Source organism: Loxodonta africana, chromosome 1, assembly GCF_030014295.1.
Source record: "Loxodonta africana isolate mLoxAfr1 chromosome 1, mLoxAfr1.hap2, whole genome shotgun sequence".
NCBI lineage: Eukaryota > Metazoa > Chordata > Mammalia > Proboscidea > Elephantidae > Loxodonta > Loxodonta africana.
This window is the reverse complement of record NC_087342.1, coordinates 209,079,521-209,151,609: the sequence shown is the minus strand read 5'-3', so window position 1 is coordinate 209,151,609 and position 72,089 is coordinate 209,079,521.

Below are 72,089 nucleotides of genomic sequence, written 5' to 3'. Positions count from 1 at the left end.
CCTGTTTCATTCTTTTGCAAATGGGTATCCAGTTATGCCAGCACCATTTGTTAAAAAGACTATCTTTTCCCCAATTAACTGACACTGGGCCTTTGTGAAATATCAGCTGCTCATACGTGGATGGATTTATATCTGGGTTCTCAATTCTGTTCCATTGGTCTATGTGCCTGTTGTTGTACCAGTACCAGGCTGTTTTGACTACTGTGGCTGTATAATAGCTTCTGAAATCAGGTAGAGTGAGGCCTTCCACTTTCTTCTTCTTTTTCAGTAATGCTTTGCTTATCCGGGGCTTCTTTCCCTTCCATATGAAATTGGTGATTTGTTTCTCTATCCCCTTAAAATATGACATTGGAATTTGGATCAGAAGTGCGTTATATGTATAGATGGCTTTTGGTAGAATAGACATTTTTACTATGTTAAGTCTTCCTATCCACGAGCAAGGTATGTTTTTCCACTTAAGTATGTCCTTTTGAATTTCTTGTAGCAGAGCTTTGTAGTTTTCTTTGTATAGGTCTTTTACATCCTTGGTAAGATTTATTCCTAAATATTTTATCTTCTTGGGGGCTACTGTGAATGGTATTGATTTGGTGATTTCCTCTTTGGTGTTCTTTTTGTTGATGTAGAGGAATCCAAGTGATTTTTGTATGTTTATTTTATAACCTGAGACTCTGCCAAACTCTTCTATTAGTTTCAGTAGTTTTCTGGAGGATTCCTTAGGGTTTTCTGTGTATAAGATCATGTCATCTGCAAATAGTGATAACTTTACTTCCTCCTTGCCAATCCGGATACCCTTTATTTCTTTGTCTAGCCTAATTGCCCTGGCTAGGACTTCAAGTACGATGTTGAATAAGAGCGGTGATAAAGGGCATCCTTGTCTGGTTCCCGTTCTCAAGGGAAATGCTCTCAGGTTCTCTCCATTTAGAGTGATATTGCCTGTTGGCTTTGCATAAAAGATGCCCTTTATTATGCTGAGGAATTTTCCTTCAATTCCTATTTTGATAAGAGTTTTTATCATGAATGGGTGTTGGACTTTGTCAAATGCCTTTTCTGCATCAATTGATAAGATCATGTGGTTTTTATCTTTTGTTTTATGTATGTGATGGATTACATTAATGGTTTTTCTGATATTAAACCAGCCTTGCATACCTGGTATAAATCCCACTTGATCATGGTGAATTTTTTTTTTTGATGTGTTGTCGGATTCTATTGGCTAGAATTTTGTTGAGGATTTTTGCATCTATGTTCATGAGGGATATAGGTCTATAATTTTCTTTTTTTGTAATGTCTTTACCTGGTTTTGGTATCAGGGAGATGGTGGCTTCATAGAATGCGTTGGGTAGTATTCTGTCTTTTTCTATGCTTTGAAATACCTTTAGTAGTAGTGGTGTTAACTCTTCTCTGAAAATTTGGTAGAACTCTGCAGTGAAGCCGTCTGGGCCAGGGCTTTTTTTTGTTGGGAGCTTTTTGATTACCGTTTCAATCTCTTTTTTTGTTATGGGTCTATTTAGTTTTTCTACTTCTGAATGTGTTGGTTTAGGTAGGTAGTGTTTTTCCAAGAATTCATCCATTTCTTCTAGGTTTTCAAATTTGTTAGAGTACAATTTTTCGTAGTAATCTGAAATGATTCTTTTAATTTCATTTGGTTCTGTTGTGATGTGGTCCTTCTCGTTTCTTATTCTGGTTATTTGTTTCCTTTCCTGTATTTCTTTAGTCAGTCTAGCCAATGGTTTATCAATTTTGTTAATTTTTTCAAAGAACCAGCTTTTGGCTTTGTTAATTCTTTCAATTGTTTTTCTGTTCTCTAATTCATTTAGTTCAGCTCTAATTTTTATTATTTGTTTTCTTCTGGTGCCTGATGGATTCTTTTGTTGCTCACTTTCTATTTGTTCAAGTTGTAGGGACAGTTCTCTGCTTTTGGCTCTTTCTTCTTTTTGTATGTGTGCATTTATTGATATAAATTGGCCTCTGAGCACTGCTTTTGCTGTGTCCCAGAGGTTTTGATAGGAAGTGTTTTCATTCTCGTTGCATTCTATGAATTTCCTTATTCCCTCCTTGATATCTTCTATAATCCAGTCTTTTTTGAGCAGGGTATTGTTCATTTTCCAAGTATTTGATTTCTTTTCCCTAGTTTTTCTGTTATTGATTTCTAGTTTTATTGCCTTGTGGTCTGAGAAGACGCTTTGTAATATTTTGATGTTTTGGACTCTGCAAAGGTTTGTTTTATGACCTAATATGTGGTCTATTCTAGAGAATGTTCCATGTGCGCTAGAAAAAAAAGTATATTTTGCAGCAGTTGGGTGGAGAGTTCTGTATAAGTCAATGAGGTCAAGTTGGTTGATTGTTGTAAGTAGGTCTTCCTCGTCTCTATTGAGCTTCTTATTGGATGTCCTGTCCTTCTCCAAAAGTGGTGTGTTGAAGTCTCCTACTATAATTGTGGAGGTGTCTATCTCACTTTTCAATTCTGTTAAAATTTGATTTATGTATCTTGCAGCCCTGTCATTGGGTGCATAAATATTTAATATGGTTATGTCTTCCTGATCAATTGTCCCTTTTATCATTATATAGTGTCCTTCTTTATCCTTTGTAGTGGATTTAAGTCTAAAGTCTATTTTGTCAGAAATTAATATTGCTACTCCTCTTCTTTTTTGCTTATTGTTTGCTTGATATATTTTTTTCCATCCTTTGAGTTTTAGTTTGTTTGTGTCTCTAAGTCTAAGGTGTGTCTCTTGTAGGCAGCATATAGATGGATCGTGTTTCTTTATCCAGTCCGTGACTCTGTGTCTCTTTATTGGTGCATTTAGTCCATTTACATTCAGCGTAATTATAGATAAATAAGTTTTTAGTGCTGTCATTTTGATGCCTTTTCATGTGTGTTGTTGGCAATTTCTTTTTTCCACATACTTTTTTGTGCTGAGACGTTTTTCTTAGTAAATTGTGAGATCCTCATTTTCATAGTGTTTGACTTTATGTTAGTTGAGTCGTTACGTTTTTCTTGGCTTTTATCTTGAGTTATGGAGTTGTTCTTCCTTTTTGTGGTTACCTTATTATTTACCCCTATTTTTCTAAGTAAAAACCTAACTTGTATCGTTCTATATCGCCTTGTATCACTCTCCATCTGGCAGTTCAATGCCTCCTGTATTTAGTCCCTCTTTTTGATTATTGTGATCTTTTACCTATTGACTTCCATGATTCCCTGTTATGTGTATTATTATTATTATTTAATTAATCTTAATTTGTTTGTTTTTGTGATTTCCCTATTTGAGTTGATATCAGGACTTTCTGTTTTGTGACCTTGTATTGTACTGGTATCTGATATTATTGGTTTCCTTACCAAACAATATCCTTTAGTATTTCTTGTAGCTTTGGTTTGGTTTTTGCAAATTCTCTAATCTTGTGTTTATCTGTAAATATCTTAATTTCGCCTTCATATTTCAGAGAGAGTTTTGCTGGATATATGATCCTTGGCTGGCAGTTTTTCTCCTTCAGTGCTCTGTATATGTCGTCCCATTCCCTTCTTGCCTGCATGGTTTCTGCTGAGTAGTCTGAACTTATTGATTGTCCCTTGAAGGAAACCTTTCTTTTCTCCCTGGCTGCTTTTAAAATTTTCTCTGTATCTTTGGTTTTGGCGAGTTTGATGATAATATATCTTGGTGTTTTTCTTCTTGGATCAATCTTAAATGGGGTTCGATGAGCATCTTGGATAGATATCCTTTCTTCTTTCATGATGTCAGGGAAGTTTTGTGTCAGGAGTTCTTCAACTATTTTCTCTGTGTTTTCTGTCCCCTCTCCCTGTTCTGGGACTCCAATCACCTGCAAGTTATCCTTCTTGATAGAGTCCCACATGATTCTTAGGGTTTCTTCATTTTTTTTAATTCTTTTATCTGATTTTTTTTTCAGCTATGTTGGTGTTGATTCCCTGGTCCTCCAGATGTCCCAGTCTGCATTCTAATTGCTCGAGTCTGCTCCTCTGACCTCCTATTGCATTGTCTAATTCTGTAATTTTATTGTTAATCTTTTGGATTTCTGAATGTTGTCTCTCCATGGATTCTTGCAACTTATTAATTTTTCCACTATGTTCTTGAATAATCTTTTTGAGTTCTTCAACAGTTTTATCGGTGTGTTCCTTGGCTTCTTCTGCAGTTTGCCTTATTTCGTTTGTGATGTCTTGAAGCATTCTGTAAATTAGTTTTTTGTATTCTGTATCTGATAATTCCAGGATTGTATCTTCATTTGGGAAAGATTTTGATTCTTTTGTTTGGGGGGTTGGAAAAGCTGTCATGGTCTGTTTCTTTATGTGGTTTGATATGGACTACTGTCTCTGAGCCATCACTGGGAAACTAGTTTTTCCAGAAAATCCGCTAAAAAAAAAAAATGCAGTCAGATCCCTATCAGAGTTCTCCCTCTGGCTCAGGCTATTCGGATGTTAACGAAGCCGCCTGGGGAGGGTGGGGGAGGGATCAGAGAGATAGGAGAGTAGCACCTCAGAATATAGCCAGAGTTGCTTGTCTTGCTTGGAATGACTATCATATCTGAGATTTCCGTGGGGCGCGTCGCCTATGTGTGCTGGCTGTGTGGAGATTGCCTCTGGGGGTTCTGGCCCGCTGGAGTCACGGTCAGATCCTCCGCTGCCAGCCCCACGTCCAGTGTCAAGGTTCCCCTACTAGGACGGTGCACTCCCGACTCCAAAATCAGTCGCTGCCTCCCGGGGACTCCCCGTCCCGCCAGCCGCGCTGCCGCACCGCCTCCACGAACTGGCTGGGCTCCCCTCAGGGTCAGCTCAGGCAAGCGGAGCAGCTCCCCACGCCTGCGCTGCGACCACGCGTCCCAGCTGGGACGCCGCTCTCCCCGCTCCAAGACCAGTCGGTACCGCCCGGGGACCTCCCCCACTGGCCGCGTCACCACGCCGCCCGCACGAACTGGCTGGGCCCCCTCCCAGAGCTAGTTCAGGAGGATGGAGCAGCTCTCCACGCCTATGCGGTGCCCGCGCCCAGTCAAAATTCCGGCGGGATGGTTACCCAGCTGGGACGCTGCTCTCCCTGCTCCAAGACCCGTCACTGTCTCCCTGGGACTTCTCCCACTGGCTGCGTCACCACGCGGCCTGCGCGAACTGCCTGGGCCCCCCCGGGGTCAGTTCAGGGGGGTGGAGCTGCTCCCCGCGCTTATGCCGTGCCCGCCCCCGGCAAAATTCCGGCGGGACGGTTCCCCGGCTGGAATGCTGCTCTCCCCACTCCAAGACCTGTCACTGCTCCCCGGGGACTTCTCCCACCGGCTGTGCCGCCACGCCACCCTCGCGAACCGGCTGGTCCCCCTCCCGGAATGAGTTCAGGGGCCAGGGCTGGGCCCCTTTTTTGTGCCGTCTGCCCCTCTGGGCTCTGCCCCAAATCGGGCACCAAAGGTCACCTGACTGGTACGCTGGCTCCAGGCTCTGAAAATAATCTCTGCCTCCCTGTATTTGTTCGTTCTCCATCTCTAAATCTGTGTTTGTTGTTCAGGGTTCGTAGATTGTTATGTATGTGATCGATTCACTTGTTTTTCCGAGTCTTTGTTGCAGGAGGGATCCGCGTAGTGTCCACCTAGTCCGCCATCTTGGCCCTGCCCCTCTGATACACATATTTTTGAGGGGACATAATTCAGTCCATGAAAGATAGAATATACTCAAGGTCATGCTTTGGCTGTGGTGGATTTGTTTTAAATTTCTCTAGTTTCAACTTGACCTTGCATTTGAGGAATTGATGGTCTGTTCTGCAGTCGGCCCCTCACCTTGTTCTGATTGATGATACTGAGCTTCTTCATTGTCTGTTTCATGGATGTGGTTGGTTTGATTGATCCATGTGTATAGTTATCCTTTATGTTGAAAAAAGGTATTTGAGATTAATAAGTCTTTGGTCTTGCAAAATTGTGTTATGTGATCTTGGACTTCATTTCTATCATGGAGGCCATATTTTACAACTACTGATCCTTCTTCTTTATCTCCAACTTTCACATTTCAATCACCCATAATTATCAATGCGTCTTGATTGCACATTTGATCAATTTCAGACTGCAGAAGTTGGTAAAAAATATTTGATTTCTTCATCTTTCTTATTAATGGTTGGTGCATAAATTTGAGTAACAGTCATATACCTGAACTTCATTGTAGGTGCATGGATATTATCATACAAGTAACAGCATTGTATTTGAAGATAATTCTTGAAATGTTCCTTTTGAACATGAACGTGATACCATTGTTCTTCAATTGTCATTCTCAGCGTAGTAGACCATGTGATAATCTGATTCAAACTGGCCAGTGCTAGTCCATTTCAGCTTACTAATGCCTAGGATAATGATTTTCAAGCATTTGATTTCATTTTTGATGACTTCCAATTTAATAATAGTTTCTTCATATAGATTAATGGGATTAACTTCAAATTCAGACTTCTCTCTTTCAAAAATATGAACTAAGAAATATTCTTTAGTGGAATAGAAATATAAGCATGACAATGGTTATTTAAGAACTGGATTGGAAGACGTTTAGTAAGATTCATATGAATAAAATGTGCTTTAACAAGGAATGTAATTTGTCTGTTTCCAAAAATATGGCAGGATATTTATTTCTAAGATTTCTTTATTCTAATATTTTTACATGTTCTTTGTCAGGTGAAATGATAAAGAAGGATTATGACACAATGCTTTTTAATAGTCTGATTTGTTTATTTAATTAGTTTGGGAAACATTCTGTCATAAAAATACCTTTGGCAACCTAGACAATATAAACTGTTTTTCGTTTTGTTTTTTGAACAGTTTCTCTTTTTTTCTCAGAAAAGAGGCTGTAGATAGCCTCAAAAGGTTTCTTCCTCTGCAATATATGGGTCAAAAGGCTTTCCAGTCTTTACAGCAATGGACAACAAATATGGTACTTTTGATGGGCATTTTCAAAATCAGTAGATTCACGCATGTGTTCATATGCTTTGAAAGATTTTTGTTGTGGAAAAAAATGCCATTAAATTCCATGGACAGCTGCGAAAGAAAGTTTAATATTTTGTAATCCATGCATAGTGATTTCCCACAGCTCATTAAAATCATATGTAATTAGAAAACAAATGCAATAAAATATTTGTGCAGGCATTGCCATGGTCAGTAACATCTTTTAGAGTCCCATCTTTTTAATTTTATGATATTAGAAGACATTCCTTCTTTATTTGGTATTTTCACGTTTGAATGACTATCCTTGTTACCATTTGTCAATCTTTCTACATGTTGTGCTTACTCAGTGTAACTGAGCCATTGGTATCAAGAAGAGCAACTCTGCAATTGAGCTTCATGGACTCAATAGATTTTGTTTATAGTACTAACATGGCAGCCCTTAACTGATTTTACCTTGTCAATGTATTCCTTTTGTTGTCGTTGTTAGGTGCCGTCGAGTTGGTTCCAACTCATAGCTACTCTATGCACAACAGAACGAAACACTGCCTGGTCCTATACCATCCTCACAATCATTGTTATGCTTGAGCCCATTGTTGCAGCCACTGTGCCAATCCACCTCGTTGAGAGTCTTCCTCTTTTCCACTGACCCTGTACTTTGCCAAGCATGATGTCCTTCTCCAGAGACTGATCCCTCCTGACAACATGTCCAAAGCATGTAAGATGCAGTCTCGCCATCCTTGCTTCTAAGGAGCATTCTTGTTGTGCTTCTTTCAAGACAGATTTATTTGTTCTTCTGGCAGTCCATGGTATATTCGATATTCTTCGCCAACACCACAATTCAAAGGCATCAATTCTTCTTTGGTCTTCTTTATTCATTGTCCAGCTTTCACAAGCATATGATGTGATTGAAAATACTATGGCTTGGGTCAGGGTCACCTTATTCTTCAAGGTGACATCTTTGCTCTTCAACACTTTAAAGAGGTCCTTTGCAGCAGATTTACCCAATGCGTCTTTTGATTTCTTGACTCCTGCTTCTGTGGCTGTTGATTGTGGATCCAATTAAAATGAAATCCTTGACAACTTCAATCTTTTCTCCGTTTATCACAATGTTACTCATTGGTCCAGTTGTGAGGATTTTTTTTTCCTTTATGTTGAAGTGCAGTCCATACTGAAGGCTGTGGTCTTTGATCTTCATTAGTAAGTGCTTGAAGTCCTTTTGTAGTAGCTCTAAAATCAATTGATATGCTAATATACCTCTTCCTTCTTCAACCTGGCCTCTTACCTTCTTGTATTTGATAAGATCAACTCTGAATTCTCACCATAAATTTATTCTCAATCGTATGGTGATATCGAACGGGTACTGGGTTTAATATTCCACCACTTGCTTTGTGATAATAATTAATGCAGTATTGACATTAATTAAGCCAAATTTCATGACCTATACATTCATACCAGTCATACCAATGAAATAATATAGTAAAAGCACACTCCACATGTTGGGGAGTATAAGATGACATAACTTAGTGTGCAAGCTCATTGGATTTACATCTTTACTAGCAAAAACAAAAAATATCTTAACCTTTGGTAGAGTGGTTGGTTTTTGAAGTGTCAGTAAAATTTTATGAAAAAACAATTTCATATAGTTATAGAAAAAAATAGATTGCAACATTGCTGTTGAGTCAATTCAGTTTTACAGAGTAAAACTGCCCCATAGAGTTTCCAAGGAGCAGCTGGTGGATTCGAACTGCCAGTCTTTTGGATAGCAGCTGAGTTCTTAACCACTGTGCCACCAGGGCTCTGGATTTATAGAACGGAGGAACTCAAATCTCAGGTAACCAACTGTTTACAAGGGTGAAAATTAGGTGGATATAATCAAGCTGTTTGTTTTCAAACCTTAAAAGGTCTTTCTTCCATTATTTAATACACATATATAATTCACCAGATTGTGAACTTACCTTTTGATATTTATTTTCAGAGGTCTGGCCTGCTGAAATTAAAGCTGATTTCATTTCTTATTTTATCTTTTCCCACATGCTCTACCACTCAACACAAACCATCATCAATATTTATAATGGAATACAAGAGAACCTCTGCTGCCTCCCTTATTTCTTTATTTATGCAACAGCATCACATTAGAAGAGGCTATGAAGCCTCTGAATAGTTTTATTTCTTTATTTTTGTTGCTACGTTTTCTTCCAATGTCACTGGCACAGCAGGCAATGTCACTGCCACTGCACTTATCCTCCATATACAGTCAGACTTGTGGCTCTCTCTTTTTATTGTAACAAATCATACACTATCATTTATCACCCCATTTAACTATAAATACAATGGTTATATAAAATTATGTAAGCATCCATAGCAGGAAAAGAGGTCAACCAAATTTTCAGAATAGAAATACTGATTTAAAAATAACTGTATCTTCTTCTTTGCCCTGTCATTGCTTCAGTGAATAAATAGATCAACTTATCCACTTAAACATTAGAAACACCAGAGAGTTCTATCAGCATCCACCTAATGGTGGTTATAAAATTCACGAATAGTATACCAAAAATATGCAAGAGAATGAAGAGGGAAATTTCTTAGCAAAAGTTTTTTTTTTTTTAATAATTTTTATTGAGCTTTAAGTGAAAGTTTACAAATCGAGTCAGTCCCTCACGTATAAACTTATATACACCTTACTACATACTCCCACTTACTCTTCCCCTAATGAGTCAGGCCACTCCCTCCTTCCAGTCTCTCCTTTTGTGATCATTTTGCCAGTTTCTAACCCCCTCTACCCTTTCTTCTCCCCTACAGACAGGAGATGCCAACATAGTCCCCAGTGTCCACCTGATCCAAGTAGCTCACTCCTCATCAGCATCTCTCGCCAACCCATTGTCCAGTCCAATCCATATTTGATGAGTTGTCTTCCGGAATAGTTCCTGTCCTGGGCCAACAGAAGGTTTGGTGACCATGACCACCAGGATTCTTCTAGTCTTAGTCAGACTATTGAGTCTGGTCTTTTTATGAGAATTTGGGGTCTGCATCTCACTGTTCTCCTGCTCCCTCAGGGGTTCTCTGTTGTGTTCCCTGTCAGGGCAGTCATCGGTTGTGGTCAGGCACCATCTAGTTCTTCTGGTCTCAGGGTGATGAAGTCTCTAGTTCACGTGGCCCTTTCTGTCTCTTGGGCTCATAATTACCTTGTGACCTTGGTGTTCTTCATTCTCCTTTGATCCAGGTGGGTTGAGATTCATTGATGCATCTTAGATGGCCACTTGCTACTGTTTAGAGACCCCAGATGCCACACTTCAAAGTGGGATGCAGAATGTTTTCTTAATAGAATTTATTTTGCCAATTGACTTAGATGTCCTCTGAAGCCATAGTCCCCAAACCTCCACCCCTGTTCCGCTGACCTTCGAAGCATTCAGTTTATTCAGGAAACTTCTTTGCTTTTGGTCCAGTCCAGTTGTGCTGATCTCCCCTGTACTGAGTGTTGTCCTTCCCTTCACCTAAAGTAGTTCTTATCTACCATCTAATCAGTAAATAACCCTCTCCCACCCTCCCTCCTCCCCCTGCTCATAACCACAAAAGAATGTGTTCTCAGTTTAAACTATTTCTCAAGATCTTATAATAGTGGTCTTATACAATATTTGTCCTTTTGCATCCGACTAACTTCACTCAGCATAATGCCTTCCAGGTTCCTCCATGTTATGAAATGTGTCACAGATTAATCACTGTACTTTATCAATGCGTATTATTCCATTGTGTGAATATACCATAATTTATCCTTTCGTCCATTGATGGACACCTTGGTTGCTTCCAGCTTTTTGCTATTGTAAACAGTGCTGCAATAAACATAGGTGTGCATATGTGTTCGTGTAAAGGCTATTATTTCTCTAGCATATATTCCTAGGAGTGGGGTTGCTGAGTCGTATGGTAGTCCTATTTCTACCTTTTTAAGGAAACACCAGATCAATTTCCAAAGTGGTGTACCATTTTACATTCCCACCAGCAGTATATAAGTGTTCCAGTCTCTCCACAGCCTCTCCAACATTAATTATTTTGTGTTTTTTGCGTTAATGCCAGCCTTGTTGGAGTGAGATGGAATCTCATTGTAGTTTTAATTTGCATTTCTCTAATGGCTAATGATCAAGAGCATTTTCTCATGTATCTGTTAGCTGCCTGAATATCTTCTTTAGTGAAGTGCATGTTCATATCCTTTGCCTGCTTCTTGATTGGGTTGTTTGTCTTTTTGTGGTTGAGTTTTGACAGAATCATACAGATTTTAGAGATCAGGCGCTGGTCTGAGATGTCATAGCTGAAAATTCTTTCCCAGTCTGTAGGTGGTCTTTTTACTCTTTTGGTGAAGTCTTTAGATGAGCATAGGTGTTTGATTTTTAGGAGCTCCCAGTTATCGGGTTTCTCTTCATCATTTTTGGTCATGTTTTGTATTCTGTTTATGCCTTGTATTAGGGCTCCTAGAGTTGTCCCTATTTTTTCTTTCATGATCTTTATCGTTTTAGTCTTTATGTTTAGGTCTTTGATCCACTTGGAGTAGTTTTTGTGCATGGTGTGAAGTATGGGTCCTGTTTCATTCTTTTGCAAATGGGTATCCAGTTATGCCAGCACCATTTGTTAAAAAGACTATCTTTTCCCCAATTAACTGACACTGGGCCTTTGTCAAATATCAGCTGCTCATACGTGGATGGATTTATATCTGGGTTCTCAATTCTGTTCCATTGGTCTATGTGTCTGTTGTTGTACCAGTACCAGGCTGTTTTGACTACTGTGGCTGTATAATAGCTTCTGAAATCAGGTAGAGTGAGGCCTTCCACTTTCTTCTTCTTTTTCAGTAATGCTTTACTTATCCAGGGCTTCTTTCCCTTCCATATCAAGTTGGTGATTTGTATCTCCATCACGTTAAAAAATGTCATTGGAATTTGGATCAGAAATGCATTGTATGCAAAGATGGCTTTTGGTAGAATAGACATTTTTACTATGTTAAGTCTTCCTATCCATGAGCAAGGTATATTTTTCCACTTATGTAGGTCCCTTTTAGTTTCTTGCACTAGTACTGTGTAGTTATCTTTGCATAGGTCTTTTACATCTTTGGTAAGATTCATTCCTAAGTATTTTATCTTCTTGGGGGTTACTGTGAATGGTATTGATTTGGTGATTTCCTCTTCGATGTTCTTTTTGTTGATGTAGAGGAATCCAAGTGATTTTTGTATGTTTATCTTGTACTGATACTCTGCTGAACTCTTCTATTAGTTTCAGTAGTTTTCTGGAGGATTCCTTAGGGTTTTCTGTTTATAAGATCATGCTATCTGCAAATAGAGAAACTTTGACTTCTTCCTTGCCAATCTGGATGCCTTTTATTTCTTTGTCTAGCCTAATTACTCTGGCAAGGACCTCCAACACAACGTTGAATGAGAGTGGTGATAAAGGGCATCCTTGTCTGGTTCCCATTCTCAAGGGAAATGCTTTCAGGCTCTCTCCTTTTAGGATGATGTTGGCTGTTGGCTTTGTATGAATGCCCTGTATTATGCTGAGGAATTTTCCTTCTATTCCTATTTTGCTGAGAGATTTTATCATTAATGGGTGTTGGACTTTGTCAAATGCCCTTTCTTCATCAATTGATAAGATCATGTGGTTTTTTTTCTTTTGTTTTATTTATATGGTGGATTACATTAATTGTTTTTCTAATATTGAATCAACCTTGCACACCTGATATAAATCCCACTTGGTTGTGGTGGATTTTTTTTTTTTTTTTTTTGATATGTTATTGAATTCTATTGGCTAGAATTTTGTTGAGGATTTCTGCCTCTAAGTTCATGAGGGATATAGGTCTGTAATTTTCTTTTTTTGTGGTATTTTTACCTGGTTTTGGTATCAGGGATATGCTGACTTCATAGAATGAGTTAGATAGCATTCCATCCTTTTCTATTCTTTGAAATACCTTTAGGACTAGTTGTGTTAACTCTTCTCTGAAAGTTTGGTAGAACTCTGCAGTGAAGGCATCCAGGCCAGGGCTTTTTTGTTGTTGTTGTTGCTGGGAGTTTTATGATTAACTTCTCAATCTCTTTTTTTTTTTTTTGTTATGGGTCTATTTAGTTGTTCTACTTCTGATTGTGTTAGTTTAGGTACGTAGTGTGTTTCTAGGAATTCATCCATTTCTTCTAGGTTTTCAAATTTGTTAGAGTGCAATTTTTCATAGTAATCCGATATGATTCTTTTATTTTCAGTTGGGTCTGTTGTAATACAGCCCATCTCATTTCTTCTTCGGGTTATTTGTTTCTGTTCCTGTATTTCTTTAGTTAGTCTGGCCAGTGGTTTATCAATTTTGTTAATTTTTTCAAAGAACCAGCTGTTCGCTTTGTTAATTCTTTCAATTGTTTTTCTGTTCTCTAATTCTTTTAATTCTGCTCTAATTTTTATTATTTGTTTTCCTCTGGTGCCTGATGGATTCTTTTGTTGCTTGCTTTCTATTTGTTCAAGTTGTAGGGAAAGTTCTCTGATTTTGGCTCTTTCTTCTTTATGTATGTGGGCATTTAGCAATATAAATTGACCTCTGAGCACTGCTTTTGCTGTCCAGAGGTTTTGATAGGAAGTGTTTTCAGTCTCGTTGCATTCTATGAATTTCTTTATTCCCTCCTTGACGTCTTCTATAACCTAGTTTTTTTTGAGCAGGGTATTGTTCAGTTTCCAAGTATTTGATTTCTTTTCCCTGAGTTTTATGTTATTGATTTCTACTTTCGTACCCTTATGGTCTGAGAAGATGCTTTGTAATATTTCGATGTTTTGGATTCTGCAAAGGTTTGTTTTAGGATCTAATATATGATCTATTCTAGAGAATGTTCTGTGCACACTAGAAAAAAAGTATACTTTACAGCTGTTGGGTGGAGTGTTCTGTATAAGTCTATGAGGTCAAATTGGTTGATTGTAGCAATTAGTTCTTCTGTGCCTCTATTGAGCTTTTTACTGGAAGTCCTGTCCTTCTCCAAAAGTAGTGTGTTGAAGTCTCCTACTATAATTGTGGAGGCATCTATCTCACTTTTCAATTCTTAAAGTTTGTTTTATGTATCTTTCAGCCCTATCATTGGGTGCATAAATATTTAATATGGTTATATCTTCCTGGTCAATTGTCCCTTTAATCATTATGTAGTGTCCTTCTTTATCTTTCGTGGTGGATTTAACTTTAAAGTCTATGTTGTCAGAAATTAATATTGCCACTCCTGCTCTTTTTTTATTGTTGTTTGCTTGATATATTTTTTTCCATCCTTTGAGTTTTAGTTTGTTTGTGTCTCTAAGTCTAAGGTGTGTCTCTTGTAGGCAGGATATAAATGGATAGTGTTTTTTCATCCAGTCTGAGACTCTCTGTCTTTTTATTGGTGCATTAATGCATTTACATTCAGCGTAATTATAGATGAATTTAGTGCTGTCATTTTAATGCCTTTTTTTGTGTGTTGTTGACCATTTCATTTTCCACTTCCTTTTTTTTTGTGCTGAGAAGTTTTTTCTTTGTAAATTGTGTGTTCCTCATTTTCATAGTTGTTGAATTTATTTTTGCTGTGTCATTATGTTTTTCTTGGTTTTTATTTTGAAGTACAGAATTGTTAGACCTCTTTGTGGTTACCTTAATATTTACCACTATTTTTCTAAGTAAAAACCTAACTTGTATCATCCTGTATCACTTTGTTTTCCTCTCTATATGGAAGATCTATGCCTCCTGTATTTAGTCCCTCTTTTTTGATTTTTTTTTTTGATTATTGTAATCTTTTACACAATGACTTCAATGATTACCTGTTTTGAGCATTTTTTTCTTTTTAAAATTAATCTAATTTTATTTTTCTGATTTCCCTATTTGAGTTGACATCAGAATGTTCTGTTCTGTGACTTTGTGTCATGTTCGTTTCTGATATTATTGATTTTCTGACCAAAGAATTTCCTTTAGTTCTTCTTGTAGCTTTTGTTTGGTTTTTGCAAATTCTCCAAGCTTGTGTTTATCTGTAAATGTTTTAATTTCACCTTCATATTTGACAGAGAGTTTTGTTGAATATACATATGGTTCTTGGCTGGCAGTTTTTCTCCTTCAATGCTCTATATATATGTCATCCCATTGCCTTCTTGCCTGCATGTTTCTGCTGAGTAGTCTGAACTTATTCTTATTGATTCTCCTTTGTAGGTGACTTTTCTTTTATTCCTGGCTGCTTTTAAAATTTTCTCTTTATCTTTGGTTTTGGTAAGTTTGATGATAATATGTCTTGGTGATTTTCTTTTTGGATCAATCTCGTATGGGGTTTGATGAGCATCTTGGATAGCTATCCTTTCATCTTTCACGATGCCAGGAAAGTTTTCTGCCAATCGATCTTTAACTATTCTCTCTGTATTTTCTGTTATTCCTCCCTGTTCTGGAACTCCAAGTTATTCTTCTTGATAAAGTCCCACGTGATTCTTAGGGTTTCTTCACTTTTTAAAGTTCTTTTATCTGATTTTTCTTCAACTTTATTGGTGTCAATTGCCTTATCCTCCAACTCCCCCACTCTGCATTCCAATTCCTCAATTCTGCTCCTCTGACTTCCTATTGAGTTGTCTAATTCTATGATTTTACTGTTAATCTTTTGGATTTCTGAATGCTGTCTCTCTATGGATTCTTGCAACTTATTAATTTTTCCACTATGTTCTTGAATAATCTTTTTGATTTCTTCAATTGCTTTATCAGTGTGTTCCTTGGCTTTTTCTGTAGATTGCCTTATTTCCTTTCTGAGGTCATCCCTGATGTCTTGAAGCATTCTGTAAATTAGTTTTTTATATTCTGTATCTGGCAATTCCAGGATTGTATCTTCATTTGGGAAAGATTTTGATTCTTTAATTTGGGGATTTGTAGAAGTAATCATGGTCTGCTTCTTTATGTGATTTGATATCGACTGCTGTCTCCCAGGCATCTATAAGATATTGTAACGATTTATTTTTTATTTGCTCACTGAGTCTTCTCTTCTTGTTTTATTTTCTTTCAATATACGTAGATGGGCTACAAGATTGCACTGTCTTGATTTTTGTAGCCTTTGAATCACTTATGTCCTATTACTAGCTGGTTTGAGCTGTTACCAGATATATAAGCCTAAGAGTCCATTCACTATTCTTGAATAGAATCAGTTTAGGTGTCCTAATTTTGGTTCACCAAGTGTGTGGTATAGGCTGTCACCGATTAACTTAGAGGAGTAGTGGTGATAGTTGTGTGCACCAGATTCTAGTAGCAGCAGGGGGTCACACTCCGAGGAGGGTAGGATGCTAACAGTCTTCCCCCAAGTGTCAGTGAGGTAGGTGTGTCTCTATTCCTAGAGCACTTTGCTGGGTGTGCTCTGCAGCTGTACCTTAGGCACCCAATGCTTGTACCTCTAAAGATCAGTAGGTGTCACTATCCTCGGACCTCTTTAGCAGGTGGCTAGGTGGTTTGGGTGGAGCTTCAGTCCTCAGTTCCCTGCTGTGGATCAGGGAGGGCTCTGCTTAATAGGTAGAGAGTTATCAGACCTTGAAAACTTGTTTTTCCACTACTCTGCTAAAACAATTACAGTCAGATCTCTATCAGAATTGCCTTTGCATTCTAATAGTCACCTTGTTCCCTGTAGGGATGAAAGCCAAAGACTGCTTGGCAGGAGCTGGTTCTGTATTTTTATTCCAGTTTAGGGAAGTCAGGGAAGAATTTTTCCCCTTTTGGTTGTTAGTTGCTGCTTCTCCCAGGCCAGGAGAATGGGTTGGGAAAAAAAAAAAAAAAAAGAACCTGCAGAGCACCTCACTACCTGGCCCAGGAAATTCCAATGTTAATGAAGCCACCTGTGGCAGGAAGTGGAGGGATCAGATAGATAGAAGAGTAGCGAGGAAATATAGACAAAGTTATTTATCTTGATTGGTGATAACTGTTTTATCTGAGATTCCAGAGGGGTGTGTAGCCTGTGTGTGCTGGCTGGGTCGAGGTTGTCCCCAAGGGTCAGGCCTGCATCCCCTGTTTGCACCCTCTCAGGAAGCTGTGATCGGCTTCTCTGCTCCTAGCCAAAAGCCCAGCACCAAGGTTTTCTGGCTGGGATCCTGCACTCCATGCCCCAAAACCAGTCCCTGCTTCCCCGTGATTTCTCCTCCTGTCTGCTGCATTGTTGTGCAGGCTGCACGCGCTGGCTGGGTTTCTGCTGAGGTTACTTCAGGGAGCTAGAGCTGCTTCCCATGCTTGCGCTGTCTCAGGAAGCTGTGCTCAGCTCCTCTGCACTTAGTCCAAAGACCAGCACCAAGATTTTCTGACTGGGACGCTGGCTTCAGGCTCTGTAAACAGTTACTGCTTCCCTGTGATTGCTCCTTCTCTTTTCAGTGTGCAGCCTGCTTGGGCTGGCTGAGTCTTTACTGAGGTTACTCCCGTGCATTAAGGGTTAGGGCTGCATCCCATGCTTGCCCCGTCTCAGTAAGCTGTGATTAGCCCCACCATTCTGGCACCAGGGAACTGCAAGGGCTTGAGGCTGTGGCATGGGATGCCAGTTCCAGAAGTGGTTTCTGCTTCAGGGCCCAGCTTTTCACTCACCTGTCACTCAGGTCAACTCCTTAGTTTTGTGTTTGATGGTCAGGGTTTGTAGATTGTCACGTATGTGATTGGTTCACTTGTTTTTCCGAGTCTTTGTTGTTGCAAGAGGGATCTGCGGTAGCTTCTACCTAGTCAGTCATCTTGGCCCCGTCCCTTGGCAAAGGTTTTTGAGATTTAATCAGCATACCTCATCTCCACCTCCTTCCCCGAAATTCAGATAGTATTTTTCTATTTTATTGATATATATTTTTGTTGTTGTTGTTGTGTGACGTCAAGTCTGTTCCAACTTATAGAGAAGCTGTGTACAACAGAAGGAAACTCTGCCAATCCTGCGCTAACCATCCTCACAATCATTGTTATGCTTGAGCCCATTATTGCAGCCACTGTGTCAATCCATGTTGTTGAGGGTCTTCCTCTTTTCACTGACCTTCTACTTTACCAAGCATGATGTCCTTTTCCAGGGATTGATCCCTCCTGATAGCATGTCCAAAGTATGTGAGACATAGTCTCCCCATCCTTGTTTCTAAGGTACATTCTGGTTGTACTTCTTACAAGACAGATTTGTTTGTTCTTTTGGCAGTTCATGGTATATCCAGTATTGTTCGCCTACATCATGATTCAAAGGCATCAATTCTTTTTTGGGCTTTCTTATTCAGTGTCCAGTTTTTGCATGCATATGAGGCTACCAACAACACCATAGCTTGGGTCAGGCACATCTTAGTCCTCAAGGTGACATCTTTGCTTTTCAGCACTTTAAACAGGTCCTTTGCAGCAAATTTAGCATATGTATATATCTTCTATCCAGTTTGCCAAACAAACCAATAGTCTTTGAGTCATTTCTGAGGCATGGCAACCACATGTGTGTCAGACTGGAACTGTGCTCCATAGGTTTTCAACGATGATTTTCAGAGGTAGATCTCCTGGCCTGGCTTCCAAGGTGCCTCTGGGTGGACTTGAACCACCAACCTTTCAGGAATCAGACTGGAGCATTAGCTTTTTGTACCACTCCCCCCCCCCCCACTAGTCTAGTCCATTCTGATTTATGGTGACTCTGTAGTACAGAGTAGAACTGCCCCAGAGAATTTCCAAGGAGTGCCTGGTGGATTTGAACTGTCGACCTTTTGGTTAGCAGCTGTAACACTTAACCATTACTCCACCAGGGTTTCCTTGTACCACACAGGTACTCCTTAAAAAATTCTGTGTTTCTGTTAGTTGTTGTGTAATAATTTTCAACTCATGGAGACCCCATGTGTGCAGTGTAGAATTGTTCCATAGAATTTTCAAGGCTGTGGCCTTCTGGAAGTAGATCTCCAGGCCTGTCTTCGGAGTTGCCTCTCAGTCAGTCCCAACTGCCGGCTTTATGGCTAGTCGAACTCCTAACCCTTCGTGCCATCCAGGGGCTCCTTTGACAAACTTTCTTGTTTTCATTTTCTTTGTTCCACTTTCTGACAAACTTACTCTTTTCATTTTATTGTTTGTTTGTTCCACTTTTATTTTTGTTCCTCTCTGTGCCTTTGACCATGGTGTTTCATTTATCTCTCTAACCAAGTTATTTTAATTCTTTATACAAAATTCTCAACTTCCCTTAATAAGTAGAGGAGTCAGAATTGACTCCACAGCACTGGGTTTCCCTGAATGAGTAAAGATTTTGCTCACATTACTGACTGATACTTCCTTAGAGAATAGCCACTAACATGAACTGTACTTAGGTCTTAAGCAACATCTATTGCCATGATCAAAATATGGAAAATAATCTTCAGAGTAAATCTGAAAAAAAGCTAATGCTACAAAATAGCCCATTGGTTCTTGATGCACAGAGATTATATTTATGACATAGTGCTCAACCTTTGGAGATAGTTGTTAAAATGTAAATGTTATAGTTCTAACAAATGGGAACAGAGCAAGACTTTACATTTTTTTTTTTTAAATGTATAATTTAGACTGAGAGTACCAAACACAGCTGATTTAGCTGTTTCTTTTTGTATCCAGAAAAGAATTAGAAGAGAAGGATGTGTATAGTATATATCTTGATATATACCGTTTATTGTCGAGTCAATTCTGCCTCATACTGACCCTATAGGACAGAGCAGAACTGCTCCATAGAATTTCCAAGGAGCGACTGGTGGATTTGAACTGCTGACCTTTTGGTTTAGCAGCTACAGCTCTTAAACATTATGCCACCAGGGTTTTCTCTTGATATATATATATATACCAAAACCAAACCCATAGAAGAGAAGGATATGTATAGTATATTTTGATATATACCCTTTGCTGTAGAGTCGATTCTGACTCATAGCAACCCTACAGGAAAGAGTAGAACTTGCCCATAGGGTTTCCAAGGACAAGCTGTTGGATTCAAACTGTCACCCTTTTGGTTAGTAGCCTGAACTCTCAACCACTACGACACCAGGGATCTCTTTTTCTTTCTCTCTCTCTCTCACCAGGGATCTCTTTTTCTTTCTCTCTATAAACACCAGGTAACATGGGTATAAGGAGCCCTGGTGGCACAGTGGTCAAGCTATTGGCTGCTAACCAAAAGGTTGGTGGTTGGAAACCACTAGCAGCTCTGCAGGAGAAAGATGTGGCAGTCTGCTTCCATAAAGATTTATGACCTTGGAAATCCTATGAGGCAGTTCTACTCTGTCCTATAGTGTTGCTAGAAGTCAGAATCGACTCAATGACAATGGGTTTTGGTTTGGTTTTAATGTGGGTGTTCAAGAAAGTATGATAAGTCTGGGAAGCTAGGCAGTCAACTGAAGAACACGAGATGTTAAGTTGATGGATGAGGTGCAGGGGTGCATAGACAGTGATAATAAAATTATGCTCTGCTCATTTTATTCTGGTCCGTAATAGTTTTGGTGCAAATTATTTTTACACACCAACTTACTACTGAACATATAATTCTGGCAAAGTTTGAAATAACATTATCACACTTGTACAATACTTTTTAAAGAGAATATTACAAATACTACAACAAAGATTATATTCACATTGTGAACCTATTTTACATTTCTGAGAGTTAATAGTGTTTTCAATGAATTTCTGAAAAAAACAGTCATTTATTCTTACATTTCTTTCTGAAGAAAGGATAAACTCTAATTTGAATTCTCATCCTCAAAAAGCCCCAGCTCCTTCAATCTAACCAGAGTATGCCAAAATCCTCCTTTGTATGCATGTATACAGAATGTTCTAACAAACAAGGACAAGCACTGTTAAATAGCAACAAGTCTTTTATATTATACCAATATTCAACTCATAATGTTCCACTGTCAATCCAGAGCTAGGAACTGGATATAGTAAGCTTTTTGGAGGAGGGTGGGGCTGTTGGTAGTGAATGTGATTATTGGCTAAAGTCCAAGCATCAACTTATACTTACTTTAAATGGATAATCTTTGTTAGATAAGCAAATGTTAAATCTTATCGAAAGACAGCCCATTAGTTTGAGTAAATTCAAAGACTCATCTCCACAATTTAATAGTACAAATGTTGTAAATTAAATTTGCTTATCCAGAGTACATTCTAAGCCAAATTTAAGAGAAGGAACACAGACTTTATCTTGTAAACTACAGCTATAATTTCTCCATCACATTTATTAACTCTCTTGTTCTCTCACGCTCACTTTTCAGTCGTCCTTGTCTTTTCATCTTTCAGTTAACCTTCACTCCTCCTCTTAGATCCTGCTGAGTCCACATATGTATCCATGAAGTCCTGAGCTTAAAATATGTCTATTCTCAGACACAAAGATTGTCATCTCTTCATCTATGTTTTATTCTTTCAAAAACTTCTCACCAAGTAGCTTCTAGATATGATAGTTTTTGCTTAACTTTATTCATAATTAATTTATGTAGTACTACAACAATTTTTGATGCCTGTAACCCTGAGATAAGTCCTCAGATTATGGCATCAAAAATTGATGTAATGCTACATAAAGTATGAATTAAGTTAAGCAAAAAAAAAAAAAAAAAGCTTGCCTCTATAAAGAAGTCAACACCAGGATTGGATTGGAGGAAGGGTCATTAACAACCTGCATTATGCAGATGACACAATCTTCGTTGCTGAAAGTGAAGAGCACTTGAAGCACTTACTGATGAAGATCAAAGACCACAGCCTTCAGTATGGATTACACCTCAACAAAAAGAAAACAAAAATCCTCACAACTGGACCAATGAGCACCATCATGATAAAAACAGAAAAGATTAAAGTTGTTAAGGATTTCATTTTGCTTGGATCCACAATCAAGGCCCATGGAAGCAGCAGTCAAGAAAGCAAATGATGCACTGCATTGGGCAAAAATGCTGCAAAAGACCTCTTTAAAATGTTAAAAAGCACAGATGTCGGTTTAAGGACTAAATTGTACCTGATCCAAGCCATGGTGTTTTCAATCATATGCATGTGAAAGCTGAACAATGATTAAGGAAGAGAGAAGAATCAATGCCTTTGAAATATGGTGTTGGCAAAGAATATCGAATATAGCATGGACTGCCAGGGAACAAACAAAGCTGTCTTGGAAGAAGTACAGCCGGAATGCTCATTACAAGTAAGGGTGGTGAGACTTTGCCTCACCTACTTTGAACAGGTTATCAGGAGGGACAGGTCCCTGGAGAAGGATATCATGCTTGGTAAAAAAGAGGGTGGGAGAAAAAGAGGAAGACCCTCAGTGAGATGGATTGACACAGTGGCTGCAACAATGGGCTCAAACAGCGACAGTTGTGAGAATGGCACAGGATGGGGCAGCGTTTTGTTTTGCTGTAAATGGGGTCACTATAAGTCAGAATTGACTCAACAGCACCTAACAACACCACCAACAAACCCTGAGATATTGAATATATATATTTACGTTTATCCTCCTACTCCTTTTTTGAACTCCTCATGTTTGTATTTAGTTATTTTTTTTGATATTGATTGATATAAAACACTAAAGTAAAATCTTAAAAAAAATGGGAACATGAGGGAGAAAATTCAGGTGACTAGTCATCACATGATTAAAATAAAAGGGAGAAAAAGAGAAACATAATATTTCTAGGAAAAATTCCTCTGATATTTTGTAGTGAATTTTAATCTTTCCCAAGAAGGAGAACAAGTAAACCTTACAGCTGAAATCTCTCTACCTGTCCCTACCAGATCACTTAGCAGATTCTGTCCCAGGTGAGTGAATTCCTGGTTGTCTCCATTGCCAGCACCCTGTCCCCAATGCTAAACATTATTTATTCAGAATACTTCCACGGCCTGCGATATTACCACTGTGCTTAGATACTAAATATGCATAATTTTAAAGACATGTGGCTGTTCAGGTAAACATTTCATATTGCAGCAAGTGGCGAAGAGCAGTATAAGTACACTAGGCCAATGCCAGTTATGATGATGTGGAAAACCAAGGAAATTTTAAATAAAGTGCCTTGCATGTCTCTTATTTGGGCATACCAAGCAACCTGCAGAACTGGACAGGATCTATTTTCATAAAGGGAGAGATAGTTCTTTTTCTGTCAGTAAATCAAACTGAAAAAAAAAAATCGAATGCTTCTACATGCTGAGGGAAATAATAAGAAAATTAATCAGTGGTGGACTTGAAGCCCTTTAGTCCCTAATTATTAGATATTTCTGATTTCTATTTAGCTAAAGGTGTGTAGGATTGAACGTGTGGCTTAACTATCTGTGAAATTAGACAATAATCTATGGGGAGCTGTAATGCTGAAGGCAAAAGGTCTAAGTTAACTGAAAAATTATTTATGTGTGGGTGTGTGGTGATGCCAGACAGCTGTGTGATTTGAAAGAGAGATAATCTAGTTGAATCATATTATAATCTTCTAAAATATTCCTGACTGACAAAAATATCTAGATACCCACTGCAGTCGAGTCGATTCTGACTCATAGCAACCCTATAGGACAGAGTAGAACTGTCCCGTAGAGTTTCCAAGGAGTGCCTGGAGGATTCAAACTGCCAACCTTTTGGTTAGTAGCCGTAGCACTTAACCACTATGCCGCCAGGGTTTCCAGATAAGGTTATAAATTTAACTAATCAGGAAGTATTCAGAAATATGGTCTAAGATAGTCTAAGGCAAAACAGAACAGGTGAATGATTATGTAGGAGAAGCTCTCTGAGCTAATTCCACTGCCAAGTTTATCTAACTTTTGAGAAAAAGAAGAAAGAGGCACAGAATGAAAGGAAATAGGAAAGAGTTTGGCAAGCTGACATTCCTAGTGCCTCTTATGGAAAAAAAAAGTGTTTAAATAAGGTCGAAAAGGGAGATCTTCCTATATCTGTAATAAAAGAATAAAGTTGACAAAAAGCCCTGATGAAGTTTAAAAATCTTATTTGAATTGTATTACAAACAATGAACTTTAAGGGCTTAGAGGACTAATTTAAAACAAACGTTTGTAGTGTAATCTCTTAAAGTATGTTCCCCAGACAAGTAGAGGATTGGAAAACCTCTTCAGGCTATTTGTAGACACCACTTCCTATAATGAGTGGCCTGGAGCCTAGCGTGGAACAAAGTTGTATCCAATAACAAAGAAGAAATCACCTATGCATTCTTGGGCATGACCCCCTCCCCTTTTTTTTTCCTTTCTTTTTTGGAGATAATTGTCTTCATATTTGATAAACTATACAGTTTAACATAATTTAAAGACAACAGAGTGATATATTGATTTAGGCAGCAGTGGTATAGTACAAAGAGGAATGGTCTTGGATAAGAAAATTTATATTCCATCAGCTCCAGGCTGAGCTATGAACTTTAAGTTTGAAACCTTTTAGCTTCAAGGTCCTCTTTATGAAATGGAGAAAATAATATGTACTCAAAGTGCAATTGTACGAATTGAATATCAAAGTGTCAGGTACAGTTATTGAGAGATTAACTTACCTATTTATTTTTTCAACAAACATTTAGTGAGTGCTTACTCTGAGTGAGGAATTATGACAAGTACTGAAAAAAAAAAATAAGGCTAATAAAACATAGACCTTGACTTCAAAGAGTTCATAGAAGAGAGAATGCAAGTGGAAAAACAAGTATGCTGAATATTCACAGAGTTTATGAGAGGACATGGTACCCGAGAGGGAAAGGTTAATTATTATGTGTAGGTAAGAGATCAGAAGAGATTTCATAGAAAAGAGACAAGTTATTGGTCAGGCAGTACATGGTAATGTGGGTATTGCCCAGTCAGATGAGGTAGGTGGCTATTTGACTACTTGGTGAGGGAGTAGCATGTGTCAAGTTCAAATGCTTGAAGGAGAAAGCTGTCTTAATACAATGCCATGGCACCAGATGTTCTCTAACTTCACAAGGGGAGAGGAGAATCAGCATCAGCCCAAGACTGATTCCTAGGAGATGGAGATCAGACATACCTGCATTCTCTAACATTTTTACCAATTCTGACACCAGTTGTCGCTCCTACAGAATTCTACTTCTCTGCTGGGATCAACGACTTGTTATAATGACCACACAGAACCCACAGGCCATACTCATGATTAGGGGGTTTATTAGGGAAGTAACAGATTACAACTCAAGATCAGGATCAACTTGAAAGTAACAGGAACAACTCAGGAGACAGGATAGAGTTCGTCAATACACACAGCTTCCAACCAAAAGCTCTCAACTCCTTGTCAACCTATGCCTGCAGGCAGGCTGTGCTTGGGCCTCTGCTTCTGGCCTCCGCCCTGCTTGTGCAAGTGTTGTAACTCTTCAGCACCACTGATAAGTGCCAGAGGCACCCTACTCCACTAGGAAGCCTACTGTCCCAAGGCATTCACCTCTCTTACTCCATGAGCTGGTCCTGTGCCACAACTCCCTCCAGAGTTACAGCTCTCCAGTGCTACAGCTTTCTGTCTCCTCGGAGGTTCTCAGAGCACCAACCCTCGGTCCAAAGGATGTGCTCTGCTCCTGGCTCTTTTTCTTGATGGTAATGAGGTCTCCCCTTCAACCTGTGGGGTTGGCTCTTTTAAGCAGGATGGCAAAACTGACCAATTCCATCGGTTGGCCACAGGCACCTTATTTGCATAGCCCCTGTCAAATCTTGGCAAGAGTTTTATATACCTTATTTGCATAGCCCTATCCAATCATTCTGCAGGAATTTCAAGACCATGGCCAGAAAGGCCATATAAAAAGAGCAAACCATTGCCTTGTGCTTAGGAAATTACAAGCTGAGTCTAGTTTAGACATGTGTGTATGAGAGACCCATCATCAACCCATCATCAACCCATCCTCACCGAAAACTGGAAACAGCCAAAATGTCCCTCAGTGAGTGAATGGTTAAGCATACATCCATACCATGGAGTAATACTCAGTAATAAAAAAAGACTGAACTGTTGATGATACACACAACAACTTAAGTGAATTTCAAGGGCATTATACTGATGAAAATGGTCAATCTCAAAAGGTCACATACTGTATGATTCTATTGATGTGGCGTTCTCTAAATGGTAAAATTTAGAGATGGAATACAAACTAATGGTTGTCAAGGGGTAGGGATAATGGGGGGAGGTATGGGGTAGGGATAATGGGGGGAGGTATGGGGAAGGGTTGGGTATACATATAAAGAAGTAGCATGTAGGAGATCTTTGTGCTGATAGAATAGCTCTGTATCTTGATTGCAGCAGCAGTTACACAAATCTACATACATGATAAAGTAACATAGGATTACACACACATGGTGTACCAATGTCAAATTACTTGTTTTTATATTGTACTATAATTATGTAAGATTAAACCAATGGGAGGAAATTGGGGAAAACTGGATGAAGGGTACATGAAAGCTTTTTGCACTACAGATGCAAATTCTTGTGAATCTGTTATTACTGCTTGGTGCCATCAAGTTGATTCCACTCATAGTAATCCCATGCGACTGAGTAGAACTACCTCACAGGATTTTCTAGTCTCCAATCTTTATGGAGCCTATAGGACAGAGTAGAACTGCCTCATAGGGTTTCCAAGGTACACCTGGTGGATTGAAACTGCCATCCTTTGGTTACCAGCCAAACTCTTAACCACTACACCACCAGACTTCCCAGTCTTTATGGAAGCAGATCCCCAGGACTTCCTCCCACAGAGCTGCTGGGAAGTTTTGAACTGCCAACTTTTTGGTTAGCAGTCAAGTGCTTAACTGTTTGAGCCATCAGAACTCCTTTGTGAATCTATAGTTATTTCAAAATAAAAAGTTTTAAAAAATTTGTCTCCACTAGAAGGACCCTGAGGTTATGGCTCCCTGACCTTCTGTTAGACCAAGACTGGAACCATTTCCAAAGCCATCTCTTCAGCAAGGATTGGACTAGATCATAAGACAGAAAATGATATTGGTAAAGAGTGAGTTTCTTGGCTCAGGTAGACACATGACACTGTGTGGGCAGCTCCTGTCCAGCGGCAAGGGGAGAAGGCAGAGGGAGACAGGAGCTGGCTGAATGGACACGGAGAATACAGGGTAGAGAGGAGGAGTGTGCTGTCTAGTTACAAAGAAACTAGAAGTATATAGCAAGCTGTACATAAGTTTTTGTATGAGACCATTGCCACCGAGTCTATTCCGACTCATAGCGACCCTATAGGACTGACTTAATTTGTAAACTTTCACTTAAAGTGTAAAAACAAAAAGGTCTCTAGAAGATAACAATAACAAAAGTTACTAGGGACAAGAGAAACTATGCTTTTTGTATATTGTGAATAAGGAGAGACAATTAGAAAATAGTACATTAGGTAAAGGAAACAAGAAAATAATTAGTTGGATATTTTTAATTTAAATAGAAAAAATGCATTAAAATCATATCTCAACTCTTAAAATAAGAAAAATAATGAGTTTAACACACATTGTGCCATATTTTCTCAGTGCCTATACTACTTTTTGATTAGGATTTCTGGCTGTTCTCCAGTAGTGGGAAAGAGGAGTAAAAATATATATTGTTAATATCTTCTTTTTAGATATAAACTTGCATATATTAACACAATTCCTAATTATTATTGAGATAGCTTCTACAATTTCTTATAGAAACGACCATATTCAGAAAGATTCTACAGAATTTAGAGGAAAAATTCAGGTTAACTTGCATTCATTCCATGATTTTTATTCTGTTTTCCTCATAATATTTAAATTTTATATTATTTATAATTCATATATAAAAATATGTTCATAATTTATACATATTTATAATTTATATATATATATACACACATACATTATATATGTGCCCTAGCGGTACTGTGGTTAATAGCTCTGGCTGCTAACCAAGATGTCAGCCATTCAAATTCACTAGCTGCTTCTTGAAAACCCTGGGGCACAGTTCTACTCTGTCCTATAGTTTCGCTATGAGTTGGAATCGACTCGAAGGGCACAAGTTTTATATTTATATTTATATTTACATTTTTATCTATATCTAGATAGAGATTAGATATAGATATAGAAATATGGATATAGATATAGATATATACACACACATTCATTTGAACACTTGGAGTTGTAGGAAGATAATTCTAGCAGTTTTAAAGGAGCTGTTTTTTCATATTTTCCAGTGACTAAAATACCAGAATAAATAAATTTTGACTTGTGAGACATGGAAAGTCAAAGAATGATGTGGGTTTCAGGCATGGCTAAATCATGGCTTCAAACAATGCCATCAGATAAGTGTATTTCTCTATGTTTGTTAGCCTGTTTTCTCTTTTTGGCTTAATTCTCAGAAAGGCTCTTCTATAGAATGACAAAAATGATTACCAAGAGCTATTATTGGTTTACAGCATCCTTACAGTCACTAATCTCAATAAAAATAGAGTGCCTCTCTATAATTTTTGTGGTAAAATCCCAATAGTAACATTCATTGGCTTGACTTGAGTCATATACCATTCTTGAAACAACCGCTGAGCATAAATCAAAACCAAACCTGTTGTCATCAAGTTGATTCTGACTCATAGTGACCCTGTAGGACAGAGTAGAACTGCCCCATAGAGTTTCCAAGGAGTGACTGATGGATCTGAATTGCCGACCTTTGGTTAGCAGCTGAGCTCTTAACCACTGTGCCACCAGGGATCCTACTACTGAGCACAGGATAGAATACACCGATTTTTCAAGGTTGAGCTGTACGTCTAGTCTTAGAAAAGGGTAGGTTCAGCCCCACTTGAAACACATGATTTGAGGCCCCAGAGAATTAATCCAAAGAAAATAAAAAGTGAATGTTGCTAACAAGGTTAAAAAAAAAGAAAAAAAAGTATTTTTCTGCTGCTAAACCAAGCTTTTAAAAAAATGCTAAAAACTATAATTTACATGTCATGTTTGTTTTTATTTCTAGGTGGAAAATACAATACATTATAAAAGACTTAACATCGGTATCCCAGAGGCTTTCATAGCATAATATAATATACTATATTTTAATTTAATATTATGTATTAAAGATAATTTATGTTCATTGTATTTTACAAATACAGTTATTTGTCTATTTTACTTTGTGTCTCTAAGCTCTTTCAGGGTATGGTCTACATCATATTCAAGGTTGCATCATCAGCTTTTTAACAGTCACTGCTTCATAATATTTGCCCATGTATTGATTTTTCAGTCATGCAAAAATTTTTTATCATACACTCACTATGATACAAGCATAATTCTAAGCCCTAGACTACATCAAAAATAAATAAATCTCACATACTCATGGAGGTTACATTCCAATAAGAGAGAAGGGAATATTCAAATAAACAAAGATAAATATATATATATATATATATATAATTCTATACTATAATATTAGGTACAGGCATGAGCTAAGAAGAATCCTGCAATGGCTAATAGAGAGAATGCTCAGAAAAGCCCTCCACGAGAAGGTGAAACATGAGGTTATGCAATGTTTGAGTAAAGATCATTCCAGATGGAGGGAACATCAAATGCAATATCCAGAGACAAAGGGTGATAATCATGTCACTGGTATGTACTCACAACAGCAAAAAGACCAATGAATGCAGTGTGCCAGGAGAAAGGGAGGTAGGAAAGAAATGCCAGAATAAGTAGGATGTTATAAGCCATGGTAAGGAATTTGGGTTTGATTCTAAATATGATAGGAATGTAATGTAATTTTAAAATATTTTAATATTTTTCTCATTTTTGTTTCCCAGTGAGTTTTGACAAATGTATACATGGGAGAACACTATACTTCAATCAAGATTTCCAGAATCCCCCAAATTCTCTTTTGCCGTTTCTAGTTACTCTATAGATTATCACTACAACAATTTCTATCTATTCCTTCTCTACTGCAACTCAATGCTTGAATTTTTCCTTCAGTTCTTTCAGCTTGAGAAATGCCGATTGTGTTCTTCCCTTTTGGTTTTCTACCTCCAACTTTATGCACATGTCACTATAATACTTCACTTTGTCTTCTCGAGCTGCCCTTTGAAATCTGTTCAGTTCTTTTACTTCATCATTTCTTCCTTTTGCTTTAGCTGCTCTACGTTCAAGAGCAAGTTTCAGAGTCTCTTCTGACATCCATCCTGGTCTTTTCTTTCTTTCATGTCTTTTCAATGACCTCTTGCTTTCTTCATGGATGATATCATTGATGTCATTCCACAACTCTGTCTGGTCTTCGGTCATTTGTGTTCAATGGGTCAAATCTATTCTGGAGATGGTCTCTAAGTTCAGGTGGGATATACTTAAGATCATATTTTGGCTCTCATGGACTTGCTCTGATTTTCTTCAGTTTCAGCTTGAACTTGCTTATAAACAATTGACGGTCTGTTCCACAGTAGGCCACTGGCCTTGTTCTGACTGATGATATTGAGCTTCTCCTTTGTCTCTTTCCACAGAGGTAGTTGTTTGCTTCCTGTGTATTCTATCTGGTGATGTCCATGTGTATAGTCACCATTTATGTTGGTGAAAAAAGGTATTCTCGATGAAGAAGTCATTGTTCCCGCAAAATTCTATCATTCGATCTCTGGCATTGTTTTTATCACCAAGGCCATATTTTCCAACTACCAATCCTTCTTCTTTGTTGCCATCTTCCCATTCCAATCACCAGTAATTATCAATGCATCCTGATTGCATGTTTGATCAATTTCAGAGTGCAGAAAACCAAAACCAAACCCGTAGCCACTGAGTCTACTCCGACTTATTGTGACCCTATAGGACAGGGTAGAACTGCCCCATAGAGTTTCCAAGGAGCGCATAGTGGATCTGAACTGCTGACCTTTTGGTTAGCAGCTATTACACTTAACCACCATGCCACCAGACTGAAGAAACTGATAAAAATCTTCAATTTCTTCAACTTTGACCTTAGTGGTTGGTGGAGAAATTTGAATAGTAGTAGTATTAACTGGTCTTCCTTGTAGGTGTATGGATATTATCTTATGAATGACAGTGTTGTACTTCAGGATAGATCTTGAAATGTTCTTTTTGACGACGAATGCAACACAATTCCTCTTCAAGTTGTCATTCCCGGCATAGTAGGCTATATGATTGTCCGATTCAAAGTAGCCAATGCCAGTCCATTTCAGCTCACTAATGCCTAGGGTATCGATGACGTCTTGAGTTGCAATAGTGAAGGATTCTATGGGGAAAATATTAAATGACTCAGGAAGCATCAAAAGAAGATGGAAGGAATACACAGAGTCATTATACCAAAAAGAATTAGTCTACCTTCAACCATTTTAAGAGGGAGCAGAAGATCAGGAACTGATGGTACTGAGGGAGGAGGGAGGAAGTCCAAGCTGCACTGAAGGCATTGGCAAGGAACAAGTCTCCAGGAATTGACAGAACATCAACTTAGATGTTTCAACAAATGGGTGCAGTGCTGGAAGTGCTCACTTGTCTATCCCAAGAAATTTGGAAGACAGCTAACTGGCCCACTGGCTGGAAGAAAGAGATACATATTTTTGCCTATTCCCAAGAAAGGTGACCCAACTGAACATGGAAATTATTGAACCATGTCATTAATATCACACACAAGCAAAATTTTGCTGAAGATCATTCAAAAGTGTCCGCAGCAGTATACAGACAGGGAACTGTCAGAAATTCGGCCAGATTCAGAAGAGGATGTGGAACCAGGGTTATCATTGCTGATGTCAGATGGATCCTGGCTGAAAGAGAATACCAGAAGGATGTTGGTCTGTGTTTTATTGACTGTGCAAAGGCATTTGACTGTGTGCATCATGACAACTTATGGATAACATTGCGAAGAATGGGAATTCTGGAAAACTTAATTGTGCTCATGAGGAACCTGTATATAGATCAAGACACAGTTGTTCAGACAGAACAAGGGGATACTGAGCGTTTAAATGTCAGGAAAGGTGTGCATCAGGGTTGTATCCTTTCACCTTACCTATTCAGTCTGTATGCTGAGTAAATAATCAGTGAAGCTGGACTATATGAAGAGGAACGGGGCATCAGGATTGGAAGAAGACTCAATAACAACCTGTGTTATGCAGATGACACAACCTTGCTTGCTAAAGGTAAAGAGGACTTGAAGCACTTACTGAAGAAGATCAAAGACCACAGCCTTCAGTATGGACAACATCTCAACATAAAATAAATAGAAATCCTCACAAGAGGACCAATAAGCAACATCATGATAAATGGAGAAAAGATTGAAGTTGTCAAGGATTTCGTTTTACTTGGTTCCACAATCAACAGCCATGGAACCAGCAGTCAAGAAATCAAAAGGCTCATTAAATTGGGTAAATCTGCTGCAAAGGACCTGTTTAAAGGGTTGAAGAGCAAAGAGGTCACCTTGAAGACTAAGGTATGCCTGACCCAAGCCATGGTATTTTCAATCACATCATATACATGTGAAAGCTGGACAATGAATAATAAAAACTGAAGAAGAATTGATGCCTTTGAATTGTGGTGTTGGCGAAAAATATAGAAGACACCATGGACTGCCAAAGAAAGAACAAATATGTCTTGGAAGAAGTACAACCAGAATGCTCCTTAGAAGCAAGTATGGCGAGACTGTGTCTTATATACTTTGGACATGTTGTCAAGAGGGAACAGTCCCTGGAGAAGGACATCGTGCTTGATAAAGTACAGGGTCAGCCGAAAAGAGGAAGACCCTCAATGAGATGGGTTGACACCGTGGCTGCAACAATGGGCTTAAGCATAACAAGGATTGTAAGCATTGCACAGGATCGTGCAGTGTTTCGCTCTGTGGTACCTGGGGTCACTGAGTAGGAATTGACCCTAAGGTACCTAATAACAATAACAACAACATTTTCTATCTTCATAGAATAATTTAGCATTAAATATGATATTACCATTAGGTTTTTTATAGATGCCTTTATTAAATCCAGCGAATACCCTCCTATTCCTAGTGTGCAAAAATTTTTCATTATGAATCGTTGTTGAATTTTGTGAAGTACATATTCTGCATCTATCGTGTCTGTCAAAATTCTTTTTCTCCATTCTATTCTTATGGTGAACGACACTGGTTGATTTTTGAACATGGGAAGAAGTTTTCATGACTGAGATAAATTCCACCTGATCATGTTATTTCATCATGTTTATATATTCTTCAATTTGATTTGCTGATAATCTTTCAAAGGTTTTTTTTTTTTTTTGCATCTATGTTCATGAGTAATATCCATGCATAATTTTCTTTTCTTGTAATGTCTCTATGTGGTCTTTCTATCAGAATAATGCTGGACTCATTAAAACAAAAACAAAAACCTTTCCCATCATTGTCTTTCTGAAAGCATGTACTTGTATTATTCCTTGCTTAAAGTTTATTAAATTCTCCGGAAAAGCCAACTGGGCTTATAGATTTTTTTTTTTTCATGAAATGAGTTTAATCAAACTAAATTATAATTATATACTTGACTTCACCTTTAACTTGTTGCATATTTCTGGGTGTGTGAACATGTAACAATGGGGGTAGGAAGTGACTTATGGAAAGTTGACCAACTGTCAAAGTGGAATGATTTTCTTTAAAATGTATTTAATAGCAGAAGATATAGAAACCTTTCTGTTGAGAGACATCTATAAGAAGAGACATTATACCACACTCTCAGTTAATAGTGCCAGCCTACCAGGTTTCCAAAGTCCTCAAGGAGATACAGAGCTGTAAATAATGCCCTCATAGAATAAGTTTCTACCACATGTGAGAAATATCATTAGACAATCTCAGGGAATTTTGTACTCTCCTGACCATTTTTGGTTATGGTAGTCTTTTCTGAGGATCCCTTGGTGGCGTAGTGGTTAAGAGCTCGGCTGCTAACCAAAAGACTGGCAGTTCAAATTCACCAGCTGTACCTTGGAAACCCTATGAAGCAGTTCTACTCTGTCCTATAGGATCTCTATGAGTCTAAACCAACTCAACCGCACCTAACAACAACAACAACAATCTTTTCTGTAACACTGGCTACATGCCTGTCTGCTCACTAAGTGAAATAACTGATAGAAAACAACCCTAGCACCTTTTTGAGAGTTCATTACTCAACTGGGAGAATTCAAAGTCAGCTTCCCAGTAGTTCTGTTTCCTGTTCCTTGGCAGAATTGGCAATTTTATTAGCAGACAAAGTAGGTGACCACTTATGTAAAATGAGTATTGCCTTTTCAATAAATACCCAGCTTATTAAGTGACTACTAAACCCCTAGCACTCAGCTATGCACTGAATCTCAAGGGTTAGACAAAAGAAGCTTAGGACCTCCTCATTGTTCAAAAGGACTTGCTGTGTCTATTCCTCAACAACACACAACCTCTAAAATTGGTATAAAACCAGTCAAAGAAAACACAGGGCAGTTGGCCAGCATCTGTTTTAATGATCAGTTCAGATTGCTAGGCTATCAGCTTGTTGTGGCAATCAGTTCACTTCCACTGAGCTTAATGCAAATCAAAGGTATTTCTCCAATATGACATGCTTTATACATCTCTATATAAGCTCTAAACAGGACTTGAACTCATGCTCAGTTGAAGGAGTGACTTTTTGGCATTAGAGAATTTCTGACTGATAAAATCTAGAAGAAGCACTTTTTTTTTTCTGGTTAGTTTTTCCAAGGGGCTCACTTATTGTTTCTTTTCATTCCTACTCCCCCCCACGTCTCATCAGTGCCTCTTTGCACAGTTACAAGTTTGGCATTACAAGTATAGACTCTGTATAATGCTGGACTAGAACTTTTCCTTTATGTTAAACCAAGGTGCTATGTTTGAATATAATCCATCACTATGACCTAAGTTGTTCTCAGCTTCAAAGAAAAAAAAAAATCAAATCAACTCTTGTCATTAGACTAATAGAGTTGTTTCAGCTTCCTTCCATGAAGGTACTATTTAGCCACTGAACTTGTAACTCACTAAATAGAGCCAGAGTGGCTCAAAAGAATTGAGGCTGTTTTCCAACTTCAAGGCTCATTAAGAGAGGAGCTTCCAGATATATGTTCCCAGTTTACTCCTAGTTTAGAACTTGTCTTATATTGTTTGTTTGAATTAACAAAACTTCCTAAATATCTTTTAGGGCATTAGTAAAATACTTAAGAACTATAGCATTTTATAAAAATATATGAATTTGAGTGAGTTGTTCAAACCACTTGTGAAAATGTGAAGGATGAAAGGGAATAAAAGAGATTGTAGCTTTGTAAAGGAGGAAATAAATGAGAGCAATAAATTTAATTATGAATTAGTGAGTATATTTATTCACATAACAAGTTATTGAATTCCTATTATATGACAGACTTTATTCTAGGCATTTGAAGATACACCACTGAATAAAACATATGAAAATGCTGACCTTCATGTAGTTTATATATTAATTCAGGATATAGAATATAAAAAAAGTAAAAAAAAAAATATCAGATAATAATAAATTCTAGGGAGAAAATATAGAAGGAATAAGAGTGTAGAAGAATGTACAAGACAAAAAAAAAAAAAAAACCGTTGCCGTCAAGTCAGTTCTGGCTCATAGCCACCCTAAAGGACGGAGTAGAACTGCCCCACAGTGTTTCCAAGGAGTGTCTGGCAAATTTGAACTGCTGACCTTTTCGTTAGCAGCCATAGCTCTTAACCACCAGAACTCCAGGTTTCCCAGAAGAATGTGCACGAAGGGCAGATTATACATGGGGGAGTCAGGGGAGACATCACTGATAAGATGTCATTTGACACAAGTTAAAGATGGTCAGAGAGAACCGTGTAGATGTGGAATAAACAAGAAAGGCCCTACTTTATTGGCTGGCAAAGTAGGGAGCCACTTACATAAAAAGAGTAGTACCTTTTCAATAAGTATCTAGCTGTGTACTGTGTTTCAAGGGTGGGAGAAAAGAAGTTTAAGGTTCCGCACTGCTCAAAAGGTCAGATAATTGCTATAATAATTTAAAAACCATACAAAAGGTGATGATGAAGCATGACTATATATAAGACATTCTTTATTATGCAGTAAAATAGGATTTAATTTGTCTAGTAAAATTACAGAACTTTGCAGAAGGAAGGAACACATTCCAAGAAACGGGGAGGAACGAGGTTGGGAAGCAAAGGTAAAGGACCAAGGGTATAGAAATAAAAAAAAGATGAAAAAAATAGGTGGAAGGAAATAAGTGGAATAAATAAATTGGTCTAATTATAAAAGGAGTTATTTGGAGGAGGGTCGATGGATAATGTAATGCAGGGTTAGGAGGGCCTTGATTTTTGGAACAAAGTGTATGTGATTGTCGGAATAAGCAATGACTCACATTGTGAGTAGGTCTTGCTAGCCAAGAGACTCTTCCTGCTTGGTAAATTATGATGTCTGAATGTTCTACCATTTGTCATTATTTGGGTTTAAACATTGTTCCAGAAGTTTCCTGAAAACATGCAATACAGTAAAACCTGAGAGAGTCAGATCCTGTATAAGGCGAAAACCTGTCATTGAAGGAAAGCTCAAATATTTTCCATTAAAATTAGCAAAGTGGTAAGACCACATCCTGTCAATTGCAAAAAACTTTTGAGATCCGGGAAAACAAGGCAGTCCTTTTGAGTTCCAGCTTTCACGGATTTCGCTGTACGTAATATATAAGCGTGTGCAAACTTACTTGCTCTGAGTACTGCTCCCCCCACACCTGTTTTATTGAAATCCTCTCAAATGGAACTGACAATTCTCTTGTAACTCATAGTATTGTTATTAATAGTAGCAGGAATAGTCGTAGTAGCTTTTTGTAGCAATAGTATTAGTACTACTCCAGTATTCAAACTCTCTCACTTCCCTTTGGCAAACTTCTTTTCACCTAGTGAGATGGTTAAAGTTGTGTGTCAGCTTGGCTGGGCTATGATCCTTGGTGCTTTGACAGTTATGATGTAGTTTGGCACCTTTTTAATGATGTGATCACCTCCATAATGAGAAATGATATAATGTGATCACCTCCTTGATGAGATCTGTTATGAATAGCCAATCAGCTGAAAAGGAGTTTCCTTGGGGGTGTGGCCTCCATGCAATATAGGTGGCCTTTTTGGCAAGTCTGGCTGGCTTTTACTCCCTCTGGATCCTTCAGCTGGCTCCTATTCATTTGATCTCTGGTTTTTGGGACTTGAGCTTGCAGCTTACCTGCCTTCTTACCTGCCGATCTTGGGATTTGTCTGCCTCCACAGCCTGTGAGCCAGAGGTCTCCTATTTGACCGTCCAATCTTGAATTCGCCTGCACCTATGGCTATGTGAGTCAGGAGAAGCTTCCAGCCTGACCCATGAACTTGAGACTTTCCAGCCTCTACAACTGTGTGAGCGACTTCCTTTATATAAATCTGTTTCTCTATACTGGTTTTACTTCTTCAGAGAACCCAGCCTAAGGCACCTAGGTACACGTTCAAGTGTTTCCAATATTAAAAATTTCTTCATAGCACTGTCCCAATTTCTTTATTCTACCAAATGTAACATTCTTGAAAGGAGATCTCTGAGATCTCTGTCTCCTTTTCTCTCCTTCTACTTTCCTATAATCTGGCTTATGCTCCCTCTACTCCATTAAAAATCATCATAGGTGACATTTTAACTACAAAATTTAATAAACATACTTTAATCCTTATTTTTTCTTTTTTCTTTTGACCTCACTGATTCATCTGGTTCTGCTTTTCTGTCATCCCACAAGAAAGTCTCTTGCATTCCCTTCTCATGATTCTCTTCCTATTCCAGGAAACACTGTCTCAGGCTTTTCCACAGGTACTTCTACATATACCTACTTTTTACCCTAGGCATTATCATGGATGACCAGAATGTTACTTAATATAAATATGCTATAATTGCCCCAAATTTACCTCTAACTCAGACCTCAGTCAATAGTTTCTGGCTTATTGACATGCCCACTAGCTAAAAGATAATTCACATTTAAACCATTCCAAACCAGAGCCTATTTGCTTCTCTCCCTGTTTGCTTCTCCATACTGGAGTAATCATGCTAAAGACAAAAAGTTAGAGATCATTTTTGTCTTCTCATCACCAATTTTCAATTGAGCTTGTAATTCTAACTGCTTGATATATTTCATATTTGTTCTCTTAACTTTTATGACTACTTCTTAGTTCAGGTTTTTATCAAGTCCACCTTAATAATTCAGTGCTTTCCAAATTGCCCAACTATTCTCTCATTTTATTTCTCTTCAGTTCATTTTCTTCATGAAAGTTAGAACCATCTTTCTCAAAATGAATATGATCATCCTACTACTTTCCTTAAAAGGCTCTCATCTTCCCAGTCTATGGTAGAAACTCCTTTTAAGATTTAGTAACCCCTCTGTCCTTTTATTGCCATCTCCTCACCTCCATTTAGCAGCACTGAAAATACCAGTTGTTTCTTTTTTTTTTAAGTAATTTATTGTGCTTTAAGTGAGAGTTTACAAATCAAGTCAGTCTCTCACACAAAAACCCATATACACCTTGCTACACACTCCCAATTACTCTCTGCCTAATGAGACAGTCTGCTCTCTCCCTCCACTCTCTCTTTTCGTGTGCTTTTTGCCAGCTTCTAACCCCCTCCACCCTCTCATCTCCCCTCCAGGCAGGAGATGCCAACATAGTCTCAAGTGTCCACCTGATCCAAGAAGCTCACTCCTCACCAGCATCCCTCTCCAACCCATTGTCCAGTCCAATCCATGTCTGAAGAATTGGCTTTGGGAATGGCTCCTGCCCTGGGCCAACAGAAGGTCTGGGGGCCATGACCACCGGAGTCCTTCCAGTCTCAGTCAGGCCATTAAGTCTGGTCTTCTGTGAATTTGGGGTCTGCATCCCACTGCTCTCCTGCTCCCTCAGGGGTTCTCTGTTGTGTTCCCTCTCAGGCAAGTCATTGGTTGTAGCCAGACACCATCTAGTTCTTCTGGTCTCAGGATGATGTAGTCTCTGGTTCATGTGGCCCTTTCTGTGTCTTGGGCTCGTAATCACCTTGTGTCCTCGGTGTTCTTCATTCTTCTTTGATCCAGGTGGGCTGAGACCAATTGATGCATCTTAGATGGCTGCTTGCTAGCTTTTAAGACCCAAGATGCCACCCTTCAAAGTGGGATCAGAATGTTTTCTTGATAGGTTTTATTATGCTGATTGACTTAGATGTCCCCTGAAACCATGGTCCCCAGGCACCTGCCCCTGCTACGCTGGCCTTTGAAGCATTCAGTTTATTCAGGAAACTTCTTTGCTTTTGGTTTAGTCCAATTGTGCTGACCTCTCCCGTATTGTGTGCTGTCTTTCCCTTCACCTAAAGTAGTTCTTATCTGCTACCTAATTAGTAAATACCCTGCTCCCACTCTCCCTCCCTCCCCCCTCTCACAACCACAAAAGAATGTTTTCTTCTCAGTTCAAACTATTTCTTAAGTTCTTATAATAGTTGTCTTATACAATATTTGTCCTTTTGTAACTGACTAATTTCACTCAGCATAATGCCTTCCAGGTTCCTCCATGTTATGAAATGCTTCACAGATTCCTCACTGTTCTTTATCGATGTGTAGTATTCCATTGCGTGACTATACCATGATTTATTTATCCATTCATCCGTTGATGGGCACCTTGGTTGCTTCCATGTTTTTGCTATTGTAAACAGTGCTGCAATAAACATGGGTGTGCATATTATCAGTTCATGTAAAGGCTCTTTATTTCCCTAGGATATATTCCAAGGAGTGGGATTGCTGGATGGTATGGTAGTCCTATTTCTAACTTTTTAAGGAAGCACCAAATCGATTTCCAAAGTGGTTGTACCATTTTACATTCCCACCAGCAGTGTATAAGTGTTCCAATCTCTCCACAGCCTCTCCAACATTTATTATTCTGTGTTTTTTGGATTAATGCCAGCCTTGCTGGAGTGAGATGAAATCTCATTGTAGTTTTGATCTGCATTTCTCTAATGGCTAGTGATCGTGAACATTTCCTCTTATATCTGTTAGCTACCTGAATGTCTTCTTTAGTGAAGTGTCTATTCATATCTTTTGCCCATTTTTTAATTTGGTTTGTCTTTTTGCAGTTGAGTTTTTGCAGTATCGTGTAGATTTTAGAGATCAGGCGCTGATCAGAAATGTCATAGCTAAAAAATTTTCCCAGTCTGTAGGTAGTCTTTTTACTCTTTTGGTAGAGTCTTTGGATGAGCATAAGTGTTTGATTCTTAGGAGCTCCCAGCTGTCGAGTTTTTCTATGTTCTTTATAATGTTTTCTATACTGTTTATGCCATGTATTAGGGCTCCTAATGGAAACCCTGGTGGCATAGTAGTTAAGTGCTACAGTTGCTGACCTAAAGGGTCAGCAGTTCGAATCCGCCAGGCGATCCTTGGAGAAACTCTATGGGGCAGTTCTACTCTGTCCTATAGGGTCGCTAAGAGTCGGAATCAACTCGACGGCACTGGGTTGTTTTGGTTTTTTATGTTTTTTTTTTTAACCTTGTCCCTATTTTTCCTTCCACGATCTTTATCGTTTTAGATTTTACATTTAGGTCTTTGATCCATTTTGAGTTAGTTTTTGTGCATGGAGTGAGGTATGGGTCTTGTTTCAGTTTTTTGCAGATGGATATCCAGTTATGCCGGCACCATTTGTTAAAAAGACTGTCTTTTCCCCATTTAACTGTTTTTGGCCTTTGTCAAATATCACCTGCTCATATGTGGATGGATTTATGTCTGCATTCTCAATTCTGTTCCATTGGTCCATGTATCTGTTGTTGCACCAGTACCAGGCTGTTTTGACTAGTGTGGTGGTATAATAGGTTTTAAAATCAGGTAAAGTAAGGCCTCCCACTTTGTTCTTCTTTTTCAGCAATGCCTTATTTATCTGGGGCCTCTTTCCCTTCCATATGAAATTAGTGATTTGTTTCTCCATCTCATTAAAGAATGTCGTTGGGATTTGGATTGGAATTACATTAAATGTATAGATTGCTTTTGGTAGAACAGACATTTTTGTAATGTTAAGTCTTCCTATCCATGAGCAAGGTATGTTCTTCCACTTACGTAAGCCTTTTTTGGTTTCTTGCAGAAGTGTACTGTAGTTTTCTTTGTATAAGTCTTTTACATCTCTGGTAAGATTTATTCCTAAGTATTTTATCTTCCTGGGGGGTACTGTAAATGGCATTGATTCGGTGATTTCCCCTTCGATGTTCTTTTTGTTGGTGTAGAGGAATCCAACTGATTTTGTATTACTCTGCTGAACTCTTCTATTAGTTTCAGTAGTTTTCTGGAGGATTCCTTAGGGTTTTCTGTGTATAAGATCATGTCATCTGCAAATAGAGATACTTTGACTTCTTCCTTGCCAATCTGGATGCCCTTTATTTCTTTATCTAGCCTGATTGCTCTGGCTAGGACTTCCAGCACAATGTTGAATAAAAAATTAAGAGTGGTAATAAAGAGTATCCTTGTCTGGTTCCTGATCTCAATGGAAATGTTTTCAGGCTCTCTCTATTTAGGGTGATGTTGGCTGTTGGCTTTGTATGAATGCCCTTTATTATGTTGAGGAGTTTTCCTTCTATTCCTATTTTGCTGAGAGTTTTTATCATGAGTGAGTGTTGAGCTTTGTCAAATGCCTTTTCTGCATCAATTGATAAAATCATGTGATTCTTGTCTTTTGTTTTATTTATGTGGTGGATTACATTAATTGTTTTTCTAATGTTGAACCATCCCTGCATACCTGGTATGAATCTCACTTCGTCATGGTGAATTATTTTTTTGATATGTTGTTGAATTCTATTGGCTAGAATTTTGTTGAGGATTTTTGCATCTACATTCATGAGGGATATAGGTCTATAATTTTCTTTCCTTGTGGTGTCTTTACCTGGTTTTGGTATCAGGGATGTGGTGGCTTCATAGAATGAGTTTGGTAGTATTCCGTCCTTTTCTATGCTCTGAAATACCTTTAGTAGTAGTGGTGTCAACTCTTCTCTGAAAGTTTGGTAGAACTCTGCAGTGAAGCCGTCCGGACCAGGGCTTTTTTTCGTTGGGAGTTTTTTGATTACCTTTTCAATCTCTTCTTCTGTTATGGGTCTATTTAGTTGTTCTACCTCTGTTTGTGTTAGTTTAGGTAGATAGTGTGTTTCTAGGAATTCATCCATTTCTTCTAGGTTTTCACATTTGTTTGAGTATAGTTTTCACATTATTCTGATATAGTTCTTATTTCAGTTGGGTCTGTTGTAATATTGCCCATCTCATTTCTTATTATTGGAAACTCTATGGAGCAGTTCTACTCTGTCCTATAGTGTTGCTATGAGTCGGAACAGACTCAACGGCACTGGGTCCTTGGGTCATTTCTTATTCCGGTTATTTGCTTCCTCTCCTGTTTTTCTTTTGTCAGTTTGGCCAATGGTTTATTAATTTCGTTGAGTTTTTCAAAAAACCAGCGTTTGGTCTTGTTAATTCTTTCAATTGTTTTTCTGTTTTCTGTTTCATTTAGTTCAGCTCTATTTTTTATTATTTGTTTTCTTCTGGTGCCTGTGGATTTCTTTTGTTGCTCTCTTTCTATTTGTTCAAGTTGTAGGGATAGTTCTTTGATTTTGGCCCTTTCTTCTTATTGGATGTGTGCATTTATTGATATAAATTGGCCTCTGAGCACCGCTTTTGTTGTGTCCCAAAGATTTTGATAGGAAGTGTTTTCATTCTCATTGGATTCTATGAATTTCTTTATTCCATCCTTAATGTCTTCTATAATCCAGTCTTTTCTGAGCAGGGTATTGTTCAGTTTCCAAGTGTTTGATTTCTTTTTCCTGCTTTTCCTGTTATTGATTTCCACTTTTATGGCCTTATGGTCAGAGAAGATGGTTTGTAATATTTCAATGTTTTGGATTCTGCTAAGGCTTGCTTTATGACCTAATATGTGATCTATTCTAGAGAATGTTCTATGTGCACTAGAAAAGAAAATATAGTTGGTTGCTGTTGGGTGGAGTGTTCTGTATATGTCTATGAGGTCAAGTTGGTTTATTGTGGCATTTAGATCTTCCGTGTCTTTATTGAGCTTCTTTCTGGATGTCCTGTCCTTCACCGAAAGTGGTGTGTTGAAGTCTCCTACTGTTATTGTGGAGCTGTCTATCTCACTTTTCAATGCTGATAGAATTTGTTTTATGTATCTTGCAGCCCTGTCACTGGGTGCATAAATATTTAATATGGTTATATCTTCTTGGTGTATTGTCCCCTTAATCATTATATAGTGTCCTTCCTTATCCTTTCTGGTGGATTTAACTTTAAAGTCTATTTTGTCAGAAGTTAATATTGCCACTTCTGCTCTTTTTTGATTGTTGTTTGCTTGATATATTTTTTTTCCATCCTTTGAGTTTTAGTTTGTGTCTCTAAGTCTAAGGTGTGTCTCTTGTAGACAGCATATAGACGGATCTTGTTTTTTAATCCATTCTGCCACTCTCTGTCTCTTTATTGGTGCATGTAGTCCATTTACATTCAGGATAATTATGGATAGGTATGAATTTAGTGCTATCATTTTGAGGTCTCTCTTTTGTGTGTTGACAGCTTCTTTTTCCCACTTGATTTTATGTGCTGAGTAGATTTTCTTTATATATTGTCCTTTCCTCATATTTGTTGTTGTTGATTTTGTTTCTGCTGAGTCTGTATTTTTCCCCTGTATTTTAGTTTGATGAGTAGGGTAGTTTGTTTCCTTTGTGGTTACCTTACTATTCACCCCTACTTTTCTAAATTTATAACTAACTTTATTCCTTTATATCGCCGTATCTTGCTCTGCATATGGAAGCTATATGATTATATTTCTTAGTTCTTCTTTATTATTTTAATGTTGTCTTATATAATAACATTGCCGTTACCCTGTGTTAGGCTTTTTTTTTTTTTTTAATCTTGCTTAGTTTTTATTTTTGGATTTTCCTATCTGGGTTGACTTCTGGTTGATCTGCTCAGTGTTCTAGTCTTGGGTCAATATCTGATATTATTGATTTTCTAGCCAAAGAAATCCCTTTAGTATTTCTTGTAGTTTTGGTTTGGTTTTTATGAATTCCCTCAATTTGTGTTTATCTGGAAATGTCTTAATTTCACCTGCATATTTAAGAGACAGCTTTGATGGATATGTGATTCTTGGCTAGCAACTCTTTTCCTTCTATTTTTTAAATATGTCATGCCATTGCCTTCTTGCCTGCATGGTTTCTGCTGAGTAGTCCGAGCTTATTCTTATTGGCTCTCCCTTGTAGGTGACTTTTTTTTTCCATCCCTCACTGCTCTTATAATTGTCTCTTTATCTTTGGTTTTGGCAAGCTTGATTATAATATGTCTTAGTGACTTTCTTTTAAGATCTACCTTATGCGGAGTTCAATGAGCATCTTGGACAGATATCTTCTCATCTTTCTCAATATCAGGGAAGTTTTCTGCCAACAAATCCTCAACAATTTTCTCTGTATTTTCTGTTATTCCTCCCTGTTCTGGAACTCCAATCGCTCATAGGCTATTTCTCTTGATAGAGTCCCACATGATTCTTAAGGTTTCTTCGTTTTTTTTTAATTCTTTTATCTGATTTTTCTTCAAATATATTAGTGCCAAGTGATTTATCTTCGAGATCAGAAATTCTAGCTTCTACTTTCTCAGTTCTGCTCCTCTGACTTTCTATTAAGTTATCTAATTCTGTAATTTTATTGTTAAACTTCTGAATTTCTGATTGCTGTCTGTCTATGGATTTTTCCAGCTTATTAAACTTTTCATTATGTTCCTGAATAATCTCTCTGATTTATTCAGTTGCCTTATCTGTGTGTTCCTTGGCTCGTTCTGTGTATTGCCTCATTTCCTTCCTGATGTCTTGAAGGGTTGTGTATATTAAACTTTTGTATTCTGCATCTGGTAATTCCAGGAATGCACTTTCTTCTAAAAGATCCCTGCATTCTTTGTTTTGAGAGCCTGTTGAGGTGATCATGGCCTGTTTCTTTATATGACTTGATATTGACTGTTGTCTCTGAGCCATCTATAAGTTATTGTATTAGTTTATGCTTGCTTACTGTGTCATAGCTGCTTCCTTTGCTTTGTTTTGGTATACCCCTATGGGTTGTTTCAGTGAGCTAGCTTGATTATTTTTGCCTTTGGAGCTCTGGTGTCCTGTCCCCAGCTGGCTAGAGCTGTTATCAGGTATACCAGTCTAGGAGTCCATTCAGTTTTCTTGTATGAATTCAGCTCAGGTTTCTAGATAGCTGATATCAAGTGTGTGGTACAGGCTCTGCCCTACAGTTTTAGAGGGGCAAGGGTGATTGGCATATATACCTGTATCTGATTACAGCAGGGGGTCATGCTCTGAACAAGGCAGGGGGCTGAGAACTGACCCCCAAGTGTCTCTGAGGAAAAAGCTTCCCTGTTGCCTACAGCTTGCTGGTGGGTGGGCTTTGCAGAGGGAAAATGGGCACCCAAAGTTTTTGTTATAAGGACTGGAAGGTACCAGTTATCCCTGGACTGCTGTTGTGGGTGGCTGGGCAACCCAAGTGGAGCCACCAGTCCTTAGTTCCCTGTTGTGGGTAGGTGAGGACCTTGTTTAATAGGCAAAGCAATGTCAAACGTCAAACACCCACCTCTCCACCGCACCGCTGAAATGGTTGGAATTTGCCAACAAGGGCCTATTCTCCCAAAATCGGCCCACACAGGTCCATGCAGAAGTGAAAGGTGCTCAAGGTCCATGGACGGTTTATGCCTAGATAGGAGCCTCTTCTGTCCTGAGCTCCCCTGGTTAATGGAGCTAGCAAATTATCTTTTCCCCCTAGTTGCAAATTTTTTCCTTCCTCAAGGCCAGGAGGATGGCTCCAGGTGCTCACCAGGGTCTATCTCAGGCCTAGGGATTCAGCCACTGAAGCTGGCTTGGGAGTGGGGCGGGGGGGGGGGTAAAATATACGCAAGTACTTACCTTTTGCCTAGAGCGCCTTTCTCCTCAGGCTCTGGAGGTGTGAGTGGGTTGTGTGGCTGGCTGCTTCTCCCTGAGGAAACTGCGGCCAAATGCTAGGACCAGCCAGCCGCCACCACCACCACCGCCGCTCCAGGAATGGTGCCTGAGGGCTCCCGGTGATTCAGGTCCAGTAACTCTTCTCCACTTCTGAACTGTCTCTTCCTTCCCCTGCCCCTCAGTTTGTTGTTTAAGCTTGCCTTTGATGCTCAGGGCTCCCAGCTTGTCACAAATATACTCGTTTCACTTGTTTTTTCTGGCCTTTGTTGTAAAGAGGGCTCCAAGGAAGCATCTGTCTATTCTGCCATCTTGGCTCCACCTCTGCCAGTTGTTTCTTCTTGTGTCTTGCTGGGTACTATTTCACAAATACATATTTTTTTTCTCCATTTTATCTTCATTTCCTTGAAGGCTCCTTTGCCTCTGTTTTTCCAAAATCATCTGCAAAACTTAGTGAAAAATTTACTAACTTTAATGCTCAAAGGTTATTCTTTCTTTGTTGCAGATGAATTTCTTGCTCAAGCCTCTTTTCTGAAGCTCAGCACACTCTTCATTATTTTTGTTTATATTTTCCTCTTTATTGGAGAGTAGTCTTGGAACATAGAGGTCACATACTTTTCATCTTTGTATCACAAGCATCTACCACTATCTGAAAAACGGGATGAAGGGATAATTCTCAAGAATATTTGTTGCATAAATAATATTGTCCTTGAGGAACAAAGCATTCATATAAAAATTATAAGTGAATCACCACATGTTTTCTTGGAACTTTCCAGAAAGTCCAGAAGAAGATAAGAGATAAAGCAAGTAGGGCTTATTTTGTTAAGTTAGAGGACGTGATAAGACATCAGGGAAGGGATATTATGAGAAAAATTGTAAACCCAAGAACAGGTAAAAAGATGGTGGGGAAAACAGAACAAGTGTCATAATCAAATCCCAGTTGAGACAGATGAGAAAGGGAAAAAAAAATTTGACTCTCACTTTATAAGAGCATAGAGTATTGGAAAGGATAAGAACAAAAAAAAAAGAATAAACACCTGCAAATACTTTTAGAACTACCGACTTCAGTGAAAATAGCTGTTTGGATTAGGTCGTTGTTGTGTGCCGTCAAGTAGATTCCAACTCATAGTGACCATCTATGACAGAGTTGAACTGTTCCATAGGGTTTCCTAGGTTGAAATCTTTATGGGGGCAGATTGGCAGGTCTTTTCTCACTCAGAGCCATTGGTAAGTTCAAACTGCCTACCTTCTGGTTAGCAGCCACACATTTAACCATTGCACCATTGCTCCTTTTTTGGATTAGACAGGGGGTATCTAATGGTCATAAAGAATGGAGGAGAAAAGAAAAGAAAACATTTAATTTAAGAGGAGTTTATTACTTCAGCATCATTGAAACAAGTTCACACATAAAAACACAGGAATGAGGAAATATAGAAATAAGAGAGAAAAGCTAAATATGGTCTAATGTAAAGGGAAAATAAAAACAGGTGCAAAGAAAAAATTGGGGCATAAGGTGTAAGACAGTTCTTATCAAGCATGAATGAGAGAATAATTTCATTGCAGTTTTCAGCTTTCTACTAATAGAAGTTAGACTAACGACTCAGGCAGTTTTCAAGTCTGGCATTTTAGGACAAGATTTTCAAATCAATATTATTATGTTCTCGAACTAAGTTGGGGTAAATGTTTTATGTGTATGCTTTAGGATTTGTGTTAAATTAACAAAGACGGGCCTCCTGATGCCAAGAGGAGAAGTTTTTAAGGAGGAAGCACACATGTTCCAACAGCCTCAGGGCTCTTAGAAGGGTAGTTTCAGAGACAGAGAAGAGAAACAGAGCATTTCATGAAAAATAATTGATTGGGTGCAGATGTGCTGCCATCTACGTTTGCCTCTTGCCCTGGCCTGCTGGCTCTCTGAGATCAGATTCCAGCATACACTCCTTGGGCTCTTTCCCCAGAATCCTTCTAACCACTCCATACCTTTTCTATTTCTTCGTTTCCTTTCAAGTGATGGAGTTTCAAAAGCATTCCTTTGAGCTTTACTTAAACTTTCCCCTACTGTAGCTAATGTTTCCTTTTCCTTCTTTTAATGTGTGGACTTTATTGATCTATTTTGTTGATTCCATACAAAATCAAAACAGAAATTATATATATGTGTGTGTGTATATATATGCACACACAAGCACACGCACGCACATTCACGTGCTTCTAAATATATGCAATTATACAGTTTCTAAACATCCGTAAACAAATTATATCCAGACTAAACTTTGCATTCCCCCTCCGAAACATACAGAGCAAGCAACACAATACACACATTTCATACTTATCTTCCAGTACTTCTTTCTCAGCTTTTACACAAAACTTTCCATATGTGTGGTGGTGGTTTTATGTGCATCAGTTATCCCTGACAAAATTTCATCTGTCTGCTTTCTCAGATCTCCAATTCCTTACCTTTTAGTGTCAAAACTGTTGTCTGAATTGAGATTCATAGATTTTTTTAAATCAAAATAATAAGAGATGATAATTTCCTCTTTAAATTACACTAATTGTGAATCTTGATTAGAGCAGATGGTCTTCTATCTCTAGTTGCCATTCCTTAATGTGTCTAAGTTCTCATTAGTTTTATTCCTGCTTTTAATATTAATGCAGTATGCACTATCTTAAACAGGAATTCATTTCTTAATGAGATATACCATGGATTTCTATTGTACCCAGTTGTGATATTTATAACGCATATTAAGTGCAATGAATAATCTGCACTTTGGTTCAGAACAAATGGCAAAATAAATACATTTTATTTTATTCAACATTATGTGCCCAGCTCTGTCGAAGTGCTTTACACATACGAATTTAATTAATCTTTACAACAACCTCCTATGAAACACTTCTACCTAACATACAAAGAAACAGGGGCAAGCCAAGGGAAGTAACTTGCTCAAGATATTGCAGTTAATAGGTGGCAGAGTATGTATGAGAATCTTAGAGCAATTTGGGTCCAGAGTTCTTGCTTAAAAATTTGAAGATACATCATCTCTCCTTAAACTTGTCTGTCAAGAGTTAAATAATTATATTTTAAAATTTTCATCATATTTCTATTTTTGTAACTTTTTATTTTGAGATAGTTTCAGGTTTACAGAAAAGTTGCATATTAATTTAGGGAAAACTGATATTTCTGTGATATTGATACATCATATTCCACTAGACATTTGTGTCTTTCAAGATGCCATTTAAGTTTTCTTAAGATAACCAAAAAACCAAACCTGTGGCACTGTCAATTCTGACTCAGAGCAAACCTGCAGGAAAGAGTAGAACTGCCCCATAGGGTTTCCAAGGAGCTGGTGGATTTGAACTATCAACCTTTTGGTTAGCAGCCTGAGCTCTTAACCACTGCACCACCAGGGCTACATTTCTTAAATGACCCCCATTGGTTTTTAGAATCCCTGAAGATGCTATCTTCTTTTGCTGTTATTGTAAACAGGGTTTTCACTATTATCACCTATTACTTGCGTTTATCAATCTAATTATTTCTTTATGCCAATTTTATATGCCACTAACTGAAATATTTTATTGTTCTAATTACTTTCATCATTGATTTTCTAGGGTTTTCCAGATATTAGAGATTTATTTTGGGTACGTGCATTGGCTAATACCTCAATTGCTCTGTGAAATAGAACTGGAAACATTCTTGTGGTGTAGCTATTATTAAAAGATATGCCTCTAAAACCTCCAGTCTTTTCTGAATAATATCATATGCTAGCTTTAGGAAAACACACACACACACACACACACACATACATGTAAATAATTTGGGAGAGTATCCATGAACTCTTGTTTTCTTAATTTTTTTTTTAATCAAAATGGTTATTGAATTTTTTCAAAGCATTATTCAAAGTCTGTAGAGAAAGTAAGTTTTATTTTTCATAAGATCTGTTAACATGGTGTATTAATGATTTCCAAGATTGACTCAACCCTGCATTCCTGGAATAAATTTCATGTGGTCATAGTAAAATATTTTCTTAATGTGTTATTAGATTTGAAGGTATTTTAATTGTTTCAGGCTTATGGTCTAGAGATCTTTGAATATAAAGTAAAAGTCAGCTGAAAATAATCTAGATGTGGTACATTTGTTTATAGATTATTTCCTTAATAACTTTATCTATGTCTTCTATGGAAACTATGTTAACTTTCACAGACATGTTTGATAGAATGTTACTCACTTTCCACATGGATTTTTTTTTTTTAATGATTTTGTCATTGATTTTAGATTTACCATGTTGTGATCAGGGGAATATTTTTTCCTAATATTTCTACTTTATGAAACTTATTGGTGCATTAGGGAATTTTGTTGTAATATTTCTATTTAGTGAAATGAATTGATACTTTCTTTTTAACTGAATCAATTTCATTCTTGTTCCGGTTATGCTAGAGCTACAGAGGAAAGCGTTATCTCTATTAGTGAAAAAGTACTCTTAATAGAAGTGTAAGGTAGCTCTATAAATTCAACCATGTTTATTTTGTTCTTCTCTATCCTTATTTATATTTTCTCCACTTGATCACTCTTGTACTGAGAATGTTATGTTAAAGTCTTCTACTCTTAATGTATTTCTGTTAATATTTCCTTCCAGTTCCCATTGTTTCTGATTAATAAGTGTTTTCTTTGTTGTTTTGTTTCTAGATACTGATAACTATTTTATCATTATTGTAAAAAATGTGAATTTAGCAATAAAAAGTGTCCCTTAATTCATGGGGGTCTGAACTTTGGTGTCTGAATTTAAGCTCCTGTTTTCTTATTGTTTCCATTTGCCTGGTAGGACTTTGTTGAACACAGTTTTAGATGTGCTTCTTGTACACAGCATAGAGTTGGACAATGTTCTCTTAGACAAACTGAAGTCATATTTATTGGATAAGTCAAACCCTGAATTTCTGAAAAATTCTGCTCCATATTTGCTTTGATCATTATATGCTGCTTTTCAGAAATCCATTGCCAGTCTAATACTTGCTAAGTTATTTGATCTTTTTCCATGGAACCACTGATGAATTTTTTTTTTTTTTTTGTCATTGTTAGGTGCCATCCAGTTGGTTTCGACTCATAGTGACCCTATGTACAACAGAACGAAAAACTGCCTCGTCCTGCGCCCTCCTCAAATCTTGGTTATGCTCGAGCCCATTGTTGCAGCCACTATGTCAATCCATCTCGTTATGGGTCTTCCTCTTTTTAACTGACCCTCTTCTTTACCAAGCATCATGTCCTTCTCCAGGGACTGATCCCACTTTATAACATGTCCAAAGTATGTGAGACATTGTCTTATCATCCTTGCACTCTGATTGTACTTCTTCCATGACATATTTGTTCATTCTTTTGTCAGTCCTTGTTATATTCAATATTCTTCACCAATGCCAAATTCAAAGGTGTCAATTCTTCTTCAGTCTTCCTTATTCATTGTCCAGCTTTTGCATGGACCTTTATATTTAGATTCTAGTAAATTAATAGGCTATGTCTTGGAGTTGACCATTCTGGGCCAATTTCTTAAAGTTCCTGGTGGACCTTTGAAATATGTAGATTCAGGTCATCTTTTAAGTTTGGAAAGTTTTCTTGAATTAAAGAATTAACTATTAATTCTATTCCATTATTTAATTTGTTTCTTCTTCATAGCATCCAATTATATACATACTGGATATTTTTGCCTGTATTTCTTCTAAACAATTTTTCTCTCAGACACTTTTACCTTCTTTCTTTACATCATTTTTGTTCATGTGGTTCCTTTCCTGCTTTTCTTCAATGACCCTTTTAAACTCTTAGTTGAATCTATCATTTCTTGGTTACCTATTCCTTTAATTTTTTGTTATGTTTTTAATGTGCTTTTGTCTTAAAAAAAAAAAAAAATTTGTCTTAGAGGATCTTAATTTCCTATCCTTTTTCCCTTCTGCTTTACTCTTCAATTTCCATTGGGTTTCTTGCCCTTTTTTTTTTTTTTTAATATTCCTTTTCAAGAAGCATTGCCTTTCCAGGGTTGCCTTATGTAATTCTATGTTCCTTTTCAAAGTCCTTTTCCTGTAGTAAGTGGTCTGATCTAATAGGACACCTTTCAGTATTTTTATATTTAGAGTGGGCTTTCTCAGAGTGTTTGTAGCTCAATGTTACATCCTCCAGTTACCCTCTTCTTTTGCTTGCAGGTTTTTTTTTTTTTTTTCCCAAGATAATCTCTTTGTTCTCTACCATGCCTTGTGGCTGGAGTGTAACAAATAACTTTACTGAAAATCGATATCTATTTTACTACTAAAAGGTAATTTGGGATTTGTAGTGTTCTTTGTTTTCTAGTTAAAAATGAAAGGCATACTATGCATGTGGTTTCATTTGCTTTTCTTATATTTTTAGGGAAGATGTTGGGAGAGTTTTATTTAAGTCACTACCATTATTATAGTTAACCAGAATTTGTATTGGCCTTATTAATAACCAGTATTTTAATTTATTTAATCTTAATTTTATCAGATGATCCTTTATGGTCTCATAGCTCGCGATGTAGATAAATCATTGTGGTTCATTTACACTGAAAGATTAAAGAAATGACACATTTGTGACAATTTTCATCAATCAACTGATTTTAGAAACTTTTCCAGTGAATAATTGCTTAATCAAAATCTTTAATAGAAAACTATCTGGCTAATCCAACACTAAATGTGAGCTTTGGGAAGGATTATGATACATAAATATTTATTTTTCATAACTTATCATGGCCCTTAAAGTATAACAATAAACCCTTGTAGAACAGCAATTTTCTAGAGAAATTTAGTGATCTCTTCAGTTCCCACGATAGTCTGTTGCCAGCAGTGATACTTTAAAATCTGTTTTATCATATCTCTTTTCAACTCAAAGCTTTTTGATTTCCTTTCTCACTCTGAGTAAAAAGTCAGAGTCCTTTTCCATTGCCTATAAAATCCAACATGTTTTGGTCCCTGACTACCCTTTAAAAATTGTCTGTTTTCCATTTCACTCACTGTGTTCCAGTCACACTTTCCTTCTTTATGGTCTGTCACCACACCCAGTGTAACCTGTCCCAAAGCTTTCGTATGTAATATTCCATCTTCCTGGAAATCCTTTCCTATCATGTAGCTGTGGCTTGTTCCCATAGTTACTATAAGTTACTGCAGTCACTACAAACTGTTCATACATAACATTACCAGTGAGTCGTTCCAAGACCACATTATATATAGTAAAAACACTCCCCACTCTCTGCACTCATTTTATATATTTATACATTTAATTCTTTATTATATGCCTCCCCTCCTTAGAACATAACTCCTTTGAAGTCAGACGCTTTGTTTTGTATTCTCAGAAATTAGAACAGGAACAGATCCCAGCATAAAAAATTTCTCAGTAAATATTGGTTATATGAATAAAAGAAATTAATTTGTCTATATAGTCATATAATTCCTTGAGGGAAGAGAATGTGCAACTACCGTATTTTTACATAAATAATGTACATGTTATATGGTTTTCTTGTCAACCACCCAACCCCCTTGCCCATTATTTCCTAGGCAGGTTGTGTGTATTATATGTGTGGGAGTGTTATTTGCAAAAAATATGGTAATCTGTATTCTTGGTGATTCTTAGCAAGGTGTTGAACCCACACATAGTAAGTTCAAAATAAAGAATTACTACTGATGAATATTGAAGAGCCATTTATATTTCATATCATTCTCTTTTTTCATTCCAACAAATCTTTATAAAGTTCATATCCTATAACCATTTACTGTAATAGGTGAAAGTAATACCGAATTTAATAATACATGATATATAAGCTATGAAAAAAAACATTCATAATCATCATACACTGTAATATTTGAAAATTATAGATGTGTGGAAATCTATATCTACATTAGAATATTTTCTTCCAGATATTTAAAAAAGCACTGGGGAAAACATTATATATAAAACATGTGCATAACTCCTGATTTTATATGTCTATTGTATGTTTATCATACCATGCTAATAACCAGAAAATAATTATGTGATATGTGGCAAAAATTAGAACCCAGGCATACAGAGATAAATGATAAAACATTAACTTGAACTAAAGGATACTGGCTTTATAATTGTATGTCCACTTGTATCTTGCCCAGAGTACATTCATCTGCTATTGTTGTTTAAATGCCAATTTACTGAACATGCATATGGACAGGCATATATCAAGACCTCAAATTGCTGATGTCCTAAGAAAGAGAAGGAAGAAAAGAGCATTTCAAGATGCAAAACCTCTTAAAATGTACATAATAATAATTTTAATATTACCTAACAAAATTTTGGGTGTTACTATGTGACAAGCACTGTTCTACGTTCTTTCCATGAATTAACTTATTTTATATAACTTCACAGTTTGTATCAGATTTTTGTTAGGGACAGGAGTAAACTTTTTATTTCAAGTAACACAGTGAAGGGATAGCTGCATATATAAGGTAGAGAGAAGCATAAAAGGAAGCTTATTCAATAATAATTCTGTTGATAAAACTATCTAAAGAGGGAAGAGACTAAGAATCAGGATTGGTTAGAGTGGACAACTGAAGTGCTTTTTCTTCTTTAGCTTATTAGAGCTAGACCCCCATTCTTTCATTACGCAGCTAAGCTAATATATATACTGACAAGATATCAGAGGTTCTGGTAGGACTATGGCAAATTCACAACTTCCTGAAGAGAATCTTCTATGCTGGATGACTATTGTTTGCTTGGTTAGCCAGCAGGAAGGATTTGGCTGCTAAACAGCACTGGCTTCCCCACAACGCTATTCCTAAGGGACAATGATAATAATCCATAGCGCAAATGTATTAGTTTTATCTTTTAACAGAAAATGATATATAAAAAGAATATCAATGATAAATCATTGATCTCAAATAATAATCTTCCTATGAAGGCAAGACATTTCTTGAGGAATGTCCCAAAGAGAGAAAAGAGTTCTAAAAATGAGGCAAGAACCTGGCTATGATAAAGTGAGGAACACAGGACCCACCCACAGGAGTCCTTTTAAAAACATAATGCATTTATGAGAAGTAATTTGAACAAAAGTTATGCTCTTAATAGTTCAGAAGCATACCTTAGTGTTTTGGGTGATATTTGGTAATGGATAGGTAATATTTTCCTTCAATATCCAAGGTTTCTAGGTAGTAATTTCTTTCAATATGGTAACTGAACCTCTTCTATATCATGAACCACAGATAAATGACTCCCAACATCCCAGAGTGATGCACAAAGGATACCATTATTGTTGTTAGGTGTCATAGAGACCATTCCAACTCGTAATAAACCTATGTACAACAGGATGAAACACTGCCTGGTCTGTATCATCCTCACAATCATTATGTTTGAGCCCATCTCATTGAGGGTCTTCCACTTTTTCTCCTGACCTACTTTACTAAGCATGATGTCCTTCTACAGGGACTAATCCCTCCTAGAACCTGTCTAAAGTATGTAAGATGCAGTCTTGCAGTCCTTGATTCTAAGGAGCATTCTGGTTGCACTTCTTCCAAGGCAGATTTGTTCGTTCTTTGGCGGTCCATGGTATAGTCACTATTCTTCACCAGCACCACAATTGAAAGGCATCAATTCTTCTTTGGTCTTGCTTATTCATTGTCCAGCTTCTGCATGCATGTGATGTCATTAAAATACCATGGCTTGGGTCAGGCACACCTTAGTCTTCAAGGTGACGTCTTTGCTTTTTAACACTTTAAAGAGTTCCTTTGCAGCAGATTTGCCCAATGCAATGCATCTTTTGATTTCTTGACTGCTGCTTCCGTGAGTGTTGATTGTGGATCCAAGTAAAAAGAAATTCTTGACAACTTCAATCTTTTCTGTTTGTCATGATGTTGCTCATTGGTCCAGTTGTGAGGATTTTGGTTTTCTTTATGTTGAGGTGTAATCCCTACTGAACGCTGTGGTCTTTGATCTTCGTCAATAAGTGCTGCAAGTCCTCTTCCCTTTCAGCAAGCAAGGTTGTGTCATCTGTGTATCACAGGTTGTTAAGCAGTCTTCCTCCAATCCTGATGCCCTGTTCTTCTTCATATAGTCCAGCTTCACGGATTATTTGCTCAGCATACAGAATGAACAGGTATGGTGAAAGGACACAACCCTGACACATACCTTTCCTGACTTTAAACCAGGAAGTATCCCCTTGTTCTGTCTGAACAACTGCCTCTTGATCTGTGAACAGGTTCCTCATGAGCACAATTAAGTGTTCAAAATTCCTACTCTTAGTAATGCTGTCCATAATTTGTTATGATCCACACAGTTGAATGCCTTTGCATAGTCAATAAAACATAGGTAAACATCCTTCTGGTATTCTCTGCTTTCAGCCAGGATCCATCTGACATCAGCAATGATATCCCCGGTTCCACGCCCTCTTCTGAATCTGGCCTGAATTTCTGGCAGTCCCCTGTTGATATACTGCTGCAGCTGCTATTGAACGATCTTCAGCAAAATTTTGCTTGCCTGTGATATTAATGACATTGTTTGATAATTTCCACATTCAGTTGGATCACCTTTCCTGGAAATAGGCATAAATATGTATCTCTTCCAATCGGTTGTCCAGATAGCTGTCTTCCAAATTTCCTGGCATGGACAACTGATCACTTGCAGTGCTACTTCCATTTGTTGAAACATCTCAATTGATATTCCGTCAATTCCTGGAGCCTTGTTTTTTGCCAGTGCCTTCAGTGCAGCTTGGACTTCTTTCTTTAGTATCATTGGTTCCTGATCATATGCTACCTCTTGAGATGGTTGAATGTCAACCAATTCTTTTTGGTATAATGACACTGTGTATTCCTTCCATCTTCTTTGATGGTTCCTGATTCATTTAATATTTTCAGCATAGAATCCTTCGCTGTTGCAACTCAGTGCTTGAATTTTTTCTTCAGTTCTTTCAGCTTGACAAATGCCGAGTGTGTTCTTCCCTTTTGGTTTTCTATCTCCAGCTCTTTGCGCATGTCACAATATTTTACTTTTTCTTCACAAGCCACGTTTGAAATCTTCTGATGATTTCTTTTACCTCATCATTTCTTCCTTTTGCTTTAGCTACTCAACACTCAAGAGCAAGTTTTAGAGTCTCTTCTGACATCCGTTTTAGTCTTTTCTTTCTTTTTAATGGCCTCTTGCTTTCTTCACGTATGATGTCCTTGATGTCATTCCACAACGTGTCTGGTCTTTGGTCATTAGTGTTCAATGCCTCATATCTATTCTTGAGATGGTCTCTAGATTCAGGTGGAATATACTCAAGGTCGTACTTTGGCTTGCATGAAATTATTCTAATTTTTCTCAGTTTAACCTTGAAGTTGCATATGAGCAATTAATGGTCTCTTTCTGAGTCAGCCCCCGGCCTTGTTCCAACTGATGTTATTGAGCTTTTCCATCATCTCTTTGCACAGATGTAATCAGTTTGATTCCTGTGTATTCCCTCTGGTGAAGTCCATGTTTATAGTCTCTATTTATGTTGGTGAAAAAAGGTATTTGCAATGAAGGAGCCTTTGGTCTTGTAACATTCAATCATATGATCTTCAGTATCATTTCTATCACCAAGGCCATATTTTCCAACTACCAGTTCTTCTTCTTTGATTCCAACTTTCATATTCCAATCACCAGTAATTATTGATGTATCCTGATTGCATGTTCTATCAATTTCAGACTGCAGCAGCTGGTGAAAATCTTTAATTTCTTCAACTTTGGCCTTAGTGGTTGGTGTGTAAATTTGAATAGTAGTTGTATTAACTGGTCTTCCTTGTAGGCATATGAATATTATCCTATCACTGACAGTGTTGTACTTCAGGATACATCTTGAAATGTTCTTTTTGACGATGAATGCAACACCATTCCTCTTCGAGTTGTCATTCCCACCATAATAGACCATATGCTTGTCTCTTTCAAGATGGCCAATACCAGTTCATTTTAGCTCAGTAATGCCTAGGATATTGATCTTTATGCATTCTATTTCATTTTGACAATTAAAATTTTCCTAGATTCATACTTCATACACTTCAGGTTCAGATTATTAATGGATATTTGCAGCTATTTCTTCTCATTTTGAGTCATGCCACATCACAAATGAAGGTCCCGAAAGCTTGACTCCATCCATGTCATTAAGATCAACTCTGCTTTGAGGAGGCAGCTCTTCCCTAGTCATTTTTTTGAGTTCCTTTTAACCTGGGGGACTCATCTTTTGGCACTATACCAGACAATGTTCTACTGCTTTTCATAAGGTTTTCACTGGCTAATTCTTTTCAGAAGTAGACTGCCAGTTCCTTCTTCCTAGTCTGTCTTAGTCTGGAAGCTCAGCTGAAACATGTCCTCCATGGGTGACCCTGCTGGTATCTGAATACCAGTGGCATTGATCCAGCATCACAGCAAATCTCAAGCCCCCACAGTAGGACAAAGTGTAGATGTCTGTCAGTGGGGTAGGCTACAGTTGGTTAAAAAAAGTATAACATGTTATTTGCATAAAAATGCAGTGTGTGTATATGCCTAAGGAAAGAAATATTAAGACTTTGTTAGCCAGGTTTGCTTATAAGCTCTAAAGCTGAGGATCCTAGAAAGCTGCCTCAAGTTTTATGAGGCATCACCAATTTTTAAGCTAATTATCTCAAAGCAGAGTCATATAGACTCTATTTGCCATTCCTGTACTGCCTCCCTCCACAGCACACACACACACACACACACACACACAAGCACATGACAACTAAAACCAAAATCGTTGCCGTTGAGTTAATTGCGTTAAAAAGTTAACTTCGTACCTAGGTTTTCATCAATTTTAATAATAAAATAATGTCTAAGTCATCCTTTCTTCATAAAGGCAAGAAGAATTGCTGTCACAAGGGTGAAAGCTACAGAAACGAGCTCTGGCTTGGTAGCACCATGGTCCTCGCCAGAGAAATGAATATTGCTGCCTGATTGCTGTAGGGAATGAGGGCAAAAGGACCATGCTGGAATAAGCAAGCCTTCTCTCACTCATGGTAGTAGGGTATCCTTTACCAGATACAAAAATCTCAAAAACCAAACCTGTTGCTGTCAAGCCTATTCCAACTCATAATGACCCTATAATACCAGGTAAGCAGAAAGAATTAAGAAAAGTGCATTGTCACAAACTAACCTCTTAACCCATAGTGATTTTATATTCCAGCAAACATGGCTCAAGCAGTAACGTTGAATCATACAGATTACTTTCAAAATTAACGACTTATATGACCTTGAAAGTACCTGAGTGGTGAAAACAGTTAACAAGAGCAGCTGCTAACCAAAAGTTTGGAGGTTCGAGTCAACTCAGAGATGCCTTGGAAGAAAGGCTAGGTAATCTACTTCTGAAACATCAGCGATTGAAAATCCTACTGTGACATACCTGGGCTTGCTGTGAATCACCATCAACTGGAAATGACTTTGGGCAAGTTACTTAATTTATCTGTCCTCAGTTTCTGCATTTTTCAGTGGGTATATAGGCCTATCTCATAGAGAATAATTAGGATTGAATGAGTATCTTTAAAGCAATGAAAATTGAATCTGTTACAAGAGAAGTGCTGTATAACTGAGTTAAAAAAATCAACTTACATACTTTGGCATCAGACATCTGAGTTCAGATGTTGGATTTACTTTAATAAAGCTTGTATTTGAAAAGAAACCTAAGATAATTATATGTAAAGTTATTTGAACGATATATAAATGAGTTTTTCAAGGCAAGGAGTTTTAAGGAAAATAATTTTACATGCCATTTGCCATTTTTCTATTATGATGTAAAAGAGTAAAAATGCTTTGATACTCAAGCATGATTTCCAATTTTTATATAAAAATACCAGATCATGGATTGAAAATAAATTGTCTAACTTTGTTTCTCTCCTTCTATTTCTTTTTTATTTTGTGTGTTGTTATGGAAACTTAAGCCAGTTTTCTAAAAAAAATACAGAAAGTGTTTTTCCTTGTGTGGTGAGAGAATTCTGAATGGTCTCTACATGGCCATACTGACACAGAACAAATATCTTGAGGGAAGTTATAACATTATAATTTTGCTGAATTAAAAGAAAATGAATCTAGATTTAGTTGAGAAACACTTAAAGGTATGGTTCCCTTAAAAATTATTTTTTCTTTTTTTTTGAAATTGCAATTCTAATAAAGGGAGTGTAAAAAAATTTTTTTTTTTTTTTTAATACTAGCAGCTTTAGAGAATCCTTGAGTCAAAAGACAGGAGCGCCACTGAGTGAAGCCTCATGTCCAGCCTGAGTGTCTTCACCTAAATTGAAAATTTTGGAATGAAGCAAAAGCATCATATTTTTTTATGTTCTTCCAAGTAGCAGATATGCTTATCATTCTGAGAAATGAGATAATAGTTGACTGAATCCTGAGATAACAAAGACAGGAAGCTGTTTTTGTTATGTTGTTAGGTGCCAACTAGTCGATTCTGACTCATAGAGATTCTATGTAGAATAGAATGAAACACTACCTGGTCCTGCACCATCCTCACAGTCTTTATTATGCTCAAGCCCATTGCTGCAGCCACTGTCTCAATCCATCTCATTGATAGTCTTCCTCTTTTTCGCCGACCCTCTACTTTACCAAGCGTGATGTCCTTCTTCAGGGACTGATCCCTCCTGACAACATGTCCAAAGTATGTGAAATGTAGTCTCACCATCCTTGCTTCTAAGGAGCATTCTGGTTTTACCTCTTCCAAGACAGATTTGTTTGTTCTCTTGGCAGTCCATGGTATATTTAATATCCGTCACCAACACCACAACTCAAAGGTGTCAATTCTTTTTCGATCTTCTTTATTCAACATCCAGCTTTTGCATGCATAGAAGGCGATTGAAAACGCCATGGCTTGGGTCAGGTGCACCTTAGTCTTCAAGATGACATTCTTGCTTTTGAACACTTTAAAAGAGGTTTTTTGCAGATTTGCCCAATGGAATGCATCATTTGATTTCTTGACTGCTGCTTCCATGGAAGTCGATTGTGGATCCAAGTAAAATGGAATCCTTGATAACTTCAATGTTTTCCCTGTTTATCATGATGTTGCTTATTGGTCCACTTGTGAGGATTTTCGTTTTCTTTATGTTGAAGAATGTGGCCTTTGATTTTCATTAGTAAGTGCTTCAAGTCCTCTTCACTTTCAGCAAGCAAGGTTGTGTCATCTGCATAAAGCAGGTTGTTAATGAGTCTTCCTACATCCTGATGCCCTGTTCTTCTAGATATAGTCCAGTTCTCAGATTATTTGCTCAGCATGCAGATTGAATAGGTATGGTGAAAGAATACAAACATGACACACATCTTTCCTGACTTTAAACCATGCATCCTCTTGTTGTGTCTGAACAACTGCCTCTTGACCTATGTACAGGTTCCTCACAAGCACAATTAAGTGTTCTGGAATTCCCATTCTTCACAATGCTATCCATAATTAGTTCTGATCCACGTAGTCAAATGCCTTTGCGTAGTCAATAAAACACGGGTAAACATCTTTGTGGTATTCTCTGCTTTCAGCCAGGATCCATTTGACATCAGCAATGATATCCCTGGTTCCACATCCTCTTCTGAATCTGGCTTGAGTTTCTGGCAGTTCCCTGTTGATATACTGCTGCAGCTGCTTTTTAATGATCTTCAGCAAAATTTTGCTTGCATGTGACATTAATGATATTGTTCGATAATTTCCACATATGGTAGGATCACTGTTCTTGGGAATAGGCATAAATACAGATCTCTTTCAGTTGATTGGCCAAGTAGCTGTCTTCCAAATTTCTTGGCATAGATGAGTATTTCCAGCTCTGCATTCTTTTCATCGAAGCATCTCAGTTGGTATTCCATCAATTCCTAGAGCTTTGTTTCTTGCCAATGTCTTCAGTTCAGCTTGGCTTCTTCCTTCAGTACCATTGGTTCCTGCTCATTTGCTACCTCTTGAAATTGTTGAATGTCAACCAATTCTTTTTGGCATAGTGACTCTGTGTATTCCTTCTATCTTCTTTTATTGCTTCATGAGTTTTATTGCTTATTTTCCCTATAGGATCCTTCACTATTGCAACTCAAGGCTTGAATTTTTTCTTCTGTTCTTTCAGCTTGAGAAATGCTCAGCATATTGTTCCCTTTTGGTTTTCCATCTCCAGGTCTTTGCACATGTTATTATAATACTTTGTCTTCCCATGTGCCTTTTTGAGATCTTCTGTTCAGTTCTTTTACTTCACCATTGTTTTCTTTCTCTTTAGCTACATGAAGTTCAAGAGCAAGTTTCAGCATCTCTTATGCCATCCATTTTGGCCTTTCTTTTCTTTCCTGTCTTTTTAGTGACCTCTTGCTTTCTTCATGTATGATGCCCTTGATGACTTTCCACAACTCACCTTGTCTTTGGCCATTAGTGTTCAATGCGTCAAATCGATTCTTGAGATGGTCTCTAAATTCAGGTGGGATATACTCAGGGACGCACATTGGCTTTCATGGGCTTGTGCTAATTTTCTTCAGTTTCAACTTGAACTTGTATATGAGCAATTGATGGTATATTCAGCAATCGGCCCTGGCCTTGTTCTGACTGATAATACTAAATTTTTTCCATTGTGTCTTCCCACAGTTGTAGTCGATTTGATTCCTGTATATACCATCTGGCGAGGTCCACGTGTATAGTCACCATCTATGTTCGTGAAGAAAGATATTTATAATGAAGAAATTGTTGGCCTTGAAAAATTTTATCATGGAATTTCTGGCATCATTTCTATCACCAAGGCCATATTTTCCAACTACTGATCCTTCTTTGTTTCCAAGTTTCACATTCCAATCTTCAGTAATTATCAATGCATCCTGATTGAATGTTCAATCAATTTCAGACTACAGAAGTTGGTAAAAATCTTCAAATTTCTTCATCTTTGGTCTTAGTGGTTGTTGCCTAAATTTGAATAATAGTCATATTAACAGTCCTTCCTTGTAGACGTATGGATATTATCCTATCACTGACAGCATTGTACTTCAGGATAGATCTTGAAATGTTCTTTTTGATGATGAATGAAATGCCATTCCTCTTCAAGTTGTTCCCAGCATAGTAAACCATATGATTGCTTGATTCAAAATGACCAATACCAATCCATTTCACCTCACTAACGCCTATTATTATCGCAGACTAAATAAAATCTTAAAACTTTTAAAATGACATCATTTCATTTTACTAATAAAAAAGATGAAAATCAGAGAAGTGAATTGATTTGCCCAAAGATTCATTGTAAAGGATTTCTGAGTCCCATTCTAATATTCTTTCTTGTGTATGTGGAGCACTAGGCATCATTTTTGACATTTCTCCACCAATGATTTTCCTTGGTTTTCTTATTTTTATTTTCTGCACTTGTAGAGTTGGTAACAACCAGCTTAAATTTAAAAAATGACAAGAATAATAATCTAGAAACTTGTAAAACAACAACATAAATGATTAGCACTGAAAAAATTAGTTCTACCTGTTTTGCTGTTTTACTTTAGGCGATGCTAACAATAAAATTTTTGATAGGCAACTAGAAAAGCAGAGGTAGGCTTTTCATTCTGGGTAAGCTTACCAGATAAAATACAGAGCACCCAATTAAATATTCAATTTGAATTTTAGGTACAAGAAATAATCTTTTAGTGTAAGTATGACCAAAATTTTGCATGGGGCATCCAAAACAAAAAAACCCAGTGCAGTTGAGTCGATTCCAACTCATAGCGACCCTATAGGCCAGAGTTTACAGAGTAGAACTGCCCCATAGAGTTTTGGGCATACTTGTACTAAAATATATATAACCTGTTTCGTTGAGTCAATCCCTACTCATAGCAACACCATAGGACAGAGTGGAACTGCCCCATAGAATTTCCAGGTTGTAGCTGGTGGATTAGAATTCCAAGACTTTTAGTTAGCAGCCCAACATGTAACCACTGCACCACCAGGGCTCTCTAGATCTGGGGAACCTAATGCTCAGCTTTAGGACTAAGTTTGAATTTACTCTAATACAGGCAATTTGGGCCAGTTACCAAAATTATTTCAGATCTAGTTTGTCTAAAATAGGTTCCTGAGCAGCACAAATAGTTTGTGCTTGACTCCCAACTTAAAAGTGGTGGTTTGAATCCACCTAGCCAAGCAATATAGGCCTGGCAATCTACTTCCTTTAAGATTACAGCCAAGAAAAGCCCTGTGGAGCAGTTCTATTTTGTAACACGTGAAGTCACCATGAGTAAGAATTGACTCCACGGGAATTTTTTTTTTTAAATTTAAAATAGGCCCATGTTCTGATTCAGTGAGGTATACATAGAATGCTCTTGAATATTTCCATATTTACAGAAGCATTAATCCCTTGTATTTCAGAATTAGTATTTATCCCAGGTTTTGTTCCACCCCTCTCAGGCCACTGTAGAAACTACCAGATTCTATAGACAGAGTAATTATGATACCTTGACAAGAATGGATTTTACATTTGGTGAAGGGACTTCAGTGCGTCATGAATAATTTCTAACGATAACAGCATTGGAGAATAACTATAGTTGCTCTGAAGGATCAGTTTTTAGCATAAGCATTCCAACATATGCATTTTTTTCCCACCAGGAACATATTTTTTTTTTTTTAGTTATTTCTTTCCCCCTTCCTTGTCTTATAAGAAAAAAAAAAAGTAACAAAAACATTTTTTGGCCTTTGTTCCTTAACAGACGACATGTTTATTAAGATCTCCACCCCAGTAGATGTTTAATTTAGAACCCAGTGAGACAATCCTGCCTGTGCTAGATGTCTTGTTCTTAGCATTCACAGGCATTTGTTGCTTCCCAGCCAGAACAGAGGCAGTTAATGATGTCCATAAGGCTCCATCAACATGACTTAAATTCAAAGATGTTTGCATGTGTAATAACCACACTGGAAAAAAAAACAAGTGATAATTAAGAGTCTGAAATACAGAAGGGTAATGCACTGTCCTCCTCCCCAGTAGGGAAGTTCATTAGCAGTGGAATCATGTCATTTGCCCATCTGTTCATAATTGCATTCACCCCAGGAACTAAGTGAAGGAAGTGACATCACATGGTCCTTATATACACAAGTCTGTAAATCACATGTATGTTCATACTGCATGGATGACTGAAAGAAAAAAAAAAAAAAAGGCAAAACAACAACAAAACCCCCAGCAGAAACAATTACAACTAATTGAGCCTTTTCCAAGCTTAGGGTAGGCAGAGATAACCTCATTAATTTTGTAATCTCGACAAGACGTTCCATCTCTAGGAAATCTCACAGAAAAAGAAGACGCTGCTGCTCGTGTGTGCTGTCAACACCATATTGTAGGGACAATTATCTTTCAACTGGTTGAAGACACACCTCTTGTTTGTATGTCCTAAACATCGGGTGCTTAGCAGCTGCTGTAATATCAAGGGGCAAATGAAGCAGGCCCTCATTAGATTAGCACTGAGCTTATTGCTGGTGCCAGTCTCATTATTACTGGTAACTAAACTGGCAGATTGTCAGGATGCCTCATGGCCAGATGAGCTTTTGCAGCTCTTTGTTTGTAGTTATAAACAAGGAACTGAAAGCAATCCTTTGGGCATAGCCATGTCTCAGAGGATTTTTCGTGAGCAGCAATCAACTAGCAGAGGCAGCATTTGTAAACAACTTCTTATTTTTAAGGAATGATAAAAATTACAACGTGGTGTGTGCTTTGGACCGGGAACTTGTTAATTATTTACTGTCACCTGCTCTGATCAGGCCCACCAGTTGAAAGTGTTATGGTTTTGCCTTAACTATTCTCTGCCTGTCATGAACACCAATGGAAATATAGGCTTTCAAGTGGTGGAAACCTGTTTTTCATTTTAAATAATCTGCAAAATATGAGACATTACATCATAGTCTTAAATGCAAAGCAGATTTTCTTACTTTTCTTGGAAAACAGTATTGCATCCAAGGTCTGTACTCTGATGCATTTCAAGGTATTTTGAATTGGTTAGGTCACCAGAATGGGGTTCTTAACCTATTTAAAAAATGATTCACAAGCGTTTGGCAAACACTGCCGAGTGAATATTTGAAAAATGAAGACTAGAATTGGTATTGTAGTATCCACCTGAGTAACTGAAGAAATTAGTCTAACCAAATGAAATCAGGCTTAAAACAATATCTATAATATTCAAAGAAATATGATCGTGCGAGCAATGCCTCACCTTACTTTCACCAGGGCAATATACACACAAAGGAGGAAGACTAATAGCTTTAACCAAGCTCTAGAAAATAAAAACACATTTTCTCTATTTAAACACTCTTAGGCTTTCTGGGTTTAAGGAATAGGAATCAAGACCCCAAATTCTAATATCTACATGGCAAAAGAGATTTTTGGAGCCTAAGCCACTCAGTTGGTTTATTGCTGTTTGCTAAGTGCAAGTTAAACTCCAGAAGGCTGAATATTTTCCCAGCAAGCTATCAATAAATAGCTCCAGGGCCAAATCTGATCCTCTACTGTTGGTTTGTGAGGATTTACTGTGAATTTCTGTGTTCCAGTAAAGTATACCTTTTTGAGGATAACATCTCCTTGGTAAAAAGAAGCCATCCAAAAAAATAAGACTGAGATTTCAATCATTTCCCTAGAGAGTAGTAATGAATGCAATACAGATTTTCATTTCAGCAATTTGGCTTTGCCCTTTAAGTAATATAGGTAGTCAGCAGTTCAAATTATGAATCCACAGAACTTTGATAATTCTGGAATCTTCATGCATTTTCTCCATATTCTCTCTGTCTTCAGCAAACACATCTAAACTCATTGAAATTCTGCCATTACTATATATCTTAGAATCATCTTTGCAAACTCTCAGGAGCTTAACTGTTGAAGTAGTTGTTGTTAGTTGCCCTCTAGTTGATTCTGACTCATGGTGACCCCAAGTGTGCAGAGAAGAACTGTTCCATAGGGTTTACAAGGCTGTGACTTTTTGGAAGCAGATCACCAGGTCACCTCTTGGTGGGTTCCAACTGTCAACCTTTCAGCTAGTACTTGAGCATTTGACTGGTCCATCTGAGACTCCTCAGAAGCTCACCTACAACAAGCTAATTCTTCAAGACTACCTACTTCCTCTCAAGTAAATAAACTCTGTGTCTTTCAGGAATTGTTCCATTGCAGGGGGATTTGAGTGAGATACAAAGCTAAGTCTTCCTTTTTGTGAGGCATATGATATTTACTTTACCTATGACATCAACATAGGAACTCAACTTCTATTTAAATTTTTCACTAAAAATTCTGTAAAATAACAAAGCACCTTAAATAATTCTCCTCCCCAAATTCATTTAAATGTTTTCTCTTAATAGGAATAATCATTTTAAGGCATACACCCTACAGTGGTATCAGCTTTTTCTTAGCTACTTTTGTATATATATATATATATAAATCAATGCTTTTTTTCAGGGGTCGACAAAATATTTTTTTAAGAAAAGAATTGCATGACTCAAACATCAAAGCATTAGATTTTGCTTTAAATTGGTCTGAGTTGAGACAAAAAAAAAAAAAGGCCACTTCAGAAATTTTTAAACACTTAAAAAATATGTTAATATGCAAATCATGTTGTTCTTTTTATATAACAGATGCCTGGTGTCATGGATTGAATTATGTCCCCCCCAAAATGTGTGTATCAATTTAGCTGGGCCGTGATTCCTGGTATTGTGTGACTGTCCACCATTTTGTCATCTGATATGATTTTCCCATACATTGTAAATCTTGCCCCTATGATGTTAATGAGGGGGAATGGGCAGTTGTGTTAGTGAGTCAGCACTCAACCTACAAGATTAGATTGTGTTTTGAGGCAATCTCTTTTGCAATATTAAAGAGAGAAGCTGCAGAGACACAGTGGGATCTCATACCACCAAGACAGCAGTGCTGGGAGAAGAGCGTGTCTTTTGGACCCAGGGTTCCTACACAGAGAAGCTCCTAGTCCAGGGAAGGAGTGATAAGAAGGCCAACAGAGAGAGAAAGGCTTCTCCTGGAGCTGATGCCCTGAATTTGGACTTTTAGCCTCCTTTACCGTGAGGAAAAAAACTTCTCTTTGCTAAAGCCATTCACTTGTGATATTTCTGTTACAGCAGCACTAGATAACTTAAGACATTTAGTATCCTTTAAACATATTAATTTTTGTTGCACTTCATGTTTAGATACATAGATAAATGCATATGTACACACGTAAACTATAATTTTCAAGAGCAGTCTCTTGAAAAATACCATTAAGAATATTTGAACACAATGGCTTTTACTAAATGCTATGGAATACTGAAATGTAGAGATGTTCAAACATTTGTATAACACTCTTTCTCCAACAAAAAATGGCACACTTGCATGGGTCTAAACACACTCTCTTCTATTGCTAGTGGGATCATAAAATACTGCATCCACTGTGAAAACAGTTTCACAATACCTCAAAAGGATAAACACAGAGCTACCTTACCAAGCAACTCCTTTTCTAGTTATGTGTCCAAAATAAAAGGAACCAGGGACTAAAATAGATACTTGTACATGAATTTTCATTTCAATATTATTCACAATAAACGAAAGGTAGAAATAACCTCATGTGTCCATCATTAGATGAATGGATAAACAAAATATGGTGTATACATACTGGCCTAGTTACCTACTGCTGCTATAACAGAAATACCACAAGTGGGTGGCTTTAACAAACAGAAATTTATTTCCTCACAGTTTAGGGGCTAGAAGTCCGCATTCAGAGTGCCAGCTCCAGGTGAAGGTGTCCCTTTCTCTGTTGGCTCTGGGGTCCTTGACTCTTTCCATCTTCTTTTTCTCAGTTATTTGAAGATCTCATGTGGTATGGCATCTCTCTTTCCCCATCTGTGCTTTGTTTGCCTAGTTGTTTGCTCAATCTGCTCTTATTTATCTTAATATAAATTTAAGACATAGCCTACACTGACACCACCTCATTAACATCACAAAGAAAACACATTCTCAGATGGGATTATAACCACAGGAATAGGGGTTAGGACTTACAGCACATTTTTTTAGGGGACACAATTCAATCTATTACATACATGTTGTTGTTGTTGTTAGGTGCCATTGAGTCCGTTCCTACTCACAGCGATCCTATGCACAGCAGAACGAAACCCTGCCCGGCCCTGCGCCATCCCTACAATCGTTGTTATGCTTGAGCTCATTGTTGCAGCCACTGTGCTGCTATAACAGAAATACAAATGGGTGGCTTTAACAAACAGAAATTTATTTTCTCACGGTTTAGGAGGCACATAGTGGAATATTACTCAGCTATAAAGAGAAATAAAGTTCTGTTACATGTTATGGCATGGATGAATCTGAAAACATTATGCTGAGTGAAATAAATCAGACACAAAAGGACAAATATTGCATAATCCCACTTATATGAAATATTCAGAATAAGCAAATGCATAGTGGCCAAGGTTTATTAGTGGTTACCAGGAGTGGGTGGGAGGGGAAAATCAGGAATATTCCTTAAGGGCTATAGGTTTTTTAAGGGTGATGAAAAGATTTGGAAACAAATAATTGTGATCTGTGGGCTGAAATTCTTCTAGACCAAACCCCATCCAGTTCCTAAACCAGTGCAAATCAAACCTAGAAATATAGTATGGTTCAAGTCTCTGATCAGGAGCTATCTAGAGCAGGGGTCAACGAACTTATTATTGAGAGTATCATATGGTAAATATCTTCAATTTTATTGGCCATCTGAACTCTGCCACAACTATTCAACACTGCAGTTGTAGTATGAAAACAATCAAAGCTAATATGTAAACAAACAAATATGATGGCATGTCAATAAATCATTTTTTTGTGGACACTGAAATTTGAATTTTATATGATTTTGAAAAGTCATCAAATAATATTCATTTCTTTTTTAAAAACAATTAAAAAACATAAAAAACTGTTCTTTGCTCACAGGTCATAAAAAATAGGTGGTGGGTTAGATTAGATCCGAAGATCATAGTATGTCAACTGTACAGTAGAGTCAGTCCCTAGTGTGCCTGGTGCCTGTGTGTATGTGTGTGTGGGGGCATGGGGAGAGGATGTTTCTGAGCCTCAGGAGTCCTTAAGTACACACCAGTTGCTTCAGAGTCCATTCCAACTCGTGGCGCCGCCACGTGTGTCAGAGTAGAACTGTGCTCCATAGGGTTTTCAATGGCTGCTTTGTCAGAAGTAGATCACCAGGCCTTTTTTATGAGGCACCTCTGGGTAGACTCGAACTTCAAACTTGTCAGTTAGCAGCCAGGAACATTAACCATGTGCACCACCCAGGGACTCCATACAAAAAAAAAAACCCATTGTTGTCGAGTTGATTGTGACTCATAGCGACGCTATAGCCTGCAGGAATTTCCAAAATGGGTCATTAGCATATACGATTGCCAGACTAGCACTTGCCAACCTGCATTCCTTGGTAGAGTGTCGGGGGAAGCATATCCTGCTTCTACATCCTTAATCAACTGGTTGAGCTTCAGTTCCCAGACAGGCCCATCTTCTCCGACCTAAGATGCTGGCTTAGAAAACAACTGCTCAGTAGCCATGGCGGCCTTACCTGTTGTACAATGAGTGTAGTGCATTACTTGGATTACTTTTATGCGTCATCACAGATTACATGGGCTTTTTGTGGTTTCTTGACTGCCCAACAAGTTGATGACAGAGAGATGTTAATCTTCCACTGTCACCAACTTTATTTGCCCTAATTTAAATCTGTTAAATCCACCATCTTCTTAGCCTGATGATATAGAAGCATAAATTGTTAGAGAGAACATTAGACTAAAAATTATGGGAAACTTTTACCAAGCAATGTCTCAGATGACAATGATCTCTTCACCAATTTGTCTCCAAGGGGCTGATCAAGGAATTGGTTATGAACTCTGGCAAGTCTGGTTCAAATATCACTTCTAGGATACATAGTAATTGGCTATATAGCTATACTTAAATTTTCTAATTACTCTTTCCTCAAGAGTACTGTGGATATATTAATGTATCTACTTTTTGAGTGTTATTAAATGTGATAATATATATGTCTGGGTTAGGAGTCCCTTGGTGGCTTAAATGCTTAATGCTCTCAGATGCACCTGGTGATCCACTTCCAAAAATCAGTCACTGAAAATCTTATGGAGCACAGTTCTATTATGACACCTATGGAGTCACCTTGACTCGTAATCCACTGGACAGAAACTGGTATATATATTCCTGTAAAAAATATAGTGGCTTAAACAACACACTCTTACTGTCTAAGGGTTTCTGCAGGTCAAAAAGTTCCTGTGCAGTTAAATTGGATTCTCTACCTCAGAGTCTCTTCAGACTGCAATCCAGGTGTTAACTGTGACCTCGTAGGGCTTGTTTGGGGAAAGAGCCTCTTTGAACACCCATCAGTCTGTTGTCATAATTAATTTCCTTGTGACTGCAGGGCTGAAGGCTTCAGTTCCTTAGTGGAGGCCACTCTTTGCTCATAGAACCTGCCAACAGTTCTTTGTTATGTGAGCTTCTTCAACATGGTTGCTTGCCACATGGTAGCCGGCTTCTTCAAAGCAGCAAAGGAGAGTTTCTGATTCAAAGATGGTCAGTCTGTCTTGTAAAGGCTATCACCTGACCATTTGCTCCAAATATTTGCATGTAGAAGAATCCTTCCATAGCTTATGAAAAATGCAGACTTATACCCTACTTCCAATTATTCTCATTCAGTAAGTCTGGGTTGGAGACTGGGGTTCTACCTTTTAATAAACCCTTTAGGTTATCCTCGTACAAGTTGTTGAAAAAAATTTTTTTTAAAAATCATGTATCTGTTAGATAAAATAAGACTGCTTGATTTGTATCCAGAAGCTTGGTTATTTTTGTTATCAACAAAAATGTGTGACATTAACTTTGTGTCCTTAATATATATGGAATAATGGAGAAAAAAAAAAACCAACAGTAACAAGAAATGGAAACGCTTTGCTTATGCTAAAGGTTATATTTCTCATTCGTAAAACAGTCCGTGTCAATCCATGAAAAAGCCAATTATGCAATCTATCTAAAAAGATTAATTAAGGGAAATGCTACCCCACAACACAAATGAGAAAAGATATAAACCAATACTGAAAAAGAGAAGCTGGGGATGTATTCAGCAGAACATAATTGAAAATGTATTTTCTGTCCTGTGTAAACTATTAATAAATTGCCTACAGTCTTACTGAAAAAGAGCTTAATATTTAATCAAAGGAAATTAGAGTATATTTAAAACCACTAACAAGAAACCAAGCAAAGAAATGAATAGTAAGGAAACTATTAGCACTAAATTAAAGATGTGTAAACATATTAACTAAATATAGAAACACATTGTGCAGAGACATATTCAAAGTCATTTATTATATGCCCTGTGATCTCAGTGATATAAATGGTCAAATAATCCAATTAGATTCAATTTTATAATTTGGAAAGCTGTCTGATATATTTTAAAAAGGCCAGACTTTGGAAAAATAGAGACGCAAGTTAAAATTAAAT